Genomic DNA, 71,420 nt, shown 5'->3' with positions numbered 1-71,420 from the left:
TAAGCGCAGCTTCTTTAGCACTTTTCATCCAGGTTCCGAAATCGGATAAGCTGGCTAGAGGTTTACCCAAACGCTGCATTCCCCATAAGAATGCGATAATGGGGGGGAGCCGTCCGACAAGTTTCTCTAGCAATGGACCATCGTATCGGTTTTCTAAGCCACCGGTCCGCACTGCCGCACTGATCTCCTCTACCATCAGGGCATAGCTCACAAGGGTGTCCAACTTTTCCATCCGCGGCACCGGTGCATTTTTTATTTGGTCCAGCAGAGTATTGAAGATCAGTTCCGGTCGTCCGTAACTGCTGCATAAGGTGTCTAAAACTTCCTCCAGGTTTTCGGCCTTACGAAGGCGTAGTTGCACAGCCTTCAGCGCCTGACCCTTCAACGCCTGCTGGAGTCGAATGATGTTTTCGCCGTCTGTGAATCCACAAAGGCGGGTGGTTTCCTCATACGCTGAGATGAACATGTCCCATTCCTCCGGATTGCCAGAAAAGGGTGGCAACTTGGATGCACCAGTATGCCTCGCCGAGGCTTGGCTTTGGGACAGCTCTTGGCTGGTCTCAGCGGAACGTCCAAAGACGGTTGAACTTGGTGGTGGAACGCCATAAGAGGGGCGCGGGTCCATGGCGGAAACCACCATTTTCTGCTCCAGTCTTTCCAACCGATCCACTAGTCGTTCCATAACGTTGGTGGATGCCCTCATCCTAGCGACGGTGCAAAGGGCGCATTTCCAGGATATGGTCGATGCCGCCTCGTCCTCGGAGAGACAGGAGATGTGGCACCATCTACCACAAGGAATGCACAGTAGCTTGTTTCCTGCGTCCGTCTTCTCGCAAGCGTAGCAACGCGTTCTGACCTGCGGGGTCTGAGGAGACTCACTGCTTTTCTCCATACGTGCCTTCATTTGGTCGAAAAGCAGGCTGATTTCCTGCATCATATCCCTCTGATGCGTGGGCGTGGAGCTCCCCGGGTTATCACCGCTGTGAAATGACGTGGTTGGCAAGCTTGTCTCCTTCTGGCTGGATCTTGCGGCGCATTTCGGACAGAACCACTCGCGACTTCTAACCGAATCGTCCGCACCAACACACTTGGGATGATAGGCTTCACGACACTCGTCATAAAGCACGCAATCTTCTTCGCCTGGCGCGGCGCAGATTACGCATATAATATCGTTGGGCGCCATTTCACAAAACTTCACTTGCACGGTTCTTAATGTTCTGACTTGCCTCAAGAACTTTCCGGCACGCTAACGAAGCACTGAAATGGCACTTGCACTCGAGTATTTTTTTTAAAATGTTGCCTCGAGCAACAGAATTTTCTCAACTTGAAAGTCCGCGAATATTAAACGCAAAAAAGTTCTTTTAACACTTTATTTACACGAAGGGTTAAAAAAATACTCTCTCTTCCGGGACTTTAATACGCGAGAAAAGGGCGTTTCTTCAGCCGTCGTTCCTTTAAATACCCTTTCGCTGGTTCTCGCTCGGCGCTACGGTCGATGCCCTTTCCCTTCGGTATTCTTCGGTTAATCTTCGTTTTAACTGTCGCAAATATGGCTGAGTCATGGCGAAATATTTCGCCCTACGATCATGGCATCGATGCCATCCTCTCTACGAAGACAGCGCCCTCTATGTTCATCTGCTCAAACTAGCATCACGATGAACGGACCGTTGATGCTTGTCAACAGGCTCCTTTGACCACAGATTTAACTACTGTTAATGTTAGGATTTTTTTTTGACTTATACACTTCCCGTTTAACTTCTTCAGGTCCCTATTCGGGGGCCAGTTATTTTTCTTTCTTCGAAGCTAGAAAGAAGTGGACCTTTCGAGTGCTAGAAACCAACTGACTTTATTTTCCATTATTTGTTACCAACGCTTAATGTGACCGGTCGGCTAACGGTATCGATATGCATATATCGATCAGCATATCGATACCCAAGTTATTCAACCCGCCGCATCAGCAGTTTGATGCCGATGTGCTAACTCGCGTAAGAGAGCGGTCAGAACCTCGCCGCATGCGGCAAGATATGAGTTTTTTCAATTTTCTAGCTTTTTAAGGTATTATTATGATATTTTGTTGTTTCTTTATAAAAATAATCATTATTTGATATTGTAATGTGATCGAACGTACGCGGGGCCGTCGAGCACCGTTTTTTCGGGGAGTCAGTTTTTACTGACATGAGCCGAGGTGGAACAAACTGTTCGAAGCGTAACGAATTGATCGTCCAGGCGATCATGAAAACTCGGAAGAAATTTCCCTTACTGGAAATGTTGGAGTTTAGAAGCCATACCTTGGGTAGGGGGACATAACTAAACTATTGAAATAAGTTGGTACACGAAGTATTAGGAATCGTAACGTCCTATCTTGGCAGTCCGAACGAATCTGATCTGGCGTGATCGGAATAGGTTTTATTTATACTGAAAATAAGTTATGGCATTCGTCGTACATTTGGTTTCGGAATGTGTTTTGTCCTAATTAAATGTTATTGTTATTAGTAACAATTTATAAATTGGAGTGGTTTGAGGTGTTCGTCGATGTGTGCCTATGCTGCGGTTTTACTATATTGCGAAAGAAGGTTTCAACTATTGTTGCTAAAGAAAAGATGTTTTCGTCGTTGAGCTTATAAGCTGCCATGCGTTCTTGGTTCACCTAGTTTTCTGTAGTAACGCCTGACTTGCTTATTATGCGTGTTTCTGGTGTTTTCAGTAAGTGTGTCACAATTGTTTTTATATGAACGGTGTGGCCTGAACTCTTCCAGTTGTCTTATTATGGTATGATCTGATTTGATGAGTGTGTTGTAATGAATGTGTTGCAATAGTGTGGTTAGGCTTTCCGTAGTGTGGTACTTACTTACTTACTTACTTACATATCCGGCGCTACAACCGCTGTACGGTCTTGGCCTGCCTCAGGAGTGTCCGAAACCGCTCACGGTCTGCCCGGTCGTCTGCCAGTCCGTTATTCATCTTGCCACCTCAATTTGGGCCTACCACGCCTCCTCTGTCCTTGTGGATGGCCTAAAAAGACTTTACGGGCTGAGTCGTCCGTTTCCATGCGTACAACATGGCCAGCCCACCGGAGCCTGGCGAGCTTAATACGCTGTACGACAGTGAGGTCACCGTACATCTCGTATAGCTCGTCATTATAGCGGCTCCTCCATTGTCCTTCCACACATACGGGGCCAAGTATCCTTCTGAGCATCTTCCTCTCGAACGTGGCTAAGAGGGTTTCGTCAGATTTGGACAGTGTCCATGTCTCAGAGGCGTATGTGAGTGCTGGAACCGGTTGGCAGCCAGCATCCTTGCGCGCAACTCAGCTTCCATACTGTTGTCGTTGCTGACCTTTGACCCTGTTCCCGTAGTCTCCACCCTCGAGTCGCGGATAGCCCTCTCTAGCGCCAAGTTGAATAGAAGACAGGCAAGCCCGTCCCCCTGGCGCAGACCCTTGGTGGTAGCAAAAGGTCCTGAGAGTTTTCCATCCACCCTCACCTGGCATGTGACGTTGGTCATAGTCATTCTAACTAGCCTTATCAGTTTGGCCGGGATTCCAAATGAGCTCATACCGTCGTACAGTTTTACCCTGGCTATGCTATCATATGCGGCTTTGAAGTCAATGAAGAGTTGGTATGTGTCGTGTCTGTATTCAGCCATCTTCTCCAAGATCTGTCGCATGGTGAAGATCTGATCAGTGGTAGATTTTCCGTTTCGGAATCCTCTTTGATAGTTTCCTACTATCTCTTCGACGTGCGGGACAAGGCGATACTGAAGGATCAGGGAGAATATTTTATAGGCGGTAATCAACATCGTAATACCCCTGTAGTTGTTGCAGTCCAACCTATCTCCCTTCTTGTATATGGGGTACATGATGCCGAGATTCCAGTCACAAGTCATCGATTCGCTATCCCACACCTCAGTAACAATTTGATGAATCTCATTTTCTAGTCGTGCACCTCCATTCTTGACCAGTTCAGCTGCAATTCCGTCGGTTGCGGGTTCCTTGTTATTTTTCAACCGGCGGATAGCCTTTCGTGTTTCTTCTATGCTAGGTGGCAGTAGCATGACACTATCTGCTAGTGGCGCTTGTAGCTGTTCGTTTAACTGGTCGTTGAGTAATTCATCAAAGTACTGAGCCCACCGCGAGAGGACCTCTGGCTGGTTACTAACCAGATCTCCATCCTTGTTGCGACAGCAGGTTACCTTAGGTACAACGTTGTTTCGGTGACTTGCTATCGCTTGGTAAAACTTTCGTGTCGGTCCGTACGTCTCTCTGGTTTGCTCGAGTTCTCGCATGTTTTGCTCTTCCAAAGCATGCTTCTTGGAGCGGTGAACTCGTTTCTCTTCGCGTCTGATCCGTGAATATTCCTCTGCGCATGCCCGCGTTCTACGCCGTTGCTGCATTGCTCGGTATGCAGTATTCTTACGTTCGGTCACTTGTCTGCATTCATCGTCGAACCAGCCAGATTTGGTGTTGCCACGACGTGGTGGGAGTATATTTCTTGCACAGTTTATTATTTTTGTTTTTAGAGCGTTCCACCTCTCGCTCGTAGTTTCATATCTGTTTTCTGGTAGTAGAGACTCTTCTAAAGCGGCTTTGAATTCCTGTTGGACAGTAATGTCCCTTAGAGAGTGTTGAGCCGAGGCTGCGTGTTTTCTCCGCCCCCATTGTCGCGGGAGCGGGCGATTCTACAACAAGGCGATTCCGAAGTGTGTTAGAATGAGTCTATAGCTGGTAGTGTGGTTTATAGTTAAAACTGTATAGTAGATATGCTACAATATGATTTTAAACATTTAACATCTGAAATAAAATCGCATGCGGCGATGCGGCAAATGAATTTGATTTTGTCGCATCGCCGCATGTAATTTGCAAGTGCTGTCATTAATGTCCCATACAAAAGCTTGCGGCAAAATTGCATGCGGCGAGGTTCTGAGGTTCTGATGGAAAATCGGACCTACGTCTGATAGAACTTCTTCTTCTTTTTGGCACAACAACCGCTGGCGGTCAAGGCCTGTCTGTACCCACTAGTGAAGTGGACTTGGCTTTCAGTGACTTATTGTTACCATAGCAGGATAGTCAGTCGAACGTATGGAGGCACGGTCTATTCGGGCTTGAACCCATGACGGGCATGTTGTTAGAACATAGGAGAATAAATCTCAACGTCTGATAGAACATAGGAGGATAAATCCTTTCTCGCCAAAAAAGAAAAAGAAAAAAAGGTTCTGAATGACGTTCTCTAGTTCTTCTTTCTGGTGCACATTGTGCTTATTTTCGAATCAAAGTAAAGCGATTTAAAATTTCAAACAGACCGTTAGTGTTGTATAAAACAACGTAACCGCAGTAAAAGAAGAACGCCGTATGGCACAAATGGTTGCGTTTTCCTGCACAACAGATTGCTTCATGGTGGTCGGAGAACCACAGCCGAAGCGCTGCCTGCCGGAACAGGCGGATACCATATCAGCAACCACCACCAAACTGCGTTAGGGAAGCCGCCACTCTTCCGTTATATTCCGGACACACTTCATTGCAAAGGCTGCGTTTGCGTTCTTGGACGACGGTTCGTCCGCCACTTTCGCCTTTCTAAAGTTCATCCGAAGCCCCTGTGCTAGTGTTAGGGAACCGTATAATATCCCTAAAGTGGTGACCCCGACGTGATAGTGAAATCCAAAAGCTCAAGCTAAATGTTGTGGGTAGCCGTGCCGACCCCTGGACTTGCCGTGGCAGTTGCGCTGCCACTGGTCAACGTCCAGGAGGACGACAGTGTACACGCACACTGTCGCACACACTAAGCAGCGCAAGGCTTAGTGTGTGCCGAGCGCCATACAGGCAGAGTGTGTTTGCGAGCCGATCGAGCAGGAGCTCTCGGCAGGGGCGCTCGGTGCGGCTGGTGCGCGGCCACCGCACTTGTTATTTTAAAGTGTGTTGTATAAGTTCTGTTAATTGTGTTTTATTATTTATTTTGTATGTTTAAATAAAGTACAATAGTGTCTAAACATAACACTAAACATCCGTTCCGCGAAGCGACCGTGTTTTTTTTTTGCGCCTGTAACCTGTTCCGCGAAGCGACCGTGTTTTTTGCGCCTGTGACACGAGATGAATCCTGAAGCAGCGTTCCCTACCGCGCCGAGCGCGGTTCCCTGCACTTCCCATGCAGATGTCAAGACGGACACGGAGGAAAGGCACGTGATATCAAAAATCACTATCCCCGATTTCGACGCGGACGATGTCGATACCTGGTTCCTCTGTCTGGAAGCAGCATTTAGCGTAAACGACGTAAAATCGGGCAGGCAAAAGTTCAACACCATCATCGTGGCGCTTGGTAACCGTGCCAAATACGTTTATGCGGCCATCGCTAAGTGCAACAAAAGCGAGATCACCGATCGTTACCAGACGCCAAAAAACGCCGTACTGGCGTATTTCCAGCCATCGGAAAACCAACGCTTAACCAGCCTCCTATCTTGCATTTCCTTGGGCGACCGGAAGCCTAGCATGCTGCTGTCCGAGATGCGAAGGTTAAGCGGAGAAGAATGTCCAGAAAGTGTGTTTTGCTCAACTTATGGCTCCACGCACTGCCAAGCACCGTGCGGTCCATCATCACTGCCATACCCAACGCAAAGCTCGACGATCAGGCGAACGTGGCCGACAAAATCATGGAGGTGCCACGTACCGACATTGCTGCAATACAACGAGATGAAATCCGTACATAGCCTACAACTTACACAACGCCGGATTACATTGCATCACTGGAATACCGAATCGAGGAACTTTCTCAACGGATGGACGAAATACTAGTTGGCATTGCGAATGAATTGGTTTAAAATTAACAGTCGTTAAAAATTAACCACAGTCGTTAAAAATTGCTAGAATTTGGCATCGCGATCGCATTGAGTTCATTTGTTAATTTTAACGACTGGTCCTATGCCGCCGTTAAACAAATATGTTTAATATGTTTAATATGTTTATTGATTAATCCATCGGGATCTTGAAGATCCTTCATGAATGTACTTAAATTAGTGCTTATAGACTATGTAAGGTACATAAATCGATAGGGGAGAACAGGTGCACAAGAATAGAAAATGTATTTTGAAAATAAAATTATTACGTAAGTTGTGTCCTGAGTCTATCTCTAAAAACATTCTGTAGTATGTTGAAATCCAATAAATCAAAGTTACTTATGAAAGTTTGACACATAGCTGATATAGGATCAGACTGGCCAAAACGAGTTCTATAACGAGGGACGGATATGAATTGACGTGTACGTAGATTCTTAGATGGCGCGTTAAATTCTATCGTAGCTAATAGAGTAGGAGCATCAATATGGTGGTTAAGTAATCCTGATATAAAAAGGCATTTAGCTATCTCACGGCGCTTTTTCAACGACTGAATCCCTAAAAGCAGACACCGGGAATGGTATGACGGTAACATATCGCCCTGTCGCCATGGTAAGAGTCTTACAGCATATCTAGTCGCTTTTCTTTGGATGGCCTCGATTCGATTACTCCATTGTTCGGTACAGGGGTCGCTGCCATATTCTAACACTGATCGAACGTAGGCACAGTAGATGGTTTTTATGGTCATAGGATTACGGAAACCTTGCGTTGATCGAATAATCCAACCCAGTAGTTGGTTCCCTCTGGACACTATATTCTCTAGGTGATCGTTAAATGTTAAACGTGTGTCGAGAATGATCCCAAGGTCGCGGAATGTATCGGTGCGTTCAACGGATATGTTATCGATCTGATAGTTGAATCGTGTGCAAGCCCGAGAACGGTAAAAATACAAAACACGACATTTTTCGATACATAGCACCATTGCATTATCACGACACCATATTCTAAATAGGTTGATGGCGAGTTGAAGATTGATGCAGTCATTGGTATCGTTGATAGGAGCAAACAGCTTAACGTCATCGGCAAACAGAAGAAAACGGTGTTCTGCTAGCAATTGCCCTACATCGTTTATATAAAGAATGAAGAGCAGCGGGCCCAAATTGCTGCCTTGAGGCACCCCTGAGGTTCCAAGCACCTCTCTAGAAATATGATCGTTTACCTTGATCTTGTATGAGCGTTCTGTGAGGAAGGAATGCAACCACTTAACTATTTGTTCCAAAACCCCTAACTTCTGCAATTTGACGATTAAAATGTCGTGTGAGATGAGGTCGAAAGCAGCTTTGAGATCGGTGTAAATAGCATCCACTTGACCTCCGGAGTCGAGATTACGTTTGCAGAAACTAACGAATTCAGTGAGGTTCGTTAATGTTGAACGTTTGGGTACGAACCCGTGTTGGTTACCCATAATGTAATTCGATGTAGCGGAGAGCATAGGGCCGTAAAGCAGAAGCTCAAAAGCTTTTGATACCGCACAAAGTGATGTGATACCGCGATAGTTTGAAGCACATGAGCGATCCCCTTTTTTAAATATTGGTACCATCCACGAGGTCTTCCATAAGCGTGGGAAAATACCGGAACTCAGTGACGTGTTGTATATGTTTGTTAATACAGGTGCTAAGGACTGATAGCATTTACTGATGATGTAACACGGAATGCCATCGGGACCAGGAGCTGTAGAGGGTTTAAAGCTTTTGAGGCACTTTTCTACTGTGCGTATATCAAACGTAGGAATGGTATAATCAATCATGTTTAGAGGTGTGTAAGATGTGGCCCTTGAGATCACCGTTTGATCTACAATTGGGGTGGAGAAGTCATCGGAAAATCGTTCAGCGAAAATGTTGCAAATATCTTCGGGTGACGTGCCCACGGAATCATTATATTTGATTGTGCTTGGAATTACGTTTGAGCGTCGTCTGCTGTCAATGAAGCGCCAAAATTTTCGGGGATGTCGGAGAAGGTACCTTTCGATTGAAGATATATATTGCTTATATCTTGATCGGTTATACTGACGGTATGCATGTATCGCGTTGTTACGATTTTCCCTAGTGATATTACTTCTCATAAAACGGTGTCGACTAATGGCTTTGTTTTTGGCTCGTTTGAGGATGATAAGCCTGTTATTAGTCCATGCTGGAGAGCGTTTCTAGTGCATAATTGGTGTACAGGATTGTAGAGCATCTTTCATGAAAATCGTGAAGGCATGAACAGCGTCGTCAACAGATGGAAAGTTGGAGCAGTTAAAAGTAGAACCGAATAGAATTATTCTTTCCTCCAGTTCGACGATATTAGCCTTTGAATAATCTAATCGTTGCTGATGTGTGTTGCTTGGATGGGAGCTAGACGCATGAGGATCATAGTGACGTATTGACCATTCGAGTGCAGGATCATAATTGTCGAGCTTGAGCAGGGCCGGTTCGGATTTAGACACGGCAGAACAGATCTCAGCGGCGTTGGAGTTAGCAAAAATTAGATCGAGTTGTCGGTCCATGGAATTTCTAACGTTGCCTAATTCATAAAAGCCGTTTGCTGCCATACCATCGATGAAAATATGATTATTTCGAGACTTAGATGACGGTTAGATTAGATAGTGCATGAAAGTGGAGCGCAATGGTACATCCTCGACATCAGCTGGATTGAGTTTGGACCACGTAATGTCCCATTTGTTAAAATCTCCAGCGACAAGCAGGATGCGACAATCTCTCATGCGTGATGAAATTTCGCGTATACTTTCTAGATGTTTGTTAACAATTATGTCGTTATATGCGTTGTACGGTGGAATAAACATGGCACCGATATAAACAAAAATATTACCCAATCGAATTTTGACCCATAACTGTTCCATAGTTCGATCCGTCGGTGTAATTTCGCAAGATGAAAGAGAGCGAGAGCAGGCTATTAGAACACCACCACCGATGGAGAAAGTGCTGTTGGTAGTGGTTCTATCGCATCGGTAAATAGAATAGCGATCGGCGTTGAATAACTCATTGTTTATTTTATTGTTCAACCAGGTTTCAGTGAATATTACGATTTTGTATTCAGTTTCGGAAACTTCTAGTCTTAGATCATTCAGTTTTTTACGCAAGCCTCGAACATTTTGGTAGTACATCGGTAGGTATGTTGTTGTTGTGTTGTTGATATTCAATTGATATTCATCTGACGGACCGGCTTCCACAGTATCAGCAGTCCGTTTAGTGTTAACTCGTCGCGGTCTTTTTTTAGGAGCGGCTAAGCATTCTGGAGGAGATCTGGTAGGTGTAGTGGTGACAAGCATTCGCTCGTTGAGATCCTGCTGTGGTTCAGTTGTAAACAAACCTGCATCTGTAGTGGTCATAGCAGGAGCGGAAATCGGACCAGGCTGCGAGTGCATATCTGTAGTGGTGGTTGATATCGGCGCGCTTATTCCGGACCGTGAGAGTGGATTGTGATAGCTGTCTACAGCGAGAGTGGCAGGGTGATCGTTAGTGAGTTGATGTATCGAGTTAGTATCGATGACGGCGCGTGTGTTGGGATTATTATTGTTGTTGTTCCGGTAGTCACGAAACTCTCGGTATATTAGAGCGGCGGGCCATGTCTCAGGTGATAGAGCCTTACTGCGTAAAGTGGCCGGTATGCCCACTTTGAATGAGATGAATGAGAGTGTACTAGTGTTAGCGCCGAATTTCGTCAGGCGGTGAACAAACACATCCCGCTTGTCAAGCGCTAAACGTACTTGCACCATATGAGAAATTTGCTCAGTGGTAACTGATGGGGCGAAACGTGTAAATAACAGCCACATAGGCGTATCAGTGTGTGGAATGATATCCAGTGTATCTGAAGCAAGCGGTGATCCCGATCCTTTTAGTAGTGGTGTTTGCGGGTTGTTAAGTGGTGTTTTGTTGATGTATGATGACGGTTTGATTGCACTTACACTAAGTGAGGCCGCCAAAGATGGGAACTGTGTTTGTGTTGATGTAATAGTATCGGGAATATTGTTAACTACTGAGTTAAACATTTCGGGGTATGATGTTGCTGGATTGCGATGAATGGGTTGTTGAGTGGGTAAATCGGTTGAGGTGTGTGATGAAAGCAAACAGGAACGCATCTCATCCTTCAGCACTTCGAGGAGATCGCATTTAATACCGGCAGTGATTTGTTTTGGCAGCTCACTATGGAGGCTCGCTTTAAGGTCGGCAATGCTGGACAATAATTCGACAGTGGTGTGGGTGTAAGGGGTAGACGACCTAAGCACAGCCGAACGCGGATCTCTATGAAACTTTACACAAGCCTTACATGCCCAAAAAAGTTGTGCCTAGGACTCTATAATAGACAGTTCCTCAGAGAGTCCACTGCATGTGAAATGAAACTCGGCATTGCACCAACCCTGGCATTTCACAATTCGATCAGCAGGTACGATGTCGTTGGCACAAGCGGCGCAGATACCGGCCATTGAAAAATGATACATCAATAGTTGAAATGGGGTATTGATTGTAGAGCAGGAAAAATGATTGTAGGTGATTGCAGGTGAGCAAATTTGACTGTTAATTGAAACCAGGTCTTGAGGCAGGCAGCACAAGCAAGCAGGTTGCGTTAGGGATAAGTTTTCACTGAATAATTTTATAAAATATCGGAGCGCAAAGAATCTTCGACCAGTCACTATGACGTTTGACGTCTATAAATGACTGTCAAGAGTGTGTGCGATACAAATTAACAGTGGTTTAATTATACTGCTCGAATTTTTTCGCCGTGTTTGCCTATATGCAGTATCGAGCAGCCGTTAACTGTTTTGACGATCGTTTATATTAACAGGAATGAACAACAAATGAACTCAGTTAAACCACAATGAACTTTAAACGAATGTTAAAAAGAGTTCATTTATTCGCGATGCAGGCTACTATCAGTGGATCGACGCCCATCGCAGCACACGTCACGCCCCCGCTACACACCAAGGTCAAGGGACCGAAGGAGTTCATCGCGTGGTTATCGACAGCCGTTGTCATCCCGCAGCCGTAGATGGATATGCTGGTACCACCTTCAGCATGGAGCGAAAGCGGAAAAATGCGAGAAAGAGAAGGAAGGCGACAGCAGCAGCCAATGCATTTTTTTCGAGGAAGGTATGCCGGTATACTCAAGGAACAAACCGTAAGTAGTTCCAACCGGAAACGCGTATCATTTTCTTTCGAATCCGATCATTATAACCCCACAAAAGAACCACTCCGAACTAATCTGCGCAACACATTTATTAATAGGAGCCAGGATCACACTAACCATACTTCCGGTAACACTCCGAACCACACTTTCGGTAACACCCTAAAACACACCACTACACAAGTGCCTATACACATTCGTAGAGTTCACATAGTAGATAATAGCTCGTGCAATCGCTACCTGATCGATTCCGGTGCCGATATTTTGGTCATTCCCTCTACCGCGCGTGAACGAACCAAAACTTCTGAACGAACACTATTCGCCGCGAACAATACATCCATAGCCACCTACGGCACTAAGCGTATGACTGTTGACCTTGGATTATCACGGCAGTTCACATGGGATTTTGTCATAGCGGATGTAGGAAGCCCAATTATTAGCGCAGACTTTCTTGCTCATTTCGATTTGCTCGTTGACGTGAAAAGAAAAAGATTGGTCGATAATAAGACAAACAGTGAAATATGCAACATAAATGCAGTAGATATTTTTTCTTCTTTTTTCTTTTTGGTTCAACAACCGTTGTCGGTCAAGGCCTGCCTGCACCACTTGTGGGGTTGGCTTTCAGTGACTTTTGCATAACCCCCCCATAGCAGAATAGTCAGTCCTACATATGGCGGCGCGGTCTATTTGGGGATTGAACCCATGACGGGCATGTTGTTAGGTCGTACGAGTTGACGACTGTAACATGAGACCGGCTAAATACAGTAGATATACCCACCATAAAAGCTTTCTCCACCGAAAATCCCTTTGTGACAATGGGGCCCTTTCCGTTTGAAGCTCGCAGGCTGAAATTTCAGCCTGTCAGCTGTTTGCATTGTATAGCAGTTTTCGAGCAGCTATCTAAGTGAGTATAATATACAGGTGGGCTTATCCCAAGGTGTATGAATTTAGAAGGCTGATTTTTATCGCTTCTGCTACTGAATGAAGATTTTAAGAGTGTTTTGTGTATTCGTCAAGCCTCCAGAAAGCTCGTTTGACCAAAAGTTTTCACACGTTCTGTTAAAAATTGATGCTAAAAATTGGTTATAAAAAATGCTATGAGACCACCTGGACTACATACACTTTGATTATATATTGCATCACCTGATCTCTTTAATGCACCTTGGGATAAATGTAAACAAACCCGTGTTTTCGAGCAGGTACTCAAATCTAATTCTAGCTTTGTGGCTAGAATAATCTAGACTGAAAATTGCAGGCTAGTTTTTGGTGTGGTTTTTTATGGAGTGTTAACATGATTTCAGCCTCCAACTGTCAAACTCCATATATAAAACTCAAAGTGGGTAGAAAGGAGGTGTCGTCATGTAGAACAATTGGGCATAGAGGCTTTAGAAAAAAGCACAAAACCAGGATCGACGGCAGTTGTCAAATGGGACGAATGTTGCTGGTATTTGGATAGGATAAATGTATTGTTTTCGTTTAATTAACATTTGTTTAGCAATAAAAAATTGTATTTTGCATCCACACTCCATAAATCGGCATTTTACACGTTATAATGCAGCTGCTGCCTGTAAACAAAAATCGACGGCTGTTGTCAAACTGAATCTCAAAATGGCAACATGCCAAACGCTAAGAAGACACCTCCTCTATATTCCACCTTGCATAAAACTAACTAGAATCGTGAAGGCCCCCACAAATTGTTAAGACAAGTTGGCGAAATCGGAAGATTTGTATTATTACATTAGTTTGTGTTGCGTTGGAAAAAGAAAGTTTGACGAAACACAAACTCACAAGCATACTGCCAAGATATGTATTATGAAACACAAACGGAAATCCAAAATTGTCAAACTGCTTTCCGTCAGCTTTTTGTCACGGAAAGGCACCAATCTCAGATTGTATGACCGACACAACACTAGGGTAACTGTACCAGTTTTCGACAGTGTACCTATTTTCGGCAGGGTAGCTAAAAACGTGAAATTCTGCACAAATGCGGTAAAAAATTTCACAAAATACAATTTTGTAGTGAAGGTGTACTTATTTGATATTCACATACGAAGTTTCACACCATTTCATTACGTATTTTCCAAAATATCAAATAAATTGTGTTTTTTTTTCGGCAGCTTTGCTGTCAGCCAATCGTTCGGCAGGTTTTGTGATTAAGAGAATCAGAACAGTAAAACAATGAAAAAGTGGTATATATTAAAGATGTTATGCTTATTTAATTTATTCTAACTTGTTCGGAATTTTAAAATCACGATAAACAGGTTATTTTTCACTTTAAATGCTGCCGAAAATAGGTACACAGTAAATGTTCATTTTTGACAGCTCAATGTTGTGGGCTCCTCAAGGTGGATTTAAAAATATCAGGTGGTGGACTCTAGTGCATTTTGACAATTCGTCACTTGACGTAAGGTCCCCAGGATTCAAACTTTGTTTACATTAATTAAATTTGTTCATATAATTTATCTACCCCATTTTTTCGAATAAATATTCTTTAAAAATATATTTTGGACTTTGTGAGTTCTTATTTAACATTGAAACATACATTAAAGTGTGTTATTTTGTGTTATTCTGTGAATTTATTCTAGAATTCTTTGTGTTTTCGACATTTTTGATGATAAAAATTAAGAAATCATTATTTTTTTTCAATTTTTACATGAATTCCTCATTATCTACGAGCCGCATGGACAATTTACTTGAGATTAGAACTCATGCTAGCATGATTTTAAATTTCGTGCATAAACAAATCATCAAATCTTTTGTTAATATATTACGTTATTTCGATAAAATCAATAGACACACTAAAATGCACATAATAACAAATAAATCTGTTATATTTACTAAGCTTTGTGTGCGGAAACCAATGGTCAACGGTTCTAAAATGACGTAAAGTCCCTCAACTATGGCGACCCCCCAAAGGCCCTAATCCACCACCTGATATTTTTAATCCACCTTGGGGCTCCTGCCGAAACTCGGAACAATAACACACTTTGAATTTGGCTGAATATTCCTTTTAAAATTGATCAGAACACTACAATGCGTATGTCGACACATAATATGACCTTTCTTGTACCAAATATCACCAATTTTGCAACCAATTGCTTTAAACATTTTTTTGTACATATTCACATTGATACAAACATTTTCTGACCCGTATTCGCGCTGCCGAAAATAGGAACACAGCCTGCCGAAAATAGGAACAAACTGCCGAAAATAGGAGCAAAATCAATGTTTGCATTTTCACGAATATTTATGATGTTGTGTCTTTGGCTTGCATCAGGTACTTTATTCAAACACTGATATAACAGTACACATAATAAATATAAACTCACAAGCACAATACACACTAAAATACTTGGCCGCGCGCCAGCCGTACCGTGCCTTGCCGGGAGCCCTGCTCGACCGGCTGCTCGCAACACCTGCTCGTCCGAGCGCACAACACACACTAAGCGGCCCGCGCTTAGTGTGCGTACGACAGTATGCGTGACACACTGTCGTCCCCTGGACATTGACCAGTGGTAGCACAACTACCACGGCAAGTCCAGGGGTCGGCACGGCTGCCCACAACATATGAAAAAGGATTTGAACCGGCAAATAAAAAATATTGTAACATAGGGTAACTGTACCAGTTTTCGGCAGGCTAGTGCAGCAGTTTCACAAAAATTCTTCAAACATCAATATTTTTCATTATTTTTCTTGAAAGTGTTGTTATTCTGGTTGATAAACTATCATAGTAGGGTAACTGTACCAGTTTTCGGCAGTGTACCTATTTTCGGCATAGTAGCTAAAAACGTGAAATTCTGCACAAATGCGGTAAAAAATTTCACAAAATACAATTTTGTAGTGAAGGTGTACTTATTTGATATTCACATACGAAGTTTCACACCATTTCATTACGTATTTTCCAAAATATCAAATAAATTGTGTTTTTTTTTCGGCAGCTTTGCTGTCAGCCAATCGTTCGGCAGGTTTTGTGATTAAGAGAATCAGAACAGTAAAACAATGAAAAAGTGGTATATATTAAAGATGTTATGCTTATTTAATTTATTCTAACTTGTTCGGAATTTTAAAATCACGATAAACAGGTTATTTTTCACTTTAAATGCTGCCGAAAATAGGTACACAGTAAATGTTCATTTTTGACAGCTCAATGTTGTGGGCTCCTCAAGGTGGATTTAAAAATATCAGGTGGTGGACTCTAGTGCATTTTGACAATTCGTCACTTGACGTAAGGTCCCCAGGATTCAAACTTTGTTTACATTAATTAAATTTGTTCATATAATTTATCTACCCCATTTTTTCGAATAAATATTCTTTAAAAATATATTTTGGACTTTGTGAGTTCTTATTTAACATTGAAACATACATTAAAGTGTGTTATTTTGTGTTATTCTGTGAATTTATTCTAGAATTCTTTGTGTTTTCGACATTTTTGATGATAAAAATTAAGAAATCATTATTTTTTTTCAATTTTTACATGAATTCCTCATTATCTACGAGCCGCATGGACAATTTACTTGAGATTAGAACTCATGCTAGCATGATTTTAAATTTCGTGCATAAACAAATCATCAAATCTTTTGTTAATATATTACGTTATTTCGATAAAATCAATAGACACACTAAAATGCACATAATAACAAATAAATCTGTTATATTTACTAAGCTTTGTGTGCGGAAACCAATGGTCAACGGTTCTAAAATGACGTAAAGTCCCTCAACTATGGCGACCCCCCAAAGGCCCTAATCCACCACCTGATATTTTTAATCCACCTTGGGGCTCCTGCCGAAACTCGGAACAATAACACACTTTGAATTTGGCTGAATATTCCTTTTAAAATTGATCAGAACACTACAATGCGTATGTCGACACATAATATGACCTTTCTTGTACCAAATATCACCAATTTTACGTTAAACAATGCACTAACTTAAGAGAAAAATAAATATTTGTAAGCCAGTTCGCACCGTACGCTATAACCATCAAACTGTCAATGGCTGCTCTGTTTAAACGTCGCATCAAAATGGCTGTCAAATCGGGCCAAAATAAGCAACATAAAATTATTAATTAAAATGCTTTTTAACACCAATCTTAGGAAAGTAAGAGTGTTAAATTGCTTTAAACATTTTTTTGTACATATTCACATTGGTACAAACATTTTCTGACCCGTATTCGCGCTGCCGAAAATAGGAACAAACTGCCGAAAATAGGAGCAAAATCAATGTTTGCATTTTCACGAATATTTATGATGTTGTGTCTTTGGCTTGCATCAGGTACTTTATTCAAACACTGATATAACAGTACACATAATAAATATAAACTCACAAGCACAATACACACTAAAATACTTGGCCGCGCGCCAGCCGTACCGTGCCTTGCCGGGAGCCCTGCTCGACCGGCTGCTCGCAACACCTGCTCGTCCGAGCGCACAACACACACTAAGCGGCCCGCGCTTAGTGTGCGTACGACAGTATGCGTGACACACTGTCGTCCCCTGGACATTGACCAGTGGTAGCACAACTACCACGGCAAGTCCAGGGGTCGGCACGGCTGCCCACAACATATGAAAAAGGATTTGAACCGGCAAATAAAAAATATTGTAACATAGGGTAACTGTACCAGTTTTCGGCAGGCTAGTGCAGCAGTTTCACAAAAATTCTTCAAACATCAATATTTTTCATTATTTTTCTTGAAAGTGTTGTTATTCTGGTTGATAAACTATCATAGTATGTTACAATATTTTTTATTTGCCGGTTCAAATCCTTTTTTCATAAATATTCGCGAAAATGCAAACATTGATTTTGCTCCTATTTTCGGCAGTTTGTTCCTATTTTCGGCAGCGCGAATACGGGTCAGAAAATGTTTGTACCAATGTGAATATGTACAAAAAAATGTTTAAAGCAATTTAACACTCTTACTTTCCTAAGATTGGTGTTAAAAAGCATTTTAATTAATAATTTTATGTTGCTTATTTTGGCCCGATTTGACAGCCATTTTGATGCGACGTTTAAACAGAGCAGCCATTGACAGTTTGATGGTTATAGCGTACGGTGCGAACTGGCTTACAAATATTTATTTTTCTCTTAAGTTAGTGCATTGTTTAACGTAAAATTGGTGATATTTGGTACAAGAAAGGTCATATTATGTGTCGACATACGCATTGTAGTGTTCTGATCAATTTTAAAAGGAATATTCAGCCAAATTCAAAGTGTGTTATTGTTCCGAGTTTCGGCAGGAGCCCCAAGGTGGATTAAAAATATCAGGTGGTGGATTAGGGCCTTTGGGGGGTCGCCATAGTTGAGGGACTTTACGTCATTTTAGAACCGTTGACCATTGGTTTCCGCACACAAAGCTTAGTAAATATAACAGATTTATTTGTTATTATGTGCATTTTAGTGTGTCTATTGATTTTATCGAAATAACGTAATATATTAACAAAAGATTTGATGATTTGTTTATGCACGAAATTTAAAATCATGCTAGCATGAGTTCTAATCTCAAGTAAATTGTCCATGCGGCTCGTAGATAATGAGGAATTCATGTAAAAATTGAAAAAAAATAATGATTTCTTAATTTTTATCATCAAAAATGTCGAAAACACAAAGAATTCTAGAATAAATTCACAGAATAACACAAAATAACACACTTTAATGTATGTTTCAATGTTAAATAAGAACTCACAAAGTCCAAAATATATTTTTAAAGAATATTTATTCGAAAAAATGGGGTAGATAAATTATATGAACAAATTTAATTAATGTAAACAAAGTTTGAATCCTGGGGACCTTACGTCAAGTGACGAATTGTCAAAATGCACTAGAGTCCACCACCTGATATTTTTAAATCCACCTTGAGGAGCCCACAACATTGAGCTGTCAAAAATGAACATTTACTGTGTACCTATTTTCGGCAGCATTTAAAGTGAAAAATAACCTGTTTATCGTGATTTTAAAATTCCGAACAAGTTAGAATAAATTAAATAAGCATAACATCTTTAATATATACCACTTTTTCATTGTTTTACTGTTCTGATTCTCTTAATCACAAAACCTGCCGAACGATTGGCTGACAGCAAAGCTGCCGAAAAAAAAACACAATTTATTTGATATTTTGGAAAATACGTAATGAAATGGTGTGAAACTTCGTATGTGAATATCAAATAAGTACACCTTCACTACAAAATTGTATTTTGTGAAATTTTTTACCGCATTTGTGCAGAATTTCACGTTTTTAGCTACTATGCCGAAAATAGGTACACTGCCGAAAACTGGTACAGTTACCCTACTATGATAGTTTATCAACCAGAATAACAACACTTTCAAGAAAAATAATGAAAAATATTGATGTTTGAAGAATTTTTGTGAAACTGCTGCACTAGCCTGCCGAAAACTGGTACAGTTACCCTATGTTACAATATTTTTTATTTGCCGGTTCAAATCCTTTTTCATATGTTGTGGGCAGCCGTGCCGACCCCTGGACTTGCCGTGGTAGTTGTGCTACCACTGGTCAATGTCCAGGGGACGACAGTGTGTCACGCATACTGTCGTACGCACACTAAGCGCGGGCCGCTTAGTGTGTGTTGTGCGCTCGGACGAGCAGGTGTTGCGAGCAGCCGGTCGAGCAGGGCTCCCGGCAAGGCACGGTACGGCTGGCGCGCGGCCAAGTATTTTAGTGTGTATTGTGCTTGTGAGTTTATATTTATTATGTGTACTGTTATATCAGTGTTTGAATAAAGTACCTGATGCAAGCCAAAGACACAACATCATAAATATTCGTGAAAATGCAAACATTGATTTTGCTCCTATTTTCGGCAGTTTGTTCCTATTTTCGGCAGGCTGTGTTCCTATTTTCGGCAGCGCGAATACGGGTCAGAAAATGTTTGTATCAATGTGAATATGTACAAAAAAATGTTTAAAGCAATTGGTTGCAAAATTGGTGATATTTGGTACAAGAAAGGTCATATTATGTGTCGACATACGCATTGTAGTGTTCTGATCAATTTTAAAAGGAATATTCAGCCAAATTCAAAGTGTGTTATTGTTCCGAGTTTCGGCAGGAGCCCCAAGGTGGATTAAAAATATCAGGTGGTGGATTAGGGCCTTTGGGGGGTCGCCATAGTTGAGGGACTTTACGTCATTTTAGAACCGTTGACCATTGGTTTCCGCACACAAAGCTTAGTAAATATAACAGATTTATTTGTTATTATGTGCATTTTAGTGTGTCTATTGATTTTATCGAAATAACGTAATATATTAACAAAAGATTTGATGATTTGTTTATGCACGAAATTTAAAATCATGCTAGCATGAGTTCTAATCTCAAGTAAATTGTCCATGCGGCTCGTAGATAATGAGGAATTCATGTAAAAATTGAAAAAAAATAATGATTTCTTAATTTTTATCATCAAAAATGTCGAAAACACAAAGAATTCTAGAATAAATTCACAGAATAACACAAAATAACACACTTTAATGTATGTTTCAATGTTAAATAAGAACTCACAAAGTCCAAAATATATTTTTAAAGAATATTTATTCGAAAAAATGGGGTAGATAAATTATATGAACAAATTTAATTAATGTAAACAAAGTTTGAATCCTGGGGACCTTACGTCAAGTGACGAATTGTCAAAATGCACTAGAGTCCACCACCTGATATTTTTAAATCCACCTTGAGGAGCCCACAACATTGAGCTGTCAAAAATGAACATTTACTGTGTAGCTATTTTCGGCAGCATTTAAAGTGAAAAACAACCTGTTTATCGTGATTTTAAAATTCCGAACAGGTTAGAATAAATTAAATAAGCATAAAATCTTTAATATACACCACTTTTTCATTGTTTTACTGTTCTGATTCTCTTAATCACAAAACCTGCCGAACGATTGGCTGACAGCAAAGCTGCCGAAAAAAAAACACAATTTATTTGATATTTTGGAAAATACGTAATGAAATGGTGTGAAACTTCGTATGTGAATATCAAATAAGTACACCTTCACTACAAAATTGTATTTTGTGAAATTTTTTACCGCATTTGTGCAGAATTTCACGTTTTTAGCTACTATGCCGAAAATAGGTACACTGCCGAAAACTGGTACAGTTACCCTACTATGATAGTTTATCAACCAGAATAACAACACTTTCAAGAAAAATAATGAAAAATATTGATGTGTGAGCAATTTTTGTGAAACTGCTGCACTAGCCTGCCGAAAACTGGTACAGTTACCCTACAACAAAGTTCTTGCTGTTGCTTTTACGACAAAATATAAGTATTTTATTTCAAAAAATAATCAAATTTTATCATTTTAAACAAAAATATGTGTACTGCCATATCCATACAAATGGCGATAAGCTGGAGATACTGGTTGCGGTATGTGAGAGTAGCAGTGTGCGTGTGCGGGCAGTATGAGGTTGGACGGAATAAAGAGCAGACGTGTGTTACTGTAGCTCCGGTGTTTTCTATGGAATATCACATTGGCGATCCTGCCAGGAGGGATAAAAGCGCTCCTAGGTTGAAGAAAATAAGGAGTGTTAAAAAAAACAACAAAAACATTAAAATAAAGACAACACAGTGTGGAAAACAAATATGCGCCGCGTTCAAAAAAAAAAAGATAGAAACAGGCAATATAAAGGATAAGCCGAGTGGTAGCCAAGTTTAGCTCATGGCCCCTCAAATAAAATGTAAACTCATGGCCCCTCGAAGAAAGTGTAAGCCAGAGTGGTAGCCGAGTTTAGCTCATGGCCCTTCAAAGAAAATGTATATGCGGGTGGTAGCCGAGTTCAACTCGGCTGAAAAAAAAAAACATAAAGCGTTATATCGTTTTTGTTTCGTGAACCCGGCTGATCGGTCCGGTACAGCTGCCCGATATTCAACAATAACAATTCTATGGAACTAGTGATGGGAAAAATGAAGTTTTTGTCGGAAACGATTCCGGCTAGCTCCGCAGTTTTCTGGAATCGATTCCGGATAGTAGGCCCGGAATCAGTTTCCGGAATCGATTCCGGAATCGGCTCCAGAATCGGAATCGACTTCGGAATCGGCTCCAGAGATGATTTCGGAATAGGAATCGGCTCCGGAATCGACTCCGGAATCGGCTCCAGAATCGGAATCGATTCCAGCATCGGAATCGGCTCCGGAATTGATTCCGAACACGGAATCGGAATCAGGTAGGTCCGATTCCGAGCTCCCACCACTATATGGAACACAATGGATGATCGGTCACTGATTTGCTTAGATGGATTCAACCGAACCCGGCTGTTGTCCAGCGTGATGGCGTGCCGTCCGAGATTTGGCAAAAACAATTCCATGAATTTCAATGGATAGCCACTGGTAAACAAGTGTGATCGTATTAGTGACGATCGCACACATAGCACTGCAACGGGTGGGCTGGTGGCAACCTGAGCTATCAGGTTCAGTCGCTTTTGGTGTAACAAGCGGACAGCATCAACACAGAACAAGCGCGGAAGTGGTTTAGAAAAATGGAAAGTTGGACAGTTGAGAACAATTTGGAGTATGCCGTGGAAGTGCGTAGTGAGAGCAAGGAAAAAGATTACGAGGCGTGGGGCTACCCTACCAGCATTAAACGGCTTTGAAGGCATTCAGAAGGCATTTAAGGCCTTAGTCGCCTTAGAAGGCAAATAAAGATTTCAACCGAAACTTTCACGGCTGTAACGGGTTCTCTTTGAAATTTTTCAACATTTTGATTCAACGAGAACAGATAGCTTGCCGCCATCTTAGCTTGTTTATATACTGGTTTTGCACCCTTACTATTGTAACTGCCAAATAGAGCAGTGACAATGCTTTTGGTTCCGAACCGAGAAAGCGTGTGTTCAAATCTTTATTTTTATAATCTTTTTTCTGTGTTTTTAATTTTTTTTTTTGCTATAATTAATATAAATAAAAATTATGTTGAGCAAAATTATAATAGTACCTTTAAAAAACATAATATTTACACTATGTTCACCCTTCATTATCAGGATCGAAGAAATATGTATCTCATTTCTCCTTTTATTAGAGTTATCGAAATGAGTTTGATATAATAACACCTTTCTACGGGTTGGTCTTTAACAATGGAATAATGCAGACCATCTTTAATAAAGTGAAATAGCTCAGAGCCTAACGCAAGAGAACATAACACGTAAATCGTGCTATCGAATCTCACGCTCATATCTGGGAACACTACAACAGTGCAGTGCTAAAGGCGCTTCTAAGGTTTTCTTTTGACAGTTGCAATTTCAAATTTCAAATGAAAAGCGAAATTTTTCATTGTCATATTTCAAAGGCATTTAATTACTGCTAAAAGCACTACTGATCGCCTTAAATTCGCCGGCAATTACAAGGCGATTAGAAGGCATTTAACGGAAATTTGCGGGTAGGGTAGGCCTCTTAGCATTAAACCTGGGGATACAGTTTTAGTTAGAAATCAAAAAGCAGATAAGACAGACTCATCGTACAAAAAAGAATTACATGAGGTAGTTAAAATTTGTGGTGCTGGCAGGGTAACGGTGAAGGAAATGAAATCAGGAAAAATTTACGATCGTAATGTAAAGCACATAAAAAAAATCTCATGCGAAAAGTGGAAGAAGGGTTGACAAGTGGTAGTAGTAGTTCGGAGGAAGTAGCAGGGCTAGTGAAAGAACGACAGGCTAGGCTGATTAAAAAACCAAAACGATTAATCGAATATTAAAGAATTTGTAACCTTATTCCTCAAGGGAAGGATGTGGTATGTGAGAGTATCAGTGTTGGTGTGCGGGCAGTATGAGGTTGGACGGAATAAAGAGCAGACGTGTGTTACTGTAGCTCCGGTGTTTTCTATGGAATATCACACTGGTAACGTGCTGATATTTTGGGTTAAGAAGCTGTTATTTCCTTCCTCTGTTGTTCTTCGATGGTAGTCGAAAGATGAAGGGCTCACGCACCCGGTTTGCGTTCAAAAGCATTAGATTCCAGCAACTTCTTCAGTGAGTGACTGCTTCAACAACCAACAGCATAGGCACATGTAATTATCAAATAATACTGCATACACTTTTAGGAATAACAAAGACTCGGAGGGCTCGATCTCCGCCAGAATTTCAAGGAAAATTTTCTTCGACACACGATTTTTTTTCTTAGATCTTAAATTAACAACCACGAAATGAAACATGTATAACACGGTTTGCACAAATGATCCGCATGCTTAACTCACGCTTGGTTAGAAAGCTGTAACAGGTCGAAAACACTTCGCCGTTGTTTCTTCTTCACTGCTGCTATCATCACTTACGAAGTGGGAGAAAATCATTTCGATGTTTTAAACATGCTTTTGTTAGCTTGATAAACGATCGTGTCTTAAATTAACTTGTTTGTTTACGTTGTTTTATTTTGATTTTGAACATTTTGACACATCGACAAAGGCTTTGACACAACTTTAACGAAAGAAAAAATTTAACGAAACTTGTCTGTCACAAGAACGGTTTCAAAATGCATAACTATTTTCCGTTTGTCTTGACGCAATTGTCTTGTGTCATTTCCGTTTGTGTTTAATAATCGGGCCTAGAATCAACTGACATGTTCGACTCGAGGTTTGACTTGTTTGTTTGTTTATGTCTGACAGTGCACCTCCATATGATAACAGTGGAGCGCCGTTTATCCGGGCTTCTCGGCACTTGACTTCGCCCGGATAAGCGAATAACACGGATAATGAGTCAAATGATATATTTTATCACCAATTCATGGTGATTTTTTGGAAATTTTTCTTATTTTTAATAAAAATAACCCAGTTTTTATTAACTTCATGTTTTTTGAAAGAGAATTTTTAAAATTTGCCATGAATTACAGTGTTTTTTGTTATGACAATGTGCTCTTATAACCGCTTTTTCAAATATCCTCCTCATAACCCAATGTCACTTTTGTATTGAACTGTCATTTCTCAACAGCACGGATAAACGGAAAGCCGGATAAAAGGTACCCGGATAAACGGCGCTCCACTGTATATGGGTTTGTTCGTGTCAGATGTTCGTGTTCGATTGCTGCTAGAGCGCCGCCTCAGCCCTCTACGTTACGCTAGCATTACGCGTAACGCCTGTTTATCGCAAACCCAAGCAGTATTTTTAACGCCTAATTATCGCAAACCCAATCAGAATTTTTGCCGCATGTTTTAACCGCCGTGGATGAGCAAATTAATAAAAAATCATGCCTTAATTTTGATTATTTTTATATGATATTTAGAAAAAGAAATTTTTTTTAACAAAATTAAAAAAGTACAGCAATAGCTATTAAAGATAAAACGTATTGATAATTCATAAAAATAAATAAATTATAATATTATTATTACCCAAGTGCCACAAATCCACTAAACGACCACTAAACGGCTTCTAAACGACCCAAGTTCTCTACCTAAACGGAATATAGAAAGACTTCGTTTAGCAGACGGCAAACGACTCATGCATTCTAAAAATAGCGAAAAAGCTGGTGGCGCCATCTGTTTGTGGGATACCCAACCAGTTGAGCTTCCTCGCTTGGAGGAGAGCTTTCTAATTTCCTCTGTACTGTTGTATGGTTTCGCATTGAAGTTATGCATCGCTAGAACTAGAACGGCGATACGATTGTTTAAATACTAAACTCCAACGGAAACCACCAGCATTGAAGCAAGTGAGATTTGAGTTATGGTCGTTGGTGTTGATACCCACGTATCTGACCACACGACCATTCATTTAGATTTTTGCTCAGAAAGTTAGAAGGCTATATAGGGCATAATAAGATGAAAGTTGTCGAAACACATTGCAAGAAAAAGGAAAGCAATATAATGATGAGTTGTAATACGCCATCTATTGAGCAAACCAATGAAGCTGTGTAGCTTTCATTTTTTTCTATGGATATTCAATTTTCCAGTCGTTTAAGCTTAATCTGTGGCGCTTGGGTAATGTTCCTTAACATATCGTAGTAAAATTAGAATTTTAAAAATCCTATCAATATTTGTTTTACTCAGGCAGCAGTCAGAACCTCGCCGCATGCGATTTTGTTGCAAGCTTTTGTATGGCGTTAATGACAGCCCTTGCGAATTTGCCGCATCGCCGCATGCGATTTTATTTCGGATGTCACGGCCAAGCTACACGTACCGGACGACATCGGTCGTCCGGTACGTGTAGCTTGGTCGTCCGGTACGTGTAGCTTGGCCGTCAAATGTCTAAAATCATATAAAATAATGATTATTTTTATAAAGAAACAACAAAATATCATTATAGTACCTTGAAAAGCTAGAAAATTGAGAAAACTCTTTTCTTGCCACATGCGGCAACATCGCATGCGGCGAGGTTCTGCCCATTACCTCAAAATAGTGCTGTAACTCCAACACCCCAACCGGCCAGGCCGAAAGTATTGCGTAGATGCTTATGTCTTTTTCTTTTCTTTCAATCGTTGTATCGTTGTAATCGTTGCGACGTAGTCGCTCTATGTCTATTTGAACGGTTACTTTTACCCGTGATCGTAGAACAACGTGTATTGTTTTGGTCATAGACACTACGGTTAAACGCATCTTGCATTCCACCACCTTACCTCCATAATCTACCTTGATTTCCACCTTGGACATTTTTCACCTTGGTAAAATTGACAACCGTAATAAACAAAAAAAAACAAAATGATAAAATAGAAAAAAAAACTGTGCGTGTATTTTTCTGCTGCCTGTGAATTCTTCCCTATTTATTCACCCATCGACGGTCAAAATACAGTAATCGATCAAATGTTTTGGTGAAAAAAAATAATATTTTCAAATTCTATGTCGTGCAATTTTATCGATTTTCTATCAGGCGATTTAGTATCCTAAATTCATTTCCATTTTTCGCAAAGCTAGGCGTATCACTGCATAAAAATGGTGCATTTCTGCAAATTGTGCCAGCTGCTGCATAAAAACATGGACTTTATCCAGTGCGATGATTCTAACGTTTGGTTGCTTGAAACGGTATTTTCGGTTAAGGTACGCGAACACTTAGAAGGCTATGCGTGGAGTTTCATCCGTGTTATTGTGCATTATAGATTACTCCCCCTGGATGGACGTGTTGAGCCTATCTGCCGGAAGTGCATACGCAAATACAACAAGGTGATGAAGGATCTTAAAAAGTCCAACGGTGGTTTCCCTGTTTCCCGTCAAACTTTCATCGAACACAACAAAATTCACAACGGAGATGCGGAGTCGCTCTTTCAGTTCCCGAGTGCAGAACAACCGGCGTCGCTCAACGCGTCAAACAGAACTTTGGATCAGCCGTACCTGTTGGATGATGAAAGTAAAGAGCTGATGTTTACAGGACCGGTATCGGAGAAGGCAAATGGCAGTAAGAATGGCATGACTCTGAACATCAGTGGCGAGGCCGCAACAGTGTATCGTATAACAATGGGCGATACACAGGAATCGTCAGAAGATGACAGTTCGGATGGGAAGAGCAGTATAGCCGACGAGGACGAAAGTACTGACGACTCTACCGAAGACGATGAAGAGGACGATTGTTGTAGTGACGATACGGATGACTCGAGCACTAGCTGTAGCAGTACTAGCAGTACCGGTGCTAGCTCATCCGAAACTGTGGCTAGCTTGCGGCTAGAAGAGCATATAAAGCGAGGAGCGGAGGACTCCTCTGTGGATTTATATAGCACATATATGGACGGTCCTTTGATGCAAAATCTTCCCGAAGGAAGCCTCCTGCAAGGAGTTGGAGACGATTATGTTGTTCCCGAAGGGGATCGCATTTTCCCAGAAAAGGAGCTTATGAATGATGTCTTGGAACCACTTCAGATGGACGAGCCGACATCTAAAATTGAAGACAAAGTTGAATTGGCAAAGCCATTACAATGTGAAGAACAGCAAAGGTCACAGCAGCAAGAGCAGAGCCAGCAAGAATCATGTCAACAGGAAAGCGAAGAACAAGAAAAACCCACGCCACGAAACGATGATGACCAACAAGGGCATGAAGAAGATGAAAAAAATGATGGAGTCCCTAAAAAGTCTCGCAAGCGTAAGAAACGGAGCACTGGATCTGCTGCACAAGCAAAAAATTACGTTTGTCTCGTATGCCAAAAGAGATTTTCAAAAGCGATATATTTAAAAGTACATACTCGAACCCATACGGGAGAAAAACCGTACGCGTGTGATATTTGCTTCAAGAGCTTCACGCAGGCGTCTAGTTTAAACACGCATAAGCGACTTCACTTCAACGTAAAGCCGTTTGTGTGCGAAATTTGTAACCAGCAATATACAAGTGCCGGAAACTATAAAGTACATCTTCGTACGCACACCCAGGAAAAACCATACGCTTGTAGCTATTGCGATAAACGATTTAGCCAGCACTCTAGCAAAAAAATGCACGAACGTGTGCATAGCCAGGAAAAGCCGTACCCTTGCCAGGTATGCCTGAAGGCGTTCAGCAATGTTAGCAATCTCACTGTTCATATGCGGATCCACCAGGGTTTGAAGCCGTACAAGTGTGATAAATGCGACAAAAGCTTCGCTCAGTCTCAAACACTCAAAACGCATTACATATCTGCGCATACCGACGTACGACCTTTCCAATGTGATCGATGCCCTAAATCGTATGCAACATTGTCGAATTTAAACAACCACAAACATACACACCTTGAAGAAAAACCGTTCGCCTGCGAAGAATGTGGGAAGCGATTTACTCAAAAATCTTCACTTAAAACCCATGCACTTTCGCACAACACCGAACGTCCCTACCCTTGTGAAGAATGTACCAAATCATTCAACACGCAGGCCATGTTGAATACACACCGTCGAAATATGCACAGTACAGAAAGACCGTTTGCTTGTACAAAGTGCAATAAATCATACGCACAGGAAACGAGACTTCGGCAACACATGTTGAGTCATGCAGAGGTTAAACCTTATCCGTGTGTAGAATGTGGAAAGACGTTTACGACTGCTACCAACCTACGTATACATCAGCGAGTCCATTCTGGCGAAAAACCATACCCGTGCCCAACTTGCGGTAAATGCTTTTCGCAAAGATCCTCTCTTCGAACGCATGAAATTCTTCATTTGCCACCGGAATTACGACCAGAACCGTCGGTTCAATCCGATATACCGCGGGGAAGAAGAAAACAAAAATTAAAATCGAATGTGGCGAATGTGGAAAAGTATTTACACTACGAGGACGCTACCGCAATCACATGAAGCAGGTACACCAAAGAGATGTGCAAGACGTGGATGACGAAAAGTGCATGAGCCTGGAAGCTTCCGAAGAGAGTGACAACGACGCACCCATCGATACGGAAGTAGGTACGAAAGTAGTACAAGAGAAGCAAAACCAGTTAAGATCAGCTTCTGGGAATAATCGATCTGGTAAAGATCTTAGCCAACATCTGTCAGCTGCAGAAGAGGACGAGGACGATGAAACACATGAAGAAGATGATGAAGATTATGAAGACGAATACGAGGATGACGGTAACGACGACGACGAAGAAGATCGTGAACATGAGACAGGAGCAACGCATTTAAACAATTCCGCAGTTCCTTTGCTGGAACAGTACCATTATGGACAAATAATTTCCGAGCAAAACTAATCTGGTCTCTCATTGTATATTCATTTGTTTTGCATTATGAGCTAAGTGATCAAATTGGCCTAAAGTAATGCTTACCTAACAGGATAGTCAGTTTTGGCGGGTCGGAAAGGACACAATTCAGTTCACACGAAACAGTACGTCTATCATTAAATCACTTTGCCATGCCTGTCTAACGATCATAAGTATTAATTTATCTAGGCAAGAACTTAATCGCTTTATCACTTATCTCTAGCTGGTGTTATATGTTGGTCGAACTCGAATTCTGATCTCTTTAGTATTCAAAAGTCGCTTGTATCACTATTGTAGTCACAAGATCAAATACTCCTAAAGTATATCCTTAGCTTAACTTGCTACGCCCGCTTGGTGGCCTTCGGCTAGTGTAATAATAAGGTCTACCGTATTAGGTATACATGTGCAATTTCAATTTTATAACTTACCAATATCGAAAAGAACCGGATCGTTACTTTCGAAGCCGCACAACCCGGGATCCCGTTTGCGTTCGTATTTATTATAAATAATTTTATTTTGTATCAGATGGTATATACCAAAACGAAACTTTTTCTTAGTTTGGATGTATTCACTAACGAAAGAAATTTTCCTTGAAATAAGTCGTGTCCATTTTCGTGAAGAAAATGAGCTAGAAGAAAACTGTTTTTGTGCGAAACGGATAAACTATAGCAGTTTAATTTTTATTCACAATTTGATTGACAAGCTAATAACCCCCAAAACCTTGAAACATTACTACCTCGGCAACATTCACTGTGAAGTTTACCTAACTCCACTCAGAGACTCCTACTTGATATGACCGCCGTCACGCAGTTTGGTCAACAAAGTGTCCACGTCCGGCAGTATGGATCCAGCTTGTCTGACAGGAGGATCTTCGATGGAGACAATTTCGATACGGGGCGTTGTGTCAACTCCCAAATCTTTCGGTGCAAGTTTCTTTATCGGTTTCTTCTTTGCCTTCATGATGTTGGGAAGGGTAGCATAGCGTGGGGTATTTAGACGCAAGTCAGCACTAACTACTGCCGGCATCTTAGTCTTAATGGTTTCCAGTCCACCGTCCACCTCGCGCACGACCTTTAATGTATCTCCTTCTTTTCGACCTTAGAGGCGAAAGTAGCCTGTGGCCAATCTAACACAGCGGCAGTCATCTGCGCCGTCTGATTGCAATCATCATCGATGGCTTGCTTACCGAGAATCACTAGATCCGCTTTCTCATCTTGTGCGAGTTTGGCCAGTATTTTCGAAACATGTATAGGCTGAAGAAGATCAAACTCCTTGCCTGCTACCTCTACATGTATTCCACGATCTGCCCCCATGGCAAGGGCCGTACGGAGTACTTCCTGGGATTGAGAAGGACCAACCGAAACAACCACCACCTCAGTGGCGATTTTTTCTCTTTCAATTTGACTGCTTCTTCTACAGCAATTTCATCAAAAGGGTTCATGGAGTGCTTGACCCCTTCAGTGACGACACCGGATTTGTCCGGCTTAACGCGAATCTGTGAAGAAAAAAAAGAAACCAATTCTACCTTAGACTTCAGCTCATGAATGCAGATAATCCGTACCAGAACGAAAACATGTTGTGTAACGGACGGTATAAAATATTTTCCTTTGAGACTACACAATCGGTCTTATCAGTGACCATCTTCCTGGTGCCGCTGTTTCCATCCTGGCGTATTGTTGTTATCTCTTCCCGACCACAATGCCAGTTCCAGGGTCGAACCACATAATTTATCAACTTACCTTCACGGCATAGTCAATAACACGCTTTACTCCAACTAATACTCGGGACATGGTGAAATTTCTTTCTGCTCACTGGAAACTTCAGCACAAATAAATTGGCGTCAATTAAGCACCCCAGAGCTACCGCAAGTTGGATGTTGGCAAATTGTATGTCCAAAGTCTATTCGCGCAAGATTATCATAGAATGTCGGTGCCCAAAGCTATGATTCGACGCAGAGTGACCAGAATACCGATTTATCTGTACAGGCGGTCCCCGAGATACAGGTAGTTTCCGAGATACACGGTACGTCTTATATGCGAATTCGAAGATACGCGTTTTTCTAAATTTGACAGTTAATTGAGCAAATTATACTGATTTGACACTTAAAATGTCAAATGCAAAATAAATTCCTATTTTATTAAACTTTAAAAACCATTTTAAAGGTACAAAATTGTAATATTCAGTTGAAATCAGATCGAATAACTAATTTAGTGGCAAAACACTTACGATATCAAGCAAACTTATACATAAATTAGTGATGATTCGACTGAAAGGCTCGACATTCGACTTACGGTAATGTGGGAGATACGTTATTGCTTCCGGCTCGCATTAATAGCGTATATCGGGGAATAACTGTATAGTAAACGTGTAAACAGTGATGCATCTAGATCAGTCCACCTGACAGCTGTCATAGCTAACTCATATATATCTTGGTAATGAAAACAACAATATCCCAAACCGATTACTTCGAAGTAGGAAGATTTCCGCAGTGAGCAAATTTGGTGCAATATATTATGTGAAACATTTACAGCGATTGACGCCGTTAAAATACTTAATTCTGCGAAATATTGATAAGCGAAACAGGGATAATATTGCAATGGCGAGTTCTGCCCCGTTGGTAATGCGCTTGGTCGGAAGTTCGATCAAGATTGCACATCGAGCTGGTAATATTATTCGTGATGTGATGCGTCGCGGTGATTTGGGAATCGTCGAAAAAGGAAAAGATGATCTTCAAACCGAAGCGGACCGTTCAGCGCAACGCTGTATCGTAGCATCGCTGTCCAAGCTCTTCCCTAATGCTACCATTATTGGCGAAGAAGGCCCAAGTGATCTGAATGTAATTCGGATAGTATGATTTAGGTCAGCGAACACCCAAATTTCATGCTTACGTATTATTCGAATGTTTTAGGTACCGGAAGATTGGCTGATAACAGAAAGCAATATCGATTTTTTGGAAAAGCATAAATGTCCTGATGCGTTCGTCAACTTAAAGGAGTCGGATGTGGTGATTTGGGTGGATCCACTGGACGGAACAAGCGAATATACGCAAGGATTTCTTGAACGCGTTACTGTGCTGATCGGTATCGCAGTCAACGAACGAGCTGTTGGCGGCATCATACATCAACCTTACTATGAACACGATACTGGAGATATCGGACGTACTATCTGGGGGTTGCATGGATGCGGTACGGGTGGGATTCTGCCCGTGGAACCTCCTTCGGATCGATTTTTAGTCACCACTACGCGTTCCCATTCCAACAGCATTGTGCAGTCCGCTTTGGATGCCATAGCACCAGATGAAGTATTACGCGTGGGTGGTGCAGGTTATAAGGTGCTACAGCTGCTTGAAGGTAAAGCACATGCATACGTTTTTGCGAGTGCAGGGTGTAAAAAGTGGGACACCTGCGCCCCGGAAGCCGTTCTAGAGGCCAACGGTGGGACACTTACAGATATGCTGGGACGTCACTACCAATATGGAAAGGATGTAAGCTTCCCAAACAGCAGTGGAGTTTTGGGTACCGTTGCTGGTGTATCACATGATGATATTCTCGCCAAAATACCCGATAACGTAAAACAGGCTATGAGTATGTACTAGAATATGCGTACATGATAAGTTTTATTCGTTAGTGACATTCCATGTAATAAAAGAATAAAACTAAATCTAGTCATATTATATGTCCATTACCATAAATCACACGTACACAATAAAAAACAGCTGGTCTTAGGATCGAACCTCAGAATACGCAGACATCTATCGTACGGTAAATTAAAGACTCAATGGAACATTTTAAAGCTTAGAAAGCTGTCGGTTTAACATGGCCCGGAGTTCACGTCGCAAAATTTTTCCACTGACGTTCTTTGGTATCTCTGATACGAAACGTACTCCACCATGCAAGCGTTTAGCTGGTGATGTGCGAGCGGCAACGTATTGTTTTACTTCCTCCTCTGTCAGGGTTACTCCTGGTTGTTTCACTACAAAAGCCAAAGGCAACTCCCCGGCTGCTTCATCAGGAAATCCCACAACGCCAGCGTCTTTTATTTTTGAGTTCGTTAGCAAAACAGCTTCGATTTCGGCTGGTGGAACCTGATAGCCTTTGTATTTGATAAGCTCCTTCAATCTATCAATAATAAAAAATTCTTCGTCATTGTCATAGTAGCCAATATCACCGGTTCGAAGCCAGCCGTCCTTATCGATTGTTTGAATGGTTTCCTGCTCATTTCCTATGTATCCTTTCATAATCTGAGTGCCTTTAAAGTATAATTCACCTGCTTCATTCGGACCTAATAGCCTTCCAGTTTCTACATCAACTACCTTTGCCATTGTGCCGGCTTGTAATTTTCCTACGCTGCCCGATTTGTTCGAATCGTTGGACTGTATTAACATTGCAAGAGTTGTTTCACTCATACCGTAGCCTTGCAGAACATGCTTTACCCCAATGCGCTTCTTGACTAACATTTCTGTTTCTTTGCTTAGTGGTGCGGCCCCGCAGAGCAGCGTATTAATGCAACTTAAATCGTAGTTATCCACCAGAGGATGCTTGGCTAAAAACACCATCAAGGGAGGTACCACGAACACAAAGGAACAACGATAGTTTTCAATGCAACTTAAGAACAGGCCTTCCTCAAACTTGGGCAAGGAAACTAGCTTCAGCTTATTACAAATGACATTGATCAACGTGAGGCATCCGAAAGCATGAAACCACGGTATAACACCTAACACAACAACGGGCACTTCAAATGATGCCTCGAGAACAGATAACAACGATACGCTTGCAATTACATTTCGCTGTGTTAACTGCACCCCTTTAGGCAAACCAGTCGTCCCAGAGGAGCACATGATCAGTGCAACATGTTCTTCTACGTTTGTGGGAGCTACCTGGAAGCTATACGGATTGATGGCACTTGTTTGTAAAAGAAAATCATTAAAAGGACCACATCCGCTCCAAAGGAGTTTTCATTGCCAAAGAGAAAAATATGTTTGATGAAATGGCGGTTTTTACGAGCAACTGCAATAACCCGCTCCGCAGAATATGGTGAAACGAAGAGTATGCTTGGTTTGGATAAATTTAGCGCATGGTCGAATTCCCCTGAAACGACATAAGCATAAGCAATCCATTAATGAATGCACAACAGAAAGTAGAATAATATCAGATATAAAACGAGCTAGTATTGTTAATGACTCAATTCAATTGCTTATACAGGGTTATCGTTATCTTTTTATATGTACTATCAGCCTTATCTACACATCCCTTTAATCCACTTACGTGCGGTGTACGTCAAATTAATTGGAGCAACAGCAGCATTTACAAAAAACGATGCATATAAGACAACAGGAAATTCCAATCGATTTTCACTTATAATTCCAACTACGCCATTCGGGGTCACATCGGTTAGACTCCGTAGGCCTTCCGCAAGACGCACAGCGTTTTCTAACAACTCCAGGTACCGCAGCTCGTTGGAGTACACACCGTCGATCTGAAAAGGTCAGCAGCGAGTCAAATATGCAAAATTGTATATTTCTATATTAAATGTCAATAACTTACCACTGCTACACCATCACCGTGGCGCAGTAAACGTTTCATCAAGTACATTCCCAATGAACCACATCCTTCTGTAATGTTTGCCGGTTCAGGCTCTCCAAAAAGAATTAATTTACTGTCATTAGTGCGGCGATTCATTTCCAGTTGCCGAAATATGATGTAAAAAAATGGTCACTATTGGGCTAAAAATATAGGTTTGATTTTTTATTCGCAGCACACAACACGAGTCGCAAGGTAACCAGTTTTTTCCAAAAGCACACACTGCACGCCAATATGTATCATGGAATCCCGTTCCCCGAAGAGTCTTTTATATGCTCTTAAACATACTTCTTCCTCTTCTTCTATTACCGTGCATACATACATACCGAAAAAAGCAACGCGCCGTAATACGGACGTCACACGAGGCGTAAACTCAAAAAGTTTATACGGACGACACACGAGGCGTAAACTCAAAAAGTTTACGCTTGAATTGTATGGTAGAGCGTAAACTTCCTGTCAACAGATTACAGGCGGTCCCCGAGATACACGGTTAATGGGGACCGAAAACGGCAGCAAAATATCGCGTATCTCGAATTTCCGCGTAAGTCGAATCTCGTGATTTCCAGCAAAAATATCACTAATTTCGTGCAATTTTGCAAGTAGGGTATGATTTTAACCACCAAAATAATTATTTGATATGTTTCTACTGAATTGAACAGTTTAAAACCTTTTGAAATGGTATTTCACATTCGATCAATACGGAAATTATTTGGTACAGGCGTCCCCCGAGTTACGACCCCCTCGAGTTACGACGATTCGCAGATACGACGATTTTGATTTTGACAGTGAAAAGTTGTCAGTGAGAAGAAATTGATGTATTTTTTTGGATTTCTGTGCTGAAAATCGTTACAAACACATTTCCAAAGATTCTACAACTAGCCGATCTTTGATATTTATATCGCGTAAACGACTTTCGGTGTAAAATTAATACATTATCAAACATTATTTCAAATAAAAATCACGATATCATAGATTTCGCCTCTTCAACTTCGGTTTTAAACTTAACATTGACAGATATTCGACATACGACTATTTCGACTTACGCCTTGCTTTGGGCCATTTTTTCGGTCCCAAATACAGTCGTATCTCGGGGACACCTGTATTTCACAATTGATGTGTCAAATCAGTGCAGTTAGCTCAAAGAACTGTCAAATTTGGAAAACCGCGTATCTCCGAATCCGCGTATAAGAGGTACCGTATATCTCGGGGACCGCCTGTATAGGGTTGTAGGCTGAAATCCAATTTACGCCAAAGTTTGCGCTTCGTGTGACGTCCGTAATACAACCATAAAATCTTTTGACAGGAAGTTTACGCATGGTGTGACGTCCGTATAAAGCTAGAAGCCAGAATCGATGACAATCGAAGATATTCAATGAGAAGTTCGTACAGTCTTTCCCCGAGTTACGCGAATAATGCGTTGCGGAGACATTCGCGAAACTCTGATTTTTGTGTAATTTGAATATCACGCCAAAATATTGTTGTTAAATGGTTATTAATCTGGCAATTCCATTCAACACGGTAGTACGTGGAGAAAAACCTAACTTGTTAGGGTAACTGTACCAGTTTTCGGCAGGCTAGTGCAGCAAATTGAACTGATAGTAACTCCAGTTAGCGAACCTCCAGTTAAAAAGCACTCCAGTTAAAACACATCCAGTTAGCGGTCACCTACTGTATTCGGTTCGGCTCGGCTAGGTAAACTTCGCGTGGACGCCGGAACAAAAGGGCGCAGACTTTTTCATGATTTTGTATGACTTCGGCTGTTTTGGACCACGCGTTTAGGCGCTAGCAGTCAGTCCGCTTTGAACAGTTCGTTCCACTTCGGCTCATGTCAGTAAAACTGACTTCCTGCAAAACAGTGCTCAACGGCCCCGGGTACGTTCGATCACATTAGGTCAAAAATACACGGACCGGAGTTTCGCGGACACTTTGTATATGTCCGTGTATTTTCGGTGTACTCATATATGGTGTGATCTCCCAAAGGCTTTCCAACACCTGATCACTTTAATTAATAGAGGTTAACAGAGTTGTTGTGATATTTTCAACCCACTTCATAGTAAATTCCGTGATGTGCGGGGCATATCTATATTATGGAACACATTTGGTCAGATTCTTTAACTACATTTCTATTTAAAAAAAATAATTACATTCTTTGTACACGCATATAATAAGCACAATGAATTCGAAAAATACAAAAAACGACCTAATTTATACAAACAGAACTTACTTAACTAACTAAGATAACTTAATTTCTCCATATTATGAAGTTCAATTGAAAAAGCATGTATGTAAACGTGGTCTTAACACATGTGTATATTATGGATTAACAAACAAAAACAAACCAAATAAAAATACATACGAAGGTTAATCAAATATTGTAATCATTCTTTTCCTGCTTGATATGGACTGATGCGAGTGGATATGCTGATGCATTTTCGTCAACTAAATCTACTATTACGGCTTCTTGTGCAGATATCATTACCACGTCGTTATCGTTCAATTGGTTGTTGGTGTCCTTAGTTTCACTTAAATTTGTTGTTGTTTTTGGGTCAAAGTTGTTTTTGTTCTACGAATTTTAACCTTTTTCTTACCGTTTTTTAGGGATCGTTCAGATTTCATGCTGATTACAATATCTTTTTTATTTGGCGGGCGATATTTTTCACCGATAAAACCAGAACATTTACCGGCACCGCATAGACATACCCGTTTGTTATTACCCAAGCTTTCCAAATTGTAGTTAAATGTCAATTCTTCGCCCTGAAACAAAAAAAAAAACACAAAAAATCCGTAGTTATTCGTTGTATGTTTAAAATGTACGTTATACACTTACTGCATTAATGTCCTTAATGGCAAATAGTCCAATTACACGAGTTTCTCCAATTGTCCATTTTTGGGTTTCACAATTCGGTTCGCATGAATGATTGATGAATCTCGAAACGTTTCCTTTCGGTCCCGCATCAATAGTTAAGTCGGGTTCAACCGTAAGGAAATAGTAATTTGTTTCTTTTGCGGCCTGCATCATCATTACTCTTCGATCGAACTCCTCACTATTAATCACTTCGCCAACATATTCGATCACAAATTGACCACTTTTTTAAATCTTCGAGAGCGACCAAACCGAAGCCTTTATCCGAAAAAAAAGCGAACCTCCAGTGCGGGATATATGCGCTTGGTAAACCGTTGATTTGAACAGCTTTCTTTTGCAGGACAAGTCTTAGAGCTACACTCCATCATGATTGCACGATTTAAGCATGCAGAAGTGGGACCACAAGGATCATCATCACTCGGCTGACAACGACACACAGAGTCTTCCACGCCATCCAACTGTCGATTAACCGATGGTGGTTTTAAAGGTGGTATGTACCTGTTGGTTTTAATTTTTTTATATACTGGGACAGCTTTCGAATAACTTAAACTTGCGGATGGTCCTAACATTTTTCTGGTCTGCAGTATCTTGAAGATTTTACTTGCTTCTGTCATCGCAGAGCGATACCGTTTATCCATAGATGATCCGCTTTGTGATCCGTCAAGGCTTTCGGAGTCCTCGCGTTGATACAGATACATTCGTTTACGGTTTAGCCAAGACATATCGTGTGTGTTGAAAAATTTTACACATATATCTGAAGGTTTATGTCGTAGTTGCAACATATTTTGCGGTATTTCGGATGGCGGCAACGTTAAGGCTGGCCACCAACGGAAGGATCCCATCTTAGCGATAACGATCTCGTTGTAAAGTGGTAGTCTACCAGATTCGCACCCTTCACAGAAATATTTTTCGTCTGGCGGCGTGAACTGTAGACAGACCGGATGGCAGGCTAATGGACACGTTTCGCAGCAAATTAAATTGCCTCCTTTGCCACATATAAAACACCAATTCACATTAAGAGGGATTTGCTCAAGAGTGTGCTTAGGACAGATCAGTTGCGTTGTTGTTAGTAGAACCGATCCGGCTGGAATGCAATTACCGGACGGATGATATGATGTCGGACACTTAAGGCAGTGTGCTAGTGTTGTTTTTACCATAGAAGCTGTGCTCCGCGGTTCACTTGCTACACATGTATGGCATGTATGGTATGGACAAATGATAGTACTTGCACTAACTTGACGAACTTGAGGAAACAGTTGCAAGCAAGATATGTGATACGCCTGTGTGCATTTACCAACCACGCAACGGTATATTTGTTCGTTACTCTTTTCAGGGATTTCATCGTTGCAAATGAAACAAGTTTTCTCGACAATAGATGTCGTAGAACATTTTTCACAACAGAGTTTTTTTTGATCAACTAGCTCCTGCATTTTTACTACTTCTTCAGGATCATTGGCCAAACATACAAGATGCAAATGTAGGGTGCATTTACTACACTTTGTAACATTATTAGGACGATTGCAAATGTAACACACAAAGCCTTTAGGAACACCTTTCATAAGATAATTTTTATCCAGTTCAAATATGAACTTCTCTTCCAATGTTTTGGGTTCTTTTTTAATGACAGGATGGGCATTCCTTGTCTTTAGGCTAGTGCTGACTTCTGCCGAAGGTTCAATGCCCAGTATTTCATAAGATTTACGTAGTGCATGCATACGCTGTCGCCCGACAGTACGCTCTGTACCACGGTTGGAGCGTTTTTTTTAGGTTACATATACCTCGCACATACAATTGAAGACCCTTTTCTACTTCATAAGATGTGTGCCCATCAAACATATAATAACGAATGAATGTCAGAATATCATCATATTCGGTGCTATTCAAGTTTTCTACATCGCTCACACCAAGGGTTGTTGCTTTTGGCCCATTTGCTTTGGTTGCACTTCCAGGAGGATTGTCCTCACTATCCATCGAATGCAGCGGGCGATCTAAAGGGCTTCTATTGTCATTCAAGATGCAATTTTGCATGCTGGGAGAAAATTTAATTTTTTTAATGGGATTGTTTTTTTGTTGGAAACACGCCTGGTAGCAATTCGTATTCAGGACTTTCCGGAGATGAAGAACGATCCCTTTTGTTCCAATGTTCTAATACCTCTGAATTGTCGGACGGTAGCAATGCTGGCATTTTCTGCGATGCTCCATTTTTGATTCTACCTTCAATCGCCATACGATGTCGCATTACTTTGTGTCGTGCTAATTCTAGTTTTACTTCATGATCAAAACTTGCGATACGTTCACTCAATGCTAGTGTCATATATCTTTCTGCTATACTGCAAGCGTTTTTCCATCTTTCCGACTTTAAAGCTGATTTTAGGAGCTTGCCATACTCCATATTCTTAGCATTGGTACAATATTCGTCTACGCCTTCAAATGGTAAAATGCTATGTTCCTTAATCCAGGCACGACGTCCTCTATCCCCAAAGTAACTCACATGAACTTCCAAAAATTTATCGCCATACAATCGTGTAATTTGATCGGTTTCCGGATCGACATGGACAATGCATGGCCAATGGATCGACTTTCTTGTCTGTGCTGCCCAATATAAATTGCCTGCCCTGTATATGATAGCAAGATCGACTGAAGACCCTTTTCCGCTGTCCGCATCTGATGATGTCTTGCGTTCAAGCAAATTATTCATAAAGCAATTATTATCGCTGCCTTTATCCGTATAGTAGGGCTCCTCCATGCCAACAATTTTAATTTCCTCCATACTGAGCAATTGTTTCTCCTCAGGTCGTTTCATAATCGAACCATCGATCAGTGGTAATGGGACTACTGTTAATGATAGTGAAATATCATTGGATCCTGTTCGCAATTCATCACTCGAATGAGGTTTAGTCTCCAATGTTTTATTGACTGAGTTAGGGTCATCAGTTTCTGACTTCGTTTTGAATTTGGATGGTGTACTGCCGACATATTTCATTAAATCAACAGGTACATAATCTGAATTGTCTTTTTGTTTTTGATGTCTTCCATACCGACTCACGCGACGGTCCGTATCGATATTAATTTCAGTCATTTTAGGACTCAAAGAACTCGACAATTGTTTTAACAGATATCGGCCTGGGACTCTTACGACAGTATTGCTATTTTCATCAGTAGGATGATTTCGAATTTGATCGGAAAATGCATTCTCCTTTCCAGATTCATTCATTTCGCCACCGCTCATTGGTTCTTGTTTGGCGATTTTTTGGCTTTGTGGCGTACTTTCCTGAGATTTGACTCGTTTTTGTGTGGTGGTAGGTGAAAGCAAATCTGTTTCGAAGTTTGTTGCAGCAGCTGTGGCAGCAAAAAAACATGTTATTGAAGTATTGGAAAGGTTACAATCTTCTATACAGATAGTAATACGATTAACAAAACTAACCTGTTTCTAGTAAATTCTCTTGAGCTTTGGTCTCTTAGAGTTATTTCCGGAGCTTGTTAACACCAATCGTGTGAAGTTTCTATCCGACGCAGTGTCTTTGGTGTTCTTTTTCATTGACTTGTGTCTTTGAATAACTGCTTTTCTTGTAGCATCACCCTGAAGTTTCATCTCAGGCGTCACTCTGAAAATTGTTACACAAATATTTTATTTTATAAAGATGAATCAATCAATTTTTTAATACAGCAAAAGTTTTAGCCTACATTTTTTATGAAACTAAAGATTCAAGCAATATTACAGGAAATTTTCGGAATTCAAGATATTTCGAGTTTAAAAAAAGACCCGCCAAACGCAACGCCACGCATACGCTTGTCAAATTTGCAACCAAACAAGCACATATGATTTACAATACCTGTTGCATGGAGTAATAAAAAATGGAACATTTCTATGTCTTGTAGGCACGATAGCATCGAATTACAAATACTTACACTTCGCGTGATCGAGTATTTCGTGGCATCTTGCGCGGATTGTTTTTGGCGACAACGAGCGCTATTTAACAAAGCCAAGAGAAAAAATCCCACCAAAAGCTTGGAGCTATATTGTACACGTTTGGCTAAACACAGCTCTACAAACATGTATATAAAATGACACACAATCCGCACTATGGAATACACAATAAAGTAAGATATTAGTTAAGTTATCCAACGTCACAAAAATACAATACTTTACAACAATTCACACCAATAATATCACAGTAAACCTACGCAAACTTTTGTGGCGCGAGTTACGCTCGGTGTTTTCCTAAGCGTTTGGACGCTTTATGACAGCGTTTTGCGTGAAAGCAGCTCACTTTGGATTTGGTGTTTTGGCATATGTCAATTTTAGTCCATCTATTCAATGTGGATTAACCCTAGTGTCCATAAGCGCCTAATTGGGTAAGTTTTATCTCTTACCGTATTAAACTTCGTTTCTATAACCACCTACCCGGGTTTGTTTTGCTTATTCTTTTTATGATAACTTTTTATTGGATTATCGAATCGATCAAAAAAAAAATAGCATGCGTAGAGAAACATGTTTTACAAAAGAGGTAAAAAATTCAGAATTTTTCAATGTTTTAAAAAATAAAATCAACTTTTACCTCTTACTTCTATAACCACCTACCCGACCTACCAGCAAATTTCCGTTAAATGCCTTCTAATCGCCTTGTAATCGCCGGCGAATTGAAAGCGATCATCAGTGCATTTAGCAGTAAATAAATGCCTTTGAAATATGTCAATGAAAAATTTCGCTTTTAATTTGAAATTTTAAATTGCAACTGTCAAAAGAAAACCTTACAAGCGTCTTCAGCACTGCACTGTTGTAGTGTTCCCAGATATGAGCGTGAGATTCGATAGCACGATTTACGTGTTATGTTCTCTTGTGTTAAGCTCTTAGCTATTTCACTTTATTAAAGATGGTCTGCATTATTCCATTGTTAAAGACTAACCCGTAGAAAGGTGTTATTATATCAAACTCATTTCGTTAACTCTAATAAAAGGAGAAATGAGATACATATTTCTTCGATCCTGATAATGAAGGGTGAACATAGTGTAATTGTTATGTTTTTAGTGCTTTATTGTACATGTTACAAATTGCGCACTATAAAGCGCGGTGATTCTTCGGACTCGACGTACGTCCATCGCGTTGGAAGTGCGGAAGCAGAAAAAGGATGAAGAACTCAGCTTGACGTCTGACATCGAGTGGGCCAGTGCTGCCAGAAATGGCGCATTTTCTTCTGTTGTTGCCAATCATACACGTCCTCCAGTTATAGGTTGGATGACAAAATCGTGATGCATACGGTGACCTTAGATGACGCTTGGATGACAACTGTAGTGCGTGGATGAGGTACGCTACATGTTTTTAAAAAAGGTATTACAGTGGAGCGCCGTTTATCCGGGTACCTTTTATCCGGCTAACCGTTTATCCGTGCTGTTGAGAAATGACAGTTCCATACAAAGGTGACATTGCGTTATGAGGGGGATATTTGAAAATGCGGTTAAAAGAGCACATTGTCATAACAAAAGAGACGACAATTCAAGGCAAATTTCAAATATTCTTATGGGAAAAACATCAAGTTAATACAAACTGGGTTCCTTTTATCAAAAAATAAGATAATTTTCCAAAAATTAATCAGGAATAGGTGATAAAATATATCATTTGACTCATTATCCGTGTTATTCGCATATCCGGGCGAGGTCAAGTCCCGAGAAGCCCGGATAAACGGCGCTCCACTGTATTTTAATTTCGCTTCACATAAATTTTGTTTGTATTAATTATAGTAAGAAAATATTAATTTAAAAAGAAATAAACGCAGAAAAAACGATCATAAAAAATAGGATTGGAACCAAGGATAAAGTATTTAGAAGGTTGATTTTTATCGCTTTTGCAGGGCGACCAAGGATAATGTATTTAGAAGGTTGATTTTTATAGCTTTAGCTGGGCGACATTGTGGGGGACATCTGTCACTCTCTGCATACAAATTTCATTTCCCCGCACCAGCCCTCCCCGATTTTTATACCGGAGCCCCCGGAAGAGATATGTCAAGTCGAGAAATGTCATTTTGCTCTGAACAACTTCACCTTGTCATTTATAACGCCAGGACTCCACAGAGCATAAGAGCGTTTCTACATACACCGGGACTGCACCTGGGAGATGGCTGTGAGAGAATTGACAACCGGTTTCTCACGCTGATGTCTGTAGAAGCTCCGGAAAGCGCCGAGATGAGACTTTTAAAATTATGTTGTAAAAATCCATTTGAATCGCTAAAATGAAGTAAAAAAAATTCTTTTACTTTTTAGTAATATTTCTACGATTATTAGACTGCAAAAATGCAAACTATAATTGATCGATCGCTATAAACTGCCAATTAAATTTTTTCTCAGCTCCATCGTTCTTTGCATGCCGAGGAGAATTCTCTCACTGAAAATGCTGTCAGTCGCTGTCAAAGCATGCTGTCAGTTATTTTCTCAGCTGCATTCTCGGCGTATGTAGAAACGCTCTAAGGCTGGAAATAGACGAACCGAGATCGTCGCGGTTCCGCGAAATTCGCGCCTTGTTTATAAGGCTGGAAATAGACGAACCGAGATCGTTGCGGTACCGCGAAATTCGCGCATTGTTTATAACAGTTGTATAACAGTAGAGCTGTCAAATCTTCCGCGCCTCCAATCGCGCCTGCTGTTTTGCAGAGATACCCAACTGCGGTATTGCTGAGATTTTCGCGGTAGCGCGAACCGATTATTTTTACTTTTTCTGGCGGATTTGTGTGAAAACTCGTGTCGAGAAATGAGATTTGTATTTTATTTTGCACAAACTATGTGAAATAAATAATTTGATTCGCAAATTGATAGAAAAATATTTCTTCTAGGCACATTCAATCGTCACCAGACCTCGGATGGTTCCATACACGAACCGCGATTATCTCGCATATCTGTCAGATTTTATAACTTAATTGGCAGCTCAAGTCATACGCGAATTTCCCCGTACCGCGACGATCTCGATTCGTCTATTTCCAGCCTAAGATTGTTTGTGTATTCGGCAAGTCGCCAGAAAGCTTGTTTGGGGAAAAATTTTCACCCATGCTGTCAAAAAGTGACGTTCAAATTTGGTCATAAAAAACAGTCTTTGAGGTGTAATGATTAGAATTAATTTGAATTAATTCAATCAACCGATGAACTCAAACTGAGCACAATCCGAAGGCAGAAGAATAAAGGCAGAAGAAATAAACCGACACAGAAAAAGACTGAAGATGTTGCCGGTACGACGATCCGTAAACGAATGACGTTTATTGTTCATTGCCGCGCGCACGATGATCATGACAGCGGTCATGATCAAGTTTGACACACGAAGCACAGTGGCCGCATCGTGGTCATATGTCTAAGATATTAGGCCGAAAATACACGGACCGGAATTTCGCGGCCGCGGAATTCCACCTGCTGTCAAACCCATGTACAAAGTGTCAACAGCAACTTTCCCGAACTGTCATATCCATACATTTTTCAGCAAGCGGAATTCCGCGGCCGCGAAATTCCGGTCCGTGTATTTTCGGCCTTACAGAGACTACCTAGTCCAAGGTGGAATGTATAATGAGGTGTAGTTAGGCCCGTGTCTGTGCTCCATCGCATGCGATTTTATCGCACGTGCTGTCAAACGCTTTTTCGTATAATATTGCGATTAATTGGATGATTTGAATAATATAACGATCATGAAAAATTAAGTTGAGATTGTTCCTACAAAACACCACACATTTAGTTTGACAGATAAAATCGGATGCGGCGTCCGACGAAATCAAAATTTTTTGATTCCGTCGTACGACGAAATCGCACGTCCGACGTTATCTGTCAAATCCCATATAAAATTTTGACAGGCCTTCCGATAAAATCGCATCCGATGGAGCACAGCCACGGGCCTTATAGCGGTTTTGGCGATCCCCCCCCTGGGCACCGATTTTGACAAATGGTTTTCCGCTTGTATATGGGGTAACTGTACCAGTTTTCGGCAGGCTAGTGCAGCAGTTTCAAAAAAATTGCTCACACATCAATATTTTTCATTATTTTTCTTGAAAGTGTTGTTATTCTGGTTGATAAACTATCATAGTATGTTACAATATTTTTTATTTGCCGGTTCAAAGCCCTTTTTCATAGATATTCGTGAAAATGCAAATATTGATTTTGCTCCTATTTTCGGCAGTTTGTTCCTATTTTCGGCAGGCTGTGTTCCTATTTTCGGCAGCGCGAATACGGGTTAGAAAATGTTTGTATCAATGTGAATATGTACAAAAAAGTGTTTAAAGCAATTTAACACTCTTACTTTCCTAAGATTGGTGTTAAAAAGCATTTTAATTAATAATTTTATGTTGCTTATTTTGGCCCGATTTGACAGCCATTTTGGTGCGACGTTTAAACAGAGCAGCCATTGACAGTTTGATGGTTATAGCGTAGGGTGCAAACTGGCTTACAAATATTTATTTTTCTCTTAAGTTAGTGCATTGTTTGTCGTAAAATTGGTGATATTTGGTACAAGAAAGGTCATATTATGTGTCGACATACGCATTGTAGTGTTCTGATCAATTTTAAAAGGAATATTCAGCCAAATTCAAAGTGTGTTATTGTTCCGAGTTTCGGCAGGAGCCCACAACATTGAGCTGTCAAAAATGAACATTTACTGTGTACCTATTTTCGGCAGCATTTAAAGTGAAAAATAACCTGTTTATCGTGATTTTAAAATTCCGAACAAGTTAGAATAAATTAAATAAGCATAAAATCTTTAATATACACCACTTTTTCATTGTTTTACTGTTCTGATTCTCTTAATCACAAAACCTGCCGAACGATTGGCTGACAGCAAAGCTGCCGAAAAAAAGCACAATTTATTTGATATTTTGGAAAATACGAAATGAAATGGTGTGAAACTTCGTATGTGAATATCAAATAAGTACACTTTCACTACAAAATTGTATTTTGTGAAATTTTTTACCGCATTTGTGCAGAATTTCACGTTTTTAGCTACCCTGCCGAAAATAGGTACACTGCCGAAAATTGGTACAGTTACCCTGTATTGATCACAGTCTCATTCTAACAGTGGTTGAAGGATCATCTCTTTTTCTCACAGTGAGTTTGATACGAAGTGACACAAATATACACGAACATTAAAACACTACACAAATTACACACAGTTCCAATATTTCGAAAATATTAAATATACAGAAAATAAGGTGGTAAGAAAGAACATAAGTGACGAAGATGGGGGGGGGACCCCCCCGGGGGGAGTAGGATTTTCGGATCCTACTATGGAATCCTTGGTGAGGATTCCGGTAAAACAAAAAAACGGAAAAAAATAACAGAGGTGAGCGAATTATTATAAACGATTCATATGAACCGGAAGAAATCTTCTTAATCGTGGAAAGTGTAACTGTGGTGTTTGGCAGCCCTGCACTTTAATCAGTGACGTGCAGGTTCAGACAGCTCCGACAACGTCAATCTGTCAAAGCGACAAACCGCATGAAGGTGAAATAAACGGGCATTAGACAGAAGACAACCAAACGGTGTGGTCATCATTTCTATATCACAAGCTATTTCGGCGCTTGATACAAAATGGTGGAATCTGCAGAAATTCGCTTTGTGGATGTCGTAAAGCCCTTTACAGGCGATGGTGATATCGTCGGTTGGCTGGATCGCTTTGATAGGGCTGCAGAATTGCGCAAAGTGAAAAATGTTGCAGAACTGTTGCCGCTGTTTTTAGATGGCGGAGCAGCCCTGGTGTACGATCGCTTGAGCGATGAGAAGAAGAAAGATTCAGAGGCAATAAAGGTGGCGCTCAGAAAAGCCTTTGGTCCGGATCCAGCTGAATCTTACGCATCGTTCATTGGCGCACAGTGGGCTGGCGAACCACCCGAACAGTATCATCAAAAGTTATGCCGTTTAATGAAAGACGCAGGCATCAAAGGCGACGAGGTGTTACGTGCACAATACTGCCACGGGTTGCCCTTGTCGGTCAGAAGCGCGCTGCATGCGATGACAGAAAATTTGACCGACACCGAGAAGCTTCTAGATGCGACGCGATCTCTTCTCCGCGAGTACGGGAAGCGGCAAGCAGATGAAAGAGTGCGCGTGAACGACAACATGGCGGCAGCAGCTATTGTTAACCGGCGGTATACAGGGCAACAACAAGGAGAAACAATGCAGGTATGCCCGCGATGCGGGGACAGCATTCGGCAAAAAGTGTAAAACTCCAAAGCAACCACCTCTATGCTGGACGTGTGGGCAGGTAGGGCATTTTCGGCGTAATTGCCCTGCGGGAAACGGACAAGGGAGTTCTACGGCGCCAGCGGATCTCCCACGACATGCTTAGAGGCGCTGCCTATTGTTCGAGTTGTCGTAAACGGTGTACAGGCGCGGGCCCTTATCGACACTGGCTGTGGAAAATCGATCATCTCGCCCCGGTTCTCCACATCTACGGCGTTTGGACCGCTCGTAACGATAGTAACAATTAATGGAGACAGGGTTTCTTGCCAAGGTTATGAACGTGTACTGGTCGAATGTTCTGGAATGTCAGCCCGCATCGAGTGTCTTGTTTTGGACAAGCTGGTCGATGGCGTTGATGTAGTGCTTGGAATGGACGCGATAGAATTGTTCGGTGGCGTAATGATTACGAGCACCGAAATTTTTCTGGGAACCACTACTGCGATCCGGAGACAAAGTTGTGCGCTAACCTCGAAGCCATCGTGTGGTGCAGCATGTGGAGCGGTGCCAACAGCAGTGACAATAGACGATAGAGATTTTGAGGCGAGCTTTGACGGGAAGGAGTGGACTGCACGGTGGAAATGGAAAAAAGACCCTGCGGTGCTGAGAAACACTACCGCTAGTTACGGCAGCGTTGATGATCCTGTAAAGAAAGATCGGTTCGATGAAGAGGTTCAAACATGGATTGAGAATGGTTGGCTGCGACCATGGAAGTCACAGGTATACGGTAGGCTGCCACTCATGGCGGTAGAACAACCGAATAAGAACAAGATTAGACCGGTTCTTGACTATCGTGAGCTTAACAGCTTTGTTCAATCGAACCCTGGATTGGATGCTCCTGCTTGCGATGAAACGATTCGAAGGTGGCGGAGAATGAAGGGACCCTTAAAGTTGGTGGACCTGCGATCTGCCTATCTTCATGTACGGATCGATCCTAGCCTCTGGGACTTTCAACAGGTATGTTTCAAAAACCGATCTTATTGCTTAACACGCTTGGGCTTTGGGTTGAGTAGCGCACCAAAAATCATGAGTAAAATAGTTGAATACGTACTATCTCAAAATGATAAAATCAGACGAGGTACTGGTAGCTACATTGACGATATTATCGTGGATGAAAGTGTGGTCTCAGCAGGCGAAGTTGTCAACCACCTGAAGCGATATGGGCTAGAAGCGAAGCCACCAGTACATTTGCATGGAGGGCGAGTTCTTGGGCTAGAACTTAGCGAGAACGAAAGGCAAGTGTTGTTTCGTCGAGGGAATGATCTGCCGACTTTCCCTGATCACGAGTTGACGAGGAGGGAATTTTTCTCTGTGTGTGGACGCCTGGTGGGACACTACCCAGTGGCTAATTGGTTGCGCGTCGCGTGCAGCTACTCGAAAAGGCATTGTCAGGGGCAGCGATGGGATGATGGTGTTGGAGAAAAGGCAATGATGATCCTCCGGGAAATATTAGAAAGAGTGCAACGCGATGATCCGGTTAGAGGTTGTTGGATGGTGCCACCAGATGCTGCGGAAGGCATTGTTTGGTGTGACGCTAGCTCTGTAGCATACGGTGTAGTCTTGGAAATTGGTGGCGAGATAGTAGAAGACGCAGCGTGGTTGCGAAAAGAAGCAGATGCTGGCCATATTAACATTGCGGAGCTAGACGCGGTGATGAGAGGAATCAACCTTGCACTGAAATGGGGCTTGAGTAAGCTGAAAGTGATGTGTGATTCGGCTACTGTGGTTAGCTGGCTTCGATCGGCCTGTGATTTGGGACCAAGAGCCAAGGTTTCTGGTGCTTCAGAGATGTTGATCAGAAGACGTTTGGGCACAATACGAGAACTCATGAACGAATATGCACTGGAGTTGAACGTGATTTTTGTTCAGTCTGAAAAGAACAAAGCAGATGCCTTGACGCGAGTGAAAAAATCATGGCTCACTAAACCGATCACACGTGAGTTACACGTGGCGTGCGCAGCAAACGTGAAGAGGTTGCATGAACAGCATCATTTTGGCGTAGATCGTTCACTCTATCTGGCAAGACTGGTAGATCCAACAATAAATAGAAATGAAATATCGCAGTGCGTACGCGAATGCATACAGTGTCAATCTATCGACCCAGCACCGACCACACACGAGCAAGGTGATCTCGAAGTAAAAAGAATATGGCAACGATTAGCTGTAGACGTAACTCACTTTGAATCATGTAAATATCTTACAATAGTAGATTGTGGACCAGGACGATTTGCGATATGGCGCGAGATAAAAACAGAGAGTGGCTCAGAAATAAGTCAGGTGTTGGAAGGAGTATTTCGTGAAAGAGGACCTCCTGATGAATTGCTAATGGATAACGGATTGGCATTCCGCTCTAGCTATGTCGAACTGCTGTGTAGGAACTGGAATGTAGTGAGGCGATATAGAGCAGCTTATCGCCCATCCGGTAATGGTATTGTCGAACGTAACCATCGAACAATTAAAAGAATAGCTGCCAGAAGTGCCACGTCACCTCTCCAGGCCGTGTTTTGGTACAATCTGGCGTCGGATTGTAGTCGAGAGGAATCTCCAGCAGATGCCATCTTCCGTTACAAATGGAGACATCCTTCGGCAAAACCTCGAGAGCCTTCAGAAAAAGGCATCGAGGAATGCCCCTTCAAGCCAGGAGATTCAGTATTCGTTAAGCCACCCCAAGTAACCTGTACAACCAAATGGAAGCCTGGTACAGTGACTGGTGTCATATCAAGAAACACTGTAGAGGTGGAAGGCACGCCGAGACATGTGCTTGACATTCGAAGAGCTCCGAGTACATACGGGGGAAGAGATTTTTTGACAACCTCACACATTGCTTTACCATCATCTGCAGCTGAGGACGAGATAGATCTCTTTCTTGATGCGAGGTCAAACCCGAATGATTCTATAGACGCTTATGTCGAAGTTGATGAGGAGCAAGAGGAAACAAGCGTTGAGCAATATGCTGAAATTCCTGCCCAGTTTGATGAGCAACCCATAGAAATGAATGAAGGTCGACCGGCGCGGAACCGACGGCCGCCACAGGCACTGGCAGATTTTGTTGTAGACATTAAGTGATGAGAACATCATGGGGGCGTGTGGTGTTTGGCAGCCCTGCACTTTAATCAGTGACGTGCAGGTTCAGACAGCTCCGACAACGTCAATCTGTCAAAGCGACAAACCGCATGAAGGTGAAATAAACGGGCATTAGACAGAAGACAACCAAACGGTGTGGTCATCATTTCTATATCACAGTAACAAAAGGCAAAAGCTTAGCCACATACAACCCTTTTCTTTTTGCAAAGGCGACAGAAAACGCCATTGGAAATGCGCCATTGCAAACTACATTACTTAGAGATGGGAAGATTCTCATCAAGGTGAAAAACAGAAAAGATGCAGAAAAATTAAAAAAAATAAAGCTTAGTTGGGGAAAAACGGAAATACAAGTAAAAGTAGAAGAACACAAAACCCTGAATTCTTGCAAGGGTATAGTGAGATGTGATGCCTTCAAATTTATGACGGAAAATGAATTGAAAGAGGGATTAATCAACGATCATGTGTCAGACGTATATATTTTCAAAAGGAAAAACTTTAATGGTGAACTTGCTAATACAAGAACAGCCATCATAACATTCGAAAAAACTAAACCACCCAACGATATACACATAGGATACTTTAAGGAAAAAGTGGAATTATACATCCCTCTACCAATGAGATGCATGAAATGCATGCGACTCGGTCACATTAAAGCGAAATGTTTTAGGGAAAAAAAATGTGCCAAGTGCAACGAAAATTTTCACGAGACATGTAACAATCCCCCCAAATGTGCAGAATGTGAAGGCAACCACTCTACCCTAGACAAAGAGTGCCCGATATTTAAAGATGAATATGAAATAAAAAGAATACAAACTATAAACAGAATCACACTCAGAGAGGCTCGAAAAATACGCAGAGACGCAGTGCCTGCAATTCCTAGGACGTACCTAAAAGAAACTTTCGCGAATACAATAGCTAGAAATAATAGGGAACATACCAACACAACAACTAACAACCAACCAGAACCAGAAAACGAAGAAGAACAAAACAACCAAAGAATAATCATAGAAAAAGTAACACAGACTCCAAAGAACCAAAAATCAATACAATCGATCGAACAAAACGAAACGGATCACATAACAACAAAATACATTGTAAACAGAACAGAAAATAACACAGAAAATGAAAATTACATAACAAACAACTACCAAGAAAATGAACAAACAATAAGAAAAAGAACAAGAAGCGAAACAATAAATTTCAGTGACACAGAGGTATATCTGAGTGAATCAGAAGTATACCAAAGTGACACTGAAAATTCTAGATACTTAAATGCAGCAGAAGAGTTAACCCCACCAAATAATTAATAATTTGATTTGACAAGGTGTGAGCAGGAAAAATGAATTTTTTCAATATTATCCAAGCAAACATACAATCACTGAGAAAAAACAAAGAAGAACTTAAACATCTCACGCAAACACAAGACATTCATGGAATATGCCTACAAGAGACATGGACCAAAAAAAATAAGAACATTAAAATACCAGGGTACAACACCATTAAAACAGATAGGTCAGATGGCTATGGAGGAAGCTGTATCCTTATAAAAAAAGGAATAAAATACAAAGAAATCAACATCACAAATCAAGTAGAAACAATTCAAACCACAGCAATAGTAACACTCAAAACAAAAATGACTATTATATCAATATACATAGCACCACAGGCAAGCAATATAGAGATAAAAAATACAATAGCCCAAATAATACACAATACCAAAGACATGAAAAAAGTTTTAATAGCGGGCGATTTCAATGCGCACCACAGATATTGGGGAGATGATAAAACCGATAAAAAAGGTGAAATCATCCTGGAAGAATTTGAAAATTCAGAATTAATAATCTTACATAACAATACATACACATGCATTCCAACAGACAAAAACAAAAGAAAAACTTCAATAGACCTATCAATAATATCAAAAGATATATTCCTAGAAACAAACAAACAAATCACAGACTATCATATAGGAGGCAGCAACCACAAAGTAATAAAAATTACCCTAAAAATTAAAAACAGCTGCTCACCCACATTCGTTATAAATAAAAATAAAACATATAAACAAATAAATGAACTAGATCACACAAAAATTAACACAATAAAACAATGCATCAATAAAATCAAACAGATAACTAAAAATAATACTCACCGAACAAAACATAATCTAAAAGTATGGTGGAATGAAGAATTAAAAACTGCCTTTAAGAATCGAAACATAGCCAGAACTTCCTTTAATAATTCACGCACTATAAAAAACTCAATGGAATGCAAGAAAAGAACAGCTATCCTGATTTACAAAATAAAAAAACATAAAAGAGAACTATTTTACCACACTCTAGATAGTATAAACTCCCAAACTAATACCAAAGAACTATGGGACTTAGTATACAACATTAACAATAACAAAAATCATGCCAAAGAATCGAACATTATACACAATGATAATAAAATAGCCAAAGACTTTTTAGACTTAAACTTCGAAAAAAATAGATTATCCAAATTTAGAACAGATACAAACAATGCAACCCAAATAGACATGGAATTAATTAATAAAGAAATATGGACGGAATTACTAAAAAACAAGAAAAATACAGCACCAGGAATAGACAAAATAACTTACGAAATGCTTCGTAGCATAAACGAAGAAACACTCAAGATCATCATAAAAGATGCAAACAATATGTGGATGAAAGGAAAAATACACAAAAATCTAAAACAAATCAAAATTATAGCCATACCAAAACCAGAAAAAGATCCAAACAATATAAACAATTACAGACCAATCGCATTCATTCCGACTCCTACAAAAACTCTAAACTCTGCAGTACTCCTCAAACTAAATAGACACATAGAATTAAGAAAGATTCTACCAGAAACCTCTTTTGGATTTAGAAAACACAAAACAATAAATCAATGCATAAATTACCTAACAAATCAAGTATACCAAAACAAAAGGAAAAATAACATGACCGGGGCAATATTTATAGATTTAGAAAAGGCATATAACAAAGTCAAAACCAAAACACTGATACAAAAATTAATAGACGCTAACACACCAAACCAAATAACTCTATGGGTTACTAATTTCCTTAAAAATAGAACAGTAGAGATAGAAAGTAACACAAAGATCAAAATGCTAGTCACTAACGGATTACCCCAGGGAGATGTAATGTCCCCAACTCTATTCAATCTATATACCAAAGATATACACAATAAAGTAACAAATGAAAACACAAAATTAATACAATATGCAGATGACTTTGTGATAATTGCCAGAGGAAAGGACCAAAACGAATTGAAGACCAATCTTCAAACATCTTTAAATTCATTCATAAACGAAATAGAAGAACTAAATCTCCCCATAAACACGGACAAAACTAAATATATGATATTTAACAATAAAAACCAAAATTTAAACCTCAACATACGAAACACACAAATAGAAATAACCAACACATACAAATACCTCGGCACCATAATAGACAATAAGCTTAAATTTCATAAACACATAGAATACCTGAGAAATAAAGCCATAGATAGACTAAACATTTTAAAAATACTATGCGCAAAAAATAACAATCTAGACCCACAAAAAGCTCTAATAGTATACAGGTCAACTATGCGAAGCATATTTGAAACGGGCTCATCATAATTAAACAATAGCAACAAAAGCAATAGGAAAAAAATAATTACAACAATTAACCAAGCGATACGCAAAGCTACAGGATGCACAAAAACGACACCCATCAACACCTTGCACGCTATTGCACCCGAGATCCCATTCCAATTCAGATCTAAATTCATAGCACGTAAAGAACTAGCAAAAATAATAGTATATTCACACATATTAAGAAAACAAATAAATAAGATAAAAGATAATAACTACAATAATAAGTCAAAATCATACCAAGAGAAAATATATGAAGAAGACTACAACATTTTAAAACATCTATCCATTAGCCAAATGAACAACATTGCAACAAAAATAAACATAGACACAACACTTAATAAAGAAATAGGTACCAAAGCAAACAAAAATAAAGAGACGATTAAATCAATAACCTTAGAAAAGATGAAAAACTACAACAATAATGGACCAACAATTTTTACGGATGGTAGCTTAAAAGATAATCAGGCGGGAATAGGAATTTACATAAAAGATAGAAAACATAACATATACAAAGAATATAAAATTAAAAACATAGCATCAATAGCAACAATAGAACTGATAGCCATCGAAAAAGCTCTGGAGATAGCTAAAAAATATAAGATGAAAAACATAATCCTATATACTGATAGCCTGACCTCATGCAACATCCTAAAAAAAGCACAAAAAGAACCACAAATAGAAGGAATTATATATAAAATATTACAAAGATGCACCAGCACTAACACACAAATTGTTTGGATACCGTCGCACGTAGGTATAAACGGAAACGAAGTCGCAGACGAATTAGCGAATAAAGGATGCCTAACAAGTGTAGAATTAGACAATAAAATAAGGTTTACTGATGCCAAAGATTTGTACCGTAAGGAAATGGAAAAACAGGCTACAGAATGGTACACAAATGAGTCCATTACTAAAGGACAGAAATTTCTAAATTTCCAAACTGAATTCAAAACTGAAATTTGGCACAAAAACATAAAAATTAGCGGGAAACAAATAAAAATAATGAACAGAATATTATCCGGGCATGACTATTCAGATTACTGGCTAGCTAAAATGAAAATAACCCAAAAAGGTGAATGTGAAAATTGCAGAAAATCAAATACAGGATGGCACATGATCTTTGACTGTCCCAAATACAATAATAATAACAATAACAATAACAATAGAACAAAATTTGAAGATTTCCGAAAAACATGGAGAGAACCCTCTGGAAAAACAATAAGGCAAATTATAAATTTCATAAAACAAAATCACATAGAAATATGAAAAGAATGAGAGGAAAAGGAGAAACATCTTTTATCTCTTCCTGCAATGGAAGATCATTTAAAGAAAAAAAATCTCTCTAATACCTCAAAAAAAAAAAAAAACAAACAAACAAACAAACAAGAGAAAAAAAACAATAGCATAGATAACTATAATTAACTAGAGAAATAAATGGAACAACACAAACAGATGGAAACTAACTGAATTTTGTTTTCAAAACCCAGTATAGTTACCCACACACACATACACACCAAATTCAAAAAAACGGACACAAAAACAACACCCAACAGACAACACAAAACAATCTGAGTATCAAACCCCGTGAAATAAACGATGTGACAACCAAAGACTGAAAGGAGAGAAAAAAAAATAAAAAAAAAAAATAAAGAGAAATAGACTGTAAGGCCGCAAATACACGACGCGCGTTTCCGCGCCCGCGGAAACGCGTATAACAATCCAGCCATAGAAATGAAATGTCATTCGAACGCGCTACCGCGGAAACGCAGAGATGCTCAGCTGGATATCTCTGCGGAACTGTTATACGCGTTTGAACGCGCCCGCGGAAACGCGCGTCGTGTATTTGCGGCCTAAGGTCTCTCTAACAATCAAGATGGTCAACCTCTGATTATGGTGTCCCACAACATCATAGGAGGACAAACCCCATCACCCAAAGAAGAAGAAGAAGAATATGTATTGATGGATTTTTTACGTTTTGCATGGTCAATATTTGGTGGAGATAAATTTGGATGAATATTTTAGTTTATTAGAACACAGTCCGTGATTTAAAATGGAAATTTTTCTTCGAGAACTTGAAGCGTTCGCCAAAAGCGGAAAACTAACTGTCAGTTTTCTTCGTCGATTCTTCTTCCACCTAACAAGTTTTCTTAGAGAACTTGAAGCGTTCGCCAAAAGCGGAAAACTAACTGTCAGTTTTCTTCGTCGATTCTTCTTCCACCTAGCTGTCAAAACGGGCTTATAGGGTTTTCCATTCCAATTAACAACTGTCCACAGTCTACTAGCAATCTTCGATTTAAAAAACACGATCGTCTACCACTTACAAACAAGTCAAGCCGTTTTTGGTACACTGTCCATTTCAATTTCACAATTGTCGTCTTCGAAAACACACGACAGATGCGGTACGGTTTTGGCTGGAACGTGTATCACTTGTCTGTAAGAATTGAACCATGTTGTAAACAGGTCTTGATTGAATATCAGAATATGGGAAAGCTGAGCAATTTGGACATGTTAAGCAGTTTTATCATTTGGTTTTAGTTATTCTTGGATCGTTACAGTTTTTAGGTTATTTTGGGACGTTGTAATTTGTTTTCACTGGCTACAAGTAAAAGCACCTATAAATGTCAAAATTTCTGCATTATGTTGAAAGATTAAAGTATACATAAAATGCCTAACATGTCCATGTTGCCCAGCTGTCCCAACTACAAGTGATACACGTTCCAGCCAAAACCACCCTACCAGCATTAAACGGCTTTGAAGGCATTCAGAAGGCATTTAAGGCCTTAGAAGGCGAATAAAGATTTCAACCGAAACTTTCACGACTGTAACGGGTTCTCTTTGAAATTTTTCAACATTTCGATTCAACGAGAACAGATAGCTTGCCGCCATCTTAGCTTGTTTATATACTGGTTTTGCACCCTTACTATTGTAACTGCCATATAGAGCAGTGACATCGCTTTTGGTTCCGAACCGAGAAAGCGTGTGTTCAAATCCTAATTTTTATAATCTTTTTTCTGTGTTTTTAAATTAATTTTTTCTTGCTATAATTAATATAAATAAAATTTATGTGAATTAAAATTAAAATAGTACCTTTAAAAAACATAGTAATTACACTATGTTCACCCTTCATTATCAGGATGGGAGAAATATGTATCTCATTTCTCCTTTTATTAGAGTTATCGAAATGAGTTTGATATAATAACACCTTTCAACGGGTTGGTCTTTAACAATGGATTAATGCAGACCATCTTTAATAAAGTGAAATAGCTCAGAGCGTTTCTACATACACCGAGAATGCAGTTGAGAAAATAACTGACAGCATGCTTTGACAGCGACTGACAGCATTTTCGGTGAGAGAATTCTCCTCGGCATGCAAAGAACGATGGAGCTGAGAAAAAATTGCAAATTTGCATTTTTGCCGTCTAATAATCGTAGAAATATTATAAAAAAGTTAAAGAAACTTTTTTGATTTCATTTTAGCGATTAAAATGGATTTTTTCAACATCATTTTAAAAGTCTCATCTCGGCGCTTTTCAGAGCTTCTACACACACCAGCGTGAGAAACCGGTTGTCAATTCTCTCACAGCCATCTCTCAGCTGCAGTCTCGGTGTATGTAGAAACGCTCTCAGAGCTTAACGCAAGAGAACATAACCGTATTAATACACGATGCGCAATCTCAGATTGCGCATATACAGGCGGTCCCCGGGATACACGGTACCTCTTATACGCGGATTCGGAGATACGTGGTTTTCTAAATTTGACAATTCTTTGAGCAAATTGTACTGATTTGACACATCAATTGCAAATTGCCAAATAATTTCCGTTTTGATCGAATGTTCAAAACTATTTCAAAAGGTTTAAAACAGTTAGATTCAGTCAGAATCATATCAAATAATTCATAAAATGACTAAAACCGCCCCCTACTTGCAAAATCACACGAAAATTTGTGATATTTTAGCTGGAAATCACGAGATTCGACTTACGCGGATATTCGAGATACGCGGTATTTTGCGGCCGTTTTCGGTCCCCATTAACCGTGTATCTCGGGGACCGCCTGTATTCGTTTTATCAAAACATATGTCATTTCGCGTAGCCAACCCTGAGCTATAAACGTCATTTCCATACAATTTCAGATTGCGCCAAGATTGCGCATACATTTTCAAGATTATATGTCCGAGATATATAAATATTTTTTGACAGATAAATATATCAAACCCAAGGATAATGTATTTAGAAGGTTGATTTGTATCGCTTTTGCTGGGCGACATTGTGGGGGACATCTGTCACTCTCTGCATACAAATATCATTATCCCGCACCAGACCTCCCCGATTTTTATACCGGAGCCCCCGGAAGAGAAATGTCAAGTCGAGAAATGTCATTTTGCTCTGAACAACTTCACCTTGTCATTTATAACACCTTGATCAAACCGATCCGTTTGACAGATAAATATATGCGCAATCTGAGATTGCGCATCGTCTATTGCTACGGTAACACGTAAATCGTGCTATCGAATCTCACCCTCATATCTGGGAGCACTACAACAGTACAGTGCTGAAGACGCTTGTAAGGTTTTCTTTTGACAGTTGCAATTTAAAATTTCAAATTAAAAGCGAAATTTTTCATTGACATATTTCAAAGGCATTTAATTACTGCTAAATGCACTGCTGATCGCCTTCAATTCGCCGGCGATTACAAGGCGATTAGAAGGCATTTAACGGAAATTTGCGGGTAGGGCAAAACAAACCGTGCCGTATCTGACGTGTGTTTTCGAAGACGACGATTGTGAAATTGAAATGGACAGTGTACCAAAAACGGCTTGACTTGTTTGTAAGTGGTATACAATTGTGTTTATCAAATCGAGGATTGCTAGTAGACTGTGGACAGTTGTTAATTGGAATGGAAAACCCTGTATAACCTGACCTGATATCTTTACGGTCCTTGACCTAGCCTTCATACACTTTGCTCCCGTGGCCTTGCTCCTTTTGATAGTTGCAGAATCGAACCCTTCCTTACCGTTCAAATAGACATAGAGCGTTTCTACATACACCGAGACTGCAGCTGCCCAATCGAATGAAAATGGCACTTTTCGGCTGTGTTTTCGATTGACATTTCGTGCACGATTTGACAAACGAAACAGTGTACGAGATTCAGACTTTTTTCAAATCTATTTTTTGCTTTTGGCATTAATCTGGCTCGTAAAAAAAACTTGATAATTCGATTATTTCGGATGAAGCAGAAATGCCGCACGAGACGAGTAGCTCTGTTTGCAAAATTGAGCTACTTTATGTCGCGCGCGACCTTTTCGCTGTATGTTTATTTGAACGGATCGAGAAATGGTAAATCAACTGTCAATTGTCAAGCAGCCAATGTGACTTTTCTGATGTAAGCGAAAGAACGACCGAACGAACAACCTAAGCAGGGAAAACAAAAGGACTTTATCAAAACGTGAGTTAATTAACCATACTAATTTATCTGCATTTCTCCTAATGCGGTATAAGTATAATTGTGCTGCTATAAGTAGCTTCCCGGAAATTATGTAGTTCGTAGAAACTTTAAGACTGGAACTGTGTATTAGGCAGATACATTACATGAGGTGCCGATTTGCGTAATAGATTCAAGGGTGTTATATACGTTCACAATCGGCAAAGGTACGATGAATGTTCAACTAAATGAGAATACTTCTTGTTTTGTCTTTTGTACATAATAATTAATTAGGAACACGCTTCATCAACAACCATGGAAGAGTATGCCCGTGAACCATGTCCCTACCGTATAGTCGACGATTGTGGAGGAGCATTTGCTATGGGTTGTATTGGAGGTGGTGTTTTTCAAGCTATTAAAGGATTCCGAAACGCTCCATCAGGATTTAACCGGCGTTTGGTGAGAATTTCTAAGAAAACCATGTAAGGCTAAGCTACTTTTTTATTTAGACTTTCGGTGTATTTTCAGCTGGGAAGCTTAACAGCAATAAAAAGCCGGTCTCCTATTATAGCCGGAAATTTTGCTGTATGGGGCGGAATGTTCAGCACAATCGATTGTACACTGGTCCATTTTCGGAAGAAGGAAGACCCGTGGAACTCCATTATTAGTGGTGCTGCCACGGGAGGAATTTTGGCAGCCAGAAACGGCGTTCCTGCTATGATCGGTAGTGCGGTGATAGGTGGCGTGTTGTTAGCTTTGATTGAAGGTGTAGGTATCATGTTTACGCGTATATCTGCTGAACAGTTTCGCAACCCTACTCCTCCGAGTGATGATCCATCGGTGCTAGGAGATCCAAATCAACAGCAGATGTCTTCATCTGCACCTTCTACATTTGCGTTTGGTCAGTCTGGACAGAACTATCAATAATGAATGTGCGAAGGATTGTGTGAAATCAGCAGAAGCCTCTCCGTTTTATTTTTCATAGAATTAAAGCAGAACATGAAGTAGATTTGTTATTACGGAGTAAGTGTACATTTAACCATAATTTTAAGGGTTTGGTTAAAAAGCTTCTGATGTTCCACTAGTTTCAAGACAAAAGTTTATCCGTCAATCACTTTGAAGCGATTGAAATTAGGCTGCTACCAAGAGCGATTGATAGATATGAGAAAAGAAAACACTGCATCAAGCGTAAAGTGCATAGGATAACATCCATGTACGAGTTGTTCGACACTACAGATCTAAGAATTATTTCTATTTTGAAATTAATTAGCTTTTTATCGATGGCTTTATTCGATGCTACAAAGTGAAATGGAGAATTATTCGGGTTACACTGGTCCATGGATACGGCTTGTGCTACGGAAATAAATGTTCATGTTCATGTTCACGTAAACACAAATTGACAAGTTATGAACATCTGGTGTAAATAGAATACTTCTACTAGAATAAAAAGAATACAAATCCTGAACAATATTGACGCATAAAACATTTTTGTTTATTAAAGCATGTTGTCAATTAGAGAAAACCTGCTCCAAATAGCTAATTTCTAAAGCTAAATAGCTAATAAATAGCTAATTGGGCGGACCCGTGGTACAGTCATTAACTCAAACGACTCAATAACATGCACGTCATGAGTTCAAGCTTAGAATGGACCGTCCCCCCGTAGCAAGAATTGACTTTCCAGCTGCGTAGTAATGAATTCGTTCTCGAAAGTCTTATAGGCCGGCCTGTCCACATAGGACGGTACACCAAATAGAACATGCTAGAAACACATTTATGAAACCGAATGGCGAATTCGGCTCGAATCGAAATTCCGACTGTTTGAATGGGAAACATCAATAACACCAGCAACAGTAACTGTACAGACGACAAGGTAACTTCGCCATCTATCAAGCAGTTTAAGAGCAATAAGTCTGCTGGCAGTGATGAGCTAGAGGCCAAGCTCTTCAATACAGGGCCGGTGAGGCTTACCGTCGAAATGGTTGATGCATTCATGATTATAAGAATCTGGGAACAGAAATAACTGCTAGAAATGACTAGACGCTGGGTTTCATTCACCCATGACATTTAAATTAAAAAACAGACGACAAGCTGGAATGCTCGAATTTTCGTACCATCACAGTCTTTAATGCCGCCTACAAGATCCTGTCCCAGACCCTGTTCTGCACGTATGCGTCCCTAGCTACAAATTTCGTCGGCGGCTACCAAGCAGGGTTTGTTGGAGGCATATCCACCACTGACCTATTCATCGACTTCAGGCAACCTACAAAACTTTAGTCCGGTATGAGTTATAGAAAATCATGCAGCGGTACCACTTTCTTGGAAAGTTGATCCGGATGGTAGAAGCCACTATGAACGAGGTGCAGTGCAAGGAAAGAGTATCAAACTTGATGTCGGAATCGTTCGAAACGCACAGGGTACTGTTGACGAACACAGGTTCTGAGACAAGGTGACGGACTATTCTGTCTGCTCTTCAAGATCGCTCTGGAAGGTGTCATTTTTTATGCAGCCGAAGAAATTGTGTCATGACTTGGTTAATGTTTCATTATTGAGAAACAGCGAAGGTGTGTGAGGCATATAAACGCAGGTGACTCAAATGCAAATCAACAATCATTGATCAGACTCAGACCAACTAAGGAGCAGTTTATCAGTTGACGGCGACAGTCTCGAGGTCGTAGAGGAGTTCTTCTATCTTGGTATGGTTGTTTCTTCGAACAACAACATCAGCAGCAAACTCCGTGCAGGGGAATCGTGTATACTATGGGCTTCATCAACTGCTGAGATCCAGAAAACTCAGCCCGCATGAAATGTGAGATATAACGCACATTGATGCGCCAGGTGGTCCTCTATGGACACGAGTCCTGGATCATTCGAGCGGAAGACGCAAACGCTTTGAGCGTGTTTGAGTGACGCATTTTTCCGACCACCTTTGGTGGTGTGTTCGAGCATGAAGTTTGGAGGAGAAGGATGAACAACGAGTTTGCTGAGCTGTACGGCGGATAGAGCACCCTGAAGATGGTGAAGGCTGACAGGATACGATCGCTGGGGCATGTTATGAGGATACCGAACTCATGTCTCGCCAAGAAGGGGTTGGTAATCTGGATCAGATAAAGTAAGTTTTGTCGGAGAATGGGTATCTACAAGGTTAAGATGCTGCAACTAGGGACCAAACATCACGGAGAATTGTTATTCAGGCCATGTAAGGACGATGTGCTCGATCGTGAAAGAAAATATCGATAAAGATAGGAGAAACAGGACTGCATGTGAAGGTGTTTGAGTACAATCTCGAGTGATACAAAAACATTCGGGATTCTGTTGCAAAATCCTGTAACCGGGCCATCTTAAACTAGTCTATCTCCCTATACAAAACGAAGTAAGAGGTGACGCTCACGTTACGCCCACGTTACGCTCATAGGTGAAACGATTGCTCATATAGGATCTTCCTTCCACGAAAAATTTACTCACTATAGAACGGTTTTGCTAATCAACTATGGGTGCTTGGATGATTTTTATGTCTATGCGGTGTTTCCATTCTCCGAGGCAACAAGCAATGGTAGCGTGATAGAATCATTGAGGCTTTCAAAGCAAAAGACATCATTGTTTTCTTCTCATCAAATCTCCCTATACAAAACGAAGTAAGAGGTGACGCTCACGTTACGCTCACGTTACGCTCATAGGTGAAACGATTGCTCATATAGGATCTTCCTTCCACGAAAAATTTACTCACTATAGAACGGTTTTGCTAATCAACTATGGGTGCTTGGATGATTTTTATGTCTATGCGGTGTTTCCATTCTCCGAGGCAACAAGCAATGGTAGCGTGATAGAATCATTGAGGCTTTCAAAGCAAAAGACATCATTGTTTTCTTCTCATCAAATCAAATAAAAAATCAAATTATTCTCAGTATTTCTAAATAATTCTGTGCTAGAGATTCTAACCCATTCATCATATCATGCCATATCATGCGTAGTAGTGTTTATTTGTGTAGTTCAAACTTTTAAATAAAGTTTAAAGACTTGCTTCGAACTATCATGTACTTGCTTCGAACCATCATCCAAGTGCAGTCAAATGCTTGCTTGAAAGGATTGCAAAATCGTACGCTATGAACGTTGAAAAATTACAATTTGTCATTGTACATTAACCCAAAAATGCGTGGTACAATGCAATATGGTGAAACCATCGGAGCTGCATAACTAGGACTAAGTAAAAAACTTTAAAACATGCATATAACTGGTTTATATTTCACATGGATATATATTTCACGGGCCCTCCATACGCAGATCGGTAAATGCTCAGTACAAATTGTGTTAAACATGTGAAAAAAATGAATAATGGAATGTTTATTCATCCATTGAAAGTATATCTTGCAAGAAAAATAATATTATGGTTCAGCAGTGGCATTACAACTGAACTGCACTGTAAAACTGAAATGAACTGCAACTCCTATCGGGAAAAGTAATGGGACAATAATATACACGGAATAAAGACATTCCTGGGTCATGGGATTTTTTTATATGAGCACATGATGAAGCAACAAAGTTCAATGAAGTTAGTTTAATTGTTTTTATTAGCATTTAACACTCCTGAAAATCCATGGCTGCTTGATACACAAATAGTCTTGCAGACGATGGGGCATGGGTCAATAATAAGTTGTGACAGTGAGCCCTGTGGATGGAAAACTCGGACCCATACGTCATATGAACATGTCATGATATTTAATAGTATTCCGTAAGTTCAGAATGACTAAATTAAATTTTCGTATGTCCTATATGATTGTAAAAATGGTCAATGATAGCGGAATAGTCAAACATCTTCTTCTTTGCCATAACAACCGTTGTCGGCCAAGGCCTGCCCGCGCCACACCGGGGCTTGGTTTTTTTTTGTGATTTTTTGATAACCCATGGCTGAATAATAGTCAGTCATACTGGAGCTTGAACACATGATTGGCATGTTGTTAAGTCGTACAAGTTGACGACTGTACCACGAGCCCAGCCGATAGTCAAACATACTCAAATAGAAAGAGTACCGCGATTGCTTATGTAATGGAAACACTAACATTTGTAAATAAGACAAAAATATGGAAGGGCTATAAACCGGGATAAGAATTTATTTATTTCATTATTTCATTTAGAATTGGATGGAAACCTGTACCAATATAGCAACACGGTCATAAAAAGTATCAGTCATCATCAAAGTCATCATGGAGTATTAAGACATCAAAAGAGAGAAGGGTTGCTTATCTACATGTTTGCATGAAAACATTTAAATATGCTCTGCAGTATCTTAAGGCCGGGCTACATTGATCGTACTCTCTGGCGTAATTTTGATTTTCACTAGCGCATCTGGCGGCGGCTGGTGAAAGCTTTTTTTGGTTGTCGGGGGAATGGTCGTGTTGGATCTCAAAATTAATTAGTTTTTTCACCGTTTTTTGATGCGAAAACTGCTGAAATACTTGCACAATATATTTATCTATCAATTACAAAGCTTTTCCAGTCCAGCTAAAGTAAAAAACATGGAAAAATAACGTATTTTCTGAAGCGGCTCCAAATTGTTTCGCAAAATGCTTCGGTCAGCCGCCGCCAGATGCGCTAATGAAAATCGAAATTACACTTGCGAGTACGATCAATGTAGCCCGGCCTTTAGGTTACTAAGGGCGGTGGCAACGCTCATCGGATGCGATTTTATCGGACGAGATTTGTATGGGAGCGTTTCTACATACACCGAGAATGCAGCTGAGAAAATAACTGACAGCATGCTTTGACAGCGACTGACAGCATTTTCAGTGAGAGAATTCTCCTCGGCATGCAAAGAACGATGGAGCTGAGAAAAAATTTAATTGGCAGTTTATAGCGATCGATCAATTATAGTTTGCATTTTTGCCGTCTAATAATCGTAGATATATTATTAAAAAGTAAAAGAAACTTTTTTGGCTTCATTTTAGCGATTAAAATGGATTTTTTCAACATCATTTTAAAAGTCTCATCTCGGCGCTTTTCAGAGCTTCTACACACACCAGCGTGAGAAACCGGTTGTCAATTCTCTCACAGCCATCTCTCAGCTGCAGTCTCGGTGTATGTAGAAACGCTCTGGGATTTGACATGCATGAACATGCATGTACGCGCGCCCGCGAGCATGAAAGCGCGCACGCCAGCACGCACCCACGAAAGCGCGCTCGCGAGCACGCACCCCCGAAGTCGCGCAAGCACGCACTAGACCCCCCCCCACCCCCTCCACGCATGATCGATTACGGCTACCTTATCGGTAGAACGGTTGGTTCAGCTTTCTTGTAGCATCCTCATCCTTAGCGCCGGGCGGGGTGGGGGATCGCGACATGATAGAGTGAACGGCCACTTTCCCCGTGCTGTGTGTGTGTGTGTGACGAGACCCAAAAACTCGAGACAGATTTCGGCACATTCAAAAAAAAAAAATATAGCCACTATACATTGTGCTACATGATGCTTAGAAGGTCGTTGAAGCATCAAACATGTTCAAATAAAAAACTATTAGATTATTGTTAGACGTTCTCCTACGCTTGTTTTAAACAGGCTTCTTCACCCCCAACTGGCAGGGGCATCGAATGGTCTCATCAGCAGCGGCACGAAGTAAAATAACCGATAACAATACACAACCGCAATGCACATATGAGTATCAACGCATACACCGCAACAGCCAATCAGCTGGCGGCGGAAGGCACGGGCAGAAACGCAAGTAAAGCAGGGCAGAGTGAGGGAGGGAGACAGCGCAGATTTTGGCTGGTCTCCCGCGCTGGACTTCAGCGATTCCTGCGCTGGGTCGAGCAAGTTTAGCGCCATCTGTTGGCGAAATTTTTTTGTTGGCGATCGAGCAACAGAAGCTCGATTTGGAAAAGACGCGCCTTAGTTTGAAAGTTATGCAAAGCATGCGTGTAGATTTCTTAGGAGAAACGGCCGAAAATCCTGTGGAACGTGACTTCGAGAAACTACAAAGTTGGACGGCTGCGACGGAGCGTTTAGGCAGATCGTTTGGGACACCCAACGGGCCCACCCCAGCTGCATCCACCGCACTCCCCCCGTACCATCACCCAGCGGAACCGATGCACAGTACAAGCCGTTGCACCGCTACCTCACCTAGACGAAATGTGTTCAGCGGCCGGTACGACTTTTCGGATGGTCACACCATCCCAGCTTTGAATCAAAGCCTACGCCCGTCAAGGCAATTCAAGGGACCTTCCCCCCTTTTCTGGAAGACCGGAGGAGTGGTAACTTTCGTGTCTAATTTGGAACGTACAACGATTATGTATGGGTACACTGACGAGGAGAATATAGAGCGTTTGTCGAAGGCTCTACATGGTAAGGCTCGCGAAATGGTGGGACACAGATTAACCGCTAACAATCTTCCGCAGATTATGAATGTGCTTCGGCGACACTTTGGGCGACCAGAAATCATTGTACAGAGCCTCATCCGGAAGATTCGACAGCCTCCGGTACCGAGGTTAGAGCGAATCGCAACCCTCATCAGTTTTGGCAACACCGTACAGGAGATGGCGGCAATGATCACATCGTCAGGGTTGTTTGAATACTCATACAACGTGACTCTACTACAAGAGATAGTCGAAAAACTTCCCCCAATTCTACTTCGCGACTGGTCACATCATCGATTGCGGTTGGGTGTCACAACGATTGAAGATTTTAGCCGCTGGATGGAAACCGAATTAGAAGCAGCTAGCTACAACTCTGTTCCTTCATTTGATGAACACAGAACCGAAGAGGCGACGTCTGAAAATCGCAAGCGTAATCCTACCACCTACACGAGGCTACATACGATAGTGAAGGATAATACAACAGGTGCGATTCCCAAGAGACGAGCTGACTGCACCATCTGCCAAGGGACATGTACTAGTTTGGCGCATTGTTCCGACTTTGCGATGATGACCTTAGACCAGCGTTGGGATATTGTAAAGGAACACAGGCTGTGCAGGAAATGTTTGCGTAGCCACGATACCATTTGTCCTGAACGAAGGTTATGTGGCAAAAATGGTTGCGGACTGTCGCACCATAATCTTCTACACCGCGAAAGACCGTTGAGAGACACTACGCCACTGACAGCCCAGGCAGAGTCGCTGAATGCGCACAACTCGGCGAATGATGGTGTACTATTTCAGTACATTCCTATCGTCATTCACGGTAATGAAAACACTGTGGAAACCGTTGCATTTTTTGATAGCGGATCGTCAGGAACCTTTGTGGATGAAGAGCTAGTTGCGGGATTGGGGTTGAAGGGAAATCCTCGTCCGTTGTGTATCCGCTGGACTGGAGAGACGGAGAAGACGAGGAACTGGAGAGACGAGAAGGAATCAGTTCAGCTCGCGTTGAAGATCAGTGGAAGTGGAAATGATGGAAAGGCATTCATGCTCACGAAGGTACACACGATTCGACATCTCGCACTACCACGTCAATCCATATCTGGAGAACAATTGAAAAAGAGGCATGAACATCTAAAGAACCTCCCTCTTACTTCGTACACCGATGCAACTCCCCGCTTGATTATCGGAATTGACAACTGTCATCTGATGAAACCTCTTCGATACGTGGAGGGTAAAATGCACGAACCGGCTGCTGTAAAGACCCAGCTAGGATGGGTAGTTTTTGGATCGTGCGCTAACTTTTCTGTTCCTCGAAATCTCTATAATTACCACATCTGCATGTATGAAACGAATAATGAACCGGCTCTGGACACAGCGATCAGAGACTTTTTCTCACTCGAATCCCTAGGCATACTGAAGACACCCGCTAATCTGCTGTCGAAAGATGATGAAAGAGCCATGGCCATGCTCACCGACGGTAACAAGTTTGTTAAGGGTCATTACGAAACGTGTTTATTATGGCGCTTTGATGACGTTCGTCTTCCATGCTCGAGAACTATGGCGCTCAAGCGCTACGAATGCTTAAGGACAAGGATGCGGAAAAATCCTATTCTTGCTGGCTCCATTTGCGAAAAAATGCAAGACTACGAGGACAAAGGCTACATCCGACGACTTCAGCCAGGTGAAATCTCCGCACAAGATCTGCTGGCAGGACTCTTATCCGTTCTGTACAAATTTCGTGAACATCGTATAGCGATCGTAGGCGACATAAGAGAGATGTTTTTCCAAGTAAGGATGAGAAGCGAAGATCAACGATCTCAACTACTTTTTTGGGATCGTGAGGAGGATAAAAGTCGCCAACCAAGTGTATACGCGGTTGCAGTTACGACATTTGGTGCGACGTGTTCTCCGAGCAGTGCACAATTTGTTAAAAATCTGAATGCTACTTGTGATAAATTATCACTAAAAAAAGCTGGTTGTGATATACGGATTACCGAAAACCGAAGAGAATGGATAAGCCGTTGTGTCCTTTGCGCCAATCAATTTGCTACTTTTTATTCACTTGTCATTTCATTACATAGTTCATTTGCCTTTCATCCTAATCCTAAGAGTTCATTCTCCAATTCCCATCCGTAACTGATCTAGCCCAACCCGCAAAATCCGGCAATGCTATAAAATTTTCGACGTCGTGCATAAGTCGTGTGAACGTCCACCCCTCGTCGGGGCTACGTCGCTTATAAGAGGTTACTCGACGAAGCGAATTTTTTGAAATAGATTTCACGGCGAAAAACAGCAAAATAGGCTCAAAAGTAAAATCGACTCGCTCGACACATTCGTGTGACCGCTTAGGGCCTGTACACCTGTTAATCCGCCACTGGGTGGGGGTCGACCTACCGGGTGGGAACCATCCGTAAACGATCCGGATCATTTGAGCCGACTCGAACTCGTTGCTCCCACGGGACGGGATGGTGGCTGGCGAACTACATACTGCACTTGCTGACCACATACCAGCGCTCCGTGGAGCCACGTGATCGATTGCAGTCCGTGGCCGATAAGACCCCACAGCTCCCTGCCATCTTCCTGATCTCTTTGTTGTACAGGTGATCTTGCCTCCCTTACGAGCCGAGGCTGAGCGCAGCAATTCAAGCCACATCCTCCCGTACAAAGTTTCTTCTTCTTTGACGTAACGACCAATACTGTGGACCGGGCTGTAACAGCTTCTTCTTTACCTTACTAAAACCACGTTATCGGATAGTCAGTTCTTCATACCTGAGGAATGGTCCGGATGAGAATCGAACGCGTATAGCCTCGTAGGAAACGGTTTAATCACATCATGCGTTCAATGAGTCTGTGTGCATGCCAAATAGAGCAGCAGAATGACGTTTAAATCGCATTCTGCCGCTTAGTTTAAAGGGTATACAATATGCGGCATTTTATTGTTGCCCGTCCGTGTAAAATGTACCAAATCTACACACAACATCATACATGTGCTTTAGGTTTTTTTTAAATTCAGGACCAAAGGCCGGGCTGTGTTGCTAAATTGTGTTGTTGTGCTAGCCAAAACGTTGTCCGTACAGTGTGGCACATAAACGTGCACGAATTTGTGCAGCATTGGGTGTGCCAGAGCCATTGCTTCTAACAATTTACATTTAACTAACTAACGGATCAGGAGGATGACGATCGTTCCCAGCCGATGCCACACATGGGAATAACAAGGAGAAAGAAAACTCCCTCACGTGCGAGAAAGAGCAGCAACAACCACAGCTTTGCGCCTATAACATGGTGAGAATGCGACGGGACACCATCGTTTGTGAGCGTGAGCGAAACAGAAGTCAGAACCATAATCTTCCCATCCATAATCAGCCACCATAATTTGTGTGTGTGTGTTCGCCCCATACAAATGGTATAATTTTTATTTTCGCTTGGTCGTAAATCGCGGCGAAAACCGCCTTTTGCGGGTTGGGCACTTACTGCTTCTCACTCAATGGAACGCAACTACTCACAGGCTCCACTACTCACAACGCTTGATGAAGTTAAGCATGGCATCAAGGGGCTTGATCTCATGCACCGTGAGTTTCTCACTTCGTTCAACTCACTAATGAACAAGCTCAACTCTCATCTTGCCACGTATACTACTGCATCGAGTGCTCACCATTCCGCGGTTCCTGCTACGCACTCAACGACCACGAATCCAGTTGCGGCCTCTAAGCTCACC

The 71,420-nt window shown here is 40.9% G+C and overlaps 7 protein-coding genes and 1 pseudogene across 12 annotated transcripts; 3 read left to right on the top strand and 5 right to left on the bottom strand.

The window, feature by feature from the left end:
- Positions 1-26,612: 26,612 nt before the first annotated feature.
- Positions 26,613-30,098, top strand: LOC120905450 (zinc finger protein 2-like). Its single transcript, XM_040316229.1, has 2 exons — positions 26,613-26,946; positions 27,006-30,098. Exons 1-2 carry the CDS (start codon positions 26,903-26,905, stop codon positions 29,152-29,154), a joined length of 2,193 nt encoding a protein of 730 aa, XP_040172163.1. The 5' UTR covers positions 26,613-26,902; the 3' UTR covers positions 29,155-30,098.
- A 96-nt stretch (positions 30,099-30,194) lies between these two features.
- LOC120905473 (electron transfer flavoprotein subunit beta) lies at positions 30,195-31,480 on the bottom strand. The gene is given in 4 exon segments (XM_040316267.1): positions 30,195-30,631; positions 30,634-30,936; positions 30,939-31,047; positions 31,292-31,480. Coding segments are annotated over 4 exon segments (759 nt in total). The 5' UTR covers positions 31,343-31,480; the 3' UTR covers positions 30,195-30,335.
- A 495-nt stretch (positions 31,481-31,975) lies between these two features.
- Positions 31,976-33,216, top strand: LOC120905464 (3'(2'),5'-bisphosphate nucleotidase 1). The gene is made up of 2 exons (XM_040316255.1): positions 31,976-32,388; positions 32,461-33,216. The coding sequence occupies exons 1-2, from the start codon at positions 32,149-32,151 to the stop codon at positions 33,145-33,147; spliced, it is 927 nt and encodes a 308-aa protein (XP_040172189.1). The 5' UTR covers positions 31,976-32,148; the 3' UTR covers positions 33,148-33,216.
- On the bottom strand, positions 33,132-35,453 carry LOC120905454 (annotated as a pseudogene).
- Positions 35,454-37,417: 1,964 nt separating this feature from the next.
- LOC120895307 (histone-lysine N-methyltransferase NSD2) lies at positions 37,418-38,179 on the bottom strand. Its single transcript, XM_040298533.1, has 2 exons — positions 37,959-38,179; positions 37,418-37,885 (listed from the first exon to the last, which is right to left on the bottom strand). Exons 1-2 carry the CDS (start codon positions 38,151-38,153, stop codon positions 37,655-37,657), a joined length of 426 nt encoding a protein of 141 aa, XP_040154467.1. The 5' UTR covers positions 38,154-38,179; the 3' UTR covers positions 37,418-37,654.
- A 48-nt stretch (positions 38,180-38,227) lies between these two features.
- Positions 38,228-39,730, bottom strand: LOC120895305 (probable histone-lysine N-methyltransferase Mes-4). Its single transcript, XM_040298527.1, has one exon. The coding sequence runs from the start codon at positions 39,707-39,709 to the stop codon at positions 38,255-38,257; it is 1,455 nt and encodes a 484-aa protein (XP_040154461.1). The 5' UTR covers positions 39,710-39,730; the 3' UTR covers positions 38,228-38,254.
- Positions 39,731-40,016: 286 nt separating this feature from the next.
- LOC120895306 (histone-lysine N-methyltransferase NSD2-like) lies at positions 40,017-42,265 on the bottom strand. 4 transcript variants are annotated; one of them, XM_040298532.1, is made up of 5 exons: positions 42,180-42,265; positions 41,904-42,076; positions 41,679-41,827; positions 41,419-41,599; positions 40,017-41,333 (listed from the first exon to the last, which is right to left on the bottom strand). In XM_040298532.1, the coding sequence occupies exon 5, from the start codon at positions 41,221-41,223 to the stop codon at positions 40,045-40,047; it is 1,179 nt and encodes a 392-aa protein (XP_040154466.1). In that variant the 5' UTR covers positions 41,224-41,333; positions 41,419-41,599; positions 41,679-41,827; positions 41,904-42,076; positions 42,180-42,265; the 3' UTR covers positions 40,017-40,044. The 4 variants fall into 4 exon arrangements, with proteins under 4 accessions (XP_040154466.1, XP_040154462.1, XP_040154463.1 ...); XM_040298528.1 differs by lacking the exon at positions 41,679-41,827; XM_040298529.1 differs by lacking the exon at positions 41,679-41,827 and having other exon boundaries at positions 42,145-42,224.
- An 18,008-nt stretch (positions 42,266-60,273) lies between these two features.
- On the top strand, positions 60,274-61,848 carry LOC120895828 (mitochondrial import inner membrane translocase subunit Tim17-A-like). 3 transcript variants are annotated; one of them, XM_040299497.1, is made up of 3 exons: positions 60,274-60,389; positions 60,660-60,824; positions 60,894-61,848. In XM_040299497.1, exons 2-3 carry the CDS (start codon positions 60,681-60,683, stop codon positions 61,290-61,292), a joined length of 543 nt encoding a protein of 180 aa, XP_040155431.1. In that variant the 5' UTR covers positions 60,274-60,389; positions 60,660-60,680; the 3' UTR covers positions 61,293-61,848. The 3 variants fall into 3 exon arrangements, with proteins under 3 accessions (XP_040155431.1, XP_040155433.1, XP_040155432.1); XM_040299499.1 differs by lacking the exon at positions 60,274-60,389 and adding an exon at positions 60,423-60,537; XM_040299498.1 differs by lacking the exon at positions 60,274-60,389 and adding an exon at positions 60,442-60,564.
- Positions 61,849-71,420: the final 9,572 nt, after the last annotated feature.

This window comes from Anopheles arabiensis, chromosome 2 (assembly GCF_016920715.1).
Source record: "Anopheles arabiensis isolate DONGOLA chromosome 2, AaraD3, whole genome shotgun sequence".
NCBI classification, from domain to species: Eukaryota; Metazoa; Arthropoda; class Insecta; order Diptera; family Culicidae; genus Anopheles; species Anopheles arabiensis.
Note: the sequence above shows the minus strand (reverse complement) of the source record. Positions and strands in the feature narration are given on the sequence as shown.

Coding starts and splice junctions, on each gene's coding strand:
- LOC120895828 (XM_040299497.1), top strand. CDS start 60,681: ATGGAAGAGTATGCCCGTGAACCATGTCCCTACCGTATAGTCGACGAT. Junction 60,825..60,893: donor CAGGATTTAACCGGCGTTTG/GTGAGAATTTCT, acceptor GTGTATTTTCAG/CTGGGAAGCTTAACAGCAAT.
- LOC120895307 (XM_040298533.1), bottom strand. CDS start 38,153: ATGATGATGCAGGCCGCAAAAGAAACAAATTACTATTTCCTTACGGTT. Junction 37,886..37,958: donor CCATTAAGGACATTAATGCA/GTAAGTGTATAA, acceptor TTTTTGTTTCAG/GGCGAAGAATTGACATTTAA.
- LOC120905450 (XM_040316229.1), top strand. CDS start 26,903: ATGATTCTAACGTTTGGTTGCTTGAAACGGTATTTTCGGTTAAG. Junction 26,947..27,005: donor AAACGGTATTTTCGGTTAAG/GTACGCGAACAC, acceptor TGTGCATTATAG/ATTACTCCCCCTGGATGGAC.
- LOC120895306 (XM_040298532.1), bottom strand. CDS start 41,223: ATGAGCGGTGGCGAAATGAATGAATCTGGAAAGGAGAATGCATTTTCC.
- LOC120895305 (XM_040298527.1), bottom strand. CDS start 39,709: ATGCATGCACTACGTAAATCTTATGAAATACTGGGCATTGAACCTTCG.
- LOC120905464 (XM_040316255.1), top strand. CDS start 32,149: ATGGCGAGTTCTGCCCCGTTGGTAATGCGCTTGGTCGGAAGTTCGATC. Junction 32,389..32,460: donor AAGGCCCAAGTGATCTGAAT/GTAATTCGGATA, acceptor CGAATGTTTTAG/GTACCGGAAGATTGGCTGAT.